The 72,089-nt window shown below is 40.7% G+C and overlaps 1 protein-coding gene across 1 annotated transcript; it reads right to left on the reverse strand.

Annotated features, from left to right (window-relative positions):
* Window positions 1-18,212: 18,212 nt before the first annotated feature.
* On the reverse strand, window positions 18,213-58,938 carry LOC117346162 (vomeronasal type-2 receptor 26-like). The gene is made up of 6 exons (XM_033915566.1): window positions 58,910-58,938; window positions 57,761-58,049; window positions 33,055-33,855; window positions 25,346-25,540; window positions 21,922-21,961; window positions 18,213-19,108 (listed from the first exon to the last, which is right to left on the reverse strand). Exons 1-6 carry the CDS (start codon window positions 58,936-58,938, stop codon window positions 18,213-18,215), a joined length of 2,250 nt encoding a protein of 749 aa, XP_033771457.1.
* Between the last annotated feature and the right edge of the window lie 13,151 nt (window positions 58,939-72,089).

Here is a 72,089-nt window from a genome sequence, read left to right on the forward strand (position 1 = left end):
GATGTTTGGTGGTTTCATTATATATATGATCAAATTATCTAATATATTCTTCCATTAAAATCTGGTTACTTAACATGTCATCATGTGATTAGACACAAGTGTGTGCTATTAATTAGCAAGGGTTGTGGACTCTCTTTGAGCCAGGAACCTTCTTGAACCATGAATTGTTTTACGTTAGTTGTAATAGAATGAGTTTTGATTGAGGTAATTTTATTCTTGTTAGATATTGCTGTAGGTGATTAGATATTTAATCATGTTCTGTATTTTCTAGGGTATCAGCAGCAAGAATCCCCTGCAGCAAGTTGCCTTAAATCATGTACCAATGTTTGGAGTTGAAAAGGACATATATTGTTTGGATTATTTTTTTAATTTTCTGGTTACTCTGCATTTACAAGTTGGTGGTGACTGCTAACAACAGAAAGTAAATAGGAAAAGAGAGTCATTTGATTAAAGGCTTACATCATAAGATCAGGACCTGGAATAACTGTATTTTATAGAAGGCCATGTGATCCAGGTTTCATAAGCAACGCTGATACCTTTCTTCCAATTTATAAAAAGCAGTTTCTTCAATAATTTGTTTTAAAGTTCATTGTACTTTAGGGAGTGATAGTAATTTATCTATTCACCTGTCCCCCTTTTTCTTTTGACTTTTTGATGCAGTGTAGGACAGTGTGTGAGAAACCCAAATAGAAGCAACATTCCATGCTACTGATCCCATGGCAAGCAGTGGCTTTCTTCAATGTCCATCTTAAAAGCAGACTATGAACTTTTTCTCCAGGAACTTGTCCAAACCTTTTTAAAACCCACTATGCTAACCACTGTTACCACATCCTCCGTCAATGAGATCCTGAGCATAACTATTCTTTGAATAAAAAACTATTTCCTCCTATTGGTATTAAAAGTACCTCCCTGTAAATTCATCAACTGTCTCCTAGTCTTTATTTTCAAAGTATTCCTATATAATTTCTCCTGGTTTTTGTACTCTTTGAAAAACTGAATCTATCTTACTCCTACAGGGTATATACACTTCCCCCTCCATATTCACAGGGGTTAGGTGCAGACCCGGCCCGCAAATATGGAAAAACCATGAATAATATTCAGGCTGGTTCTGCCCTTATCCCCACTTCCCCTGGCTATTTTTAGCCCTGTGAGCCCCCCTTAAGCCTTACCTGGTTGTCTAGCAGGTTTTCAGGCAGGAGTGATCTTCCCACGCTCCTGTCCCATGCAGATCACTCACAGGAAATGGCTGCCTTGAGCTCCCATAGTCTCTTGAGCCATTTCCTGTGAGCAATCTGCATGGGGCAGGAGCGTGGGAAGATTGTTCCTGCCCCAAAAATCCACTAGACCACCAAGTAAGGCTTAAGGGGGGGGGCTTACAGGGCTTAAAATAGCCCAAAAAAATGAAATTAATTTTTTTATTCATTTAAAACAGTGAATAAACAAATCCGTAGATATGGAATTTGTGAATATGGAGGGGTAGTATATAAGAACATAAGAACATAAGAAATGCCTCTGCTGGGTCAGACCCGAGGTCCATCGTGCCCAGCAGTCCGCTCACGCAGTGGCCCAACAGGTCCAGGACCTGTGCAGTAATCTTCTATCTATACCCCTCTATCCCCTTTTCCAGTAGGAATTTGTCCAATCCTTTCTTGAACCCCAGTACCGTACTCTGCCCTATTACATCCTCTGGAAGTGCATTCCAGGTGTCCACCACACGTTGGGTAAAGAAGAACTTCCTAGCATTTGTTTTGAATCTGTCTCCTATCAACTTTTCCGAATGCCCTCTTGTTCTTTTATTATTAGAAAGTTTGAAGAATCTGTCCCTCTTTACTCTCTCTATGCCCTTCATGATCCTATAAGTCTCTATCATATCTCCTCTAAGTCTCCTCTTCTCCAGGGAAAAGAGACCCAGCTTCTCCAATCTCTCAGAATATGACAGGTTTTCCATACCTTTTATCAAACGTGTCACTCTCCTCTGAATCCTCTCGACTAACGCCATATCCTTCTTAAGGTACGGTGACCAAATGCTCCAAATGCGGGCGCACCATCGCTCGATACAATGGCAGGATAACTTCTTTCGTTCTGGCTGTAGTACCCTTTTTGATTATACCAAGCATTCTATTCGCTCTCTTAGCGGCCGCTGCACACTGTGCCGACGGCTTCATTGTCATGTCCACCATTACCCCCAAGTCCCTTTCCTGCGTACTCTTATTCAATAACATCCCTCCCATTGTATAGTTGTACCTTGAGTTTCTGCTCCCCACTTGTAATACTTTACATTTCTCAATGTTGAAATTCATTTGCCATCTCGCCGCCCATTCCTCTAGTTTGTTCAAGTCCCTTTGCAATTCTTCGCAGTCCTCTTTAGTCCGAGCTCCATTAAATAGTTTGGTGTCGTCCGCAAATTTTATTATCTCGCACTTCGTCCCTGTTTCTAGATCATTTATGAAGATATTAAATAGCAGCGGCCCCGAGCACCGAGCCCTGCGGGACACCACTCGTGACCCTCCTCCAGTCGGAGTAGTGACCCTTCACTCCTACCCTTTGTTTTCTACCCTCCAACCAGTTTCTGATCCATCTATATACGTCTCCTTCCACCCCATGGTTCTTCAGTTTCCGGAGTAGACGTTCATGGGGCACCTTGTCAAAGGCTTTTTGGAAATCTAGATATATGATGTCTAAAGTTGTTGTAAATCCTAAAGTTGTTGTAAATCCAATAAATCGTGGTAAATCGGCCCGTTCGGCCCTTCTCCCCCCTTTATTGACCGCTTTTCTCCTTCTCTACTTTCCACTCCCGCTTCTTCAGCCATGTTCGGCTGAAGGTGTTGCAAATCCAATACATTGTTTGTATATCCAATACATTGCCTGTAAACCCAATACATTGTTTGTAAATCGGCATGTCAATGCGGATCCTAATGTAATTATTGTGAACCGCCTAGAACTCGATGGACATGGCGGTATATAAGAATAAAATTATTATTATTATTATTATTATTATTATGGGGTCTCCTTTGTCCATCCGTTTGTTGATCCCTTCGAAGAAGTGCAATAAGTTCGTTAGGCACGATCTTCCCTTGCAGAAACCATGCTGGCTGGTTATCAGAACTTCATGTTTTTCAAAATGTTGATCCTTCACTGATAAGTCTCTTACTCTAAAATTTGGTGAGTTCACAAAAGCAAAATATAGTTTCACAAACTGCTCACTCTTTCTATCCAAAAGAACATTTTATTCTGGAATCAGTGTTTCCCATTCTATCCAAGAACATAACACCTTTGAAATTAAAATGATGAAATATTTTGATTCCTTCCAGACAGGAATTAACAAAGATCTTGGCTTTATTTCACACTCCAAAGAATTTTAAAACTTTTTCCACCTCTATATCTCCTGTCCGTCCACCCACCCACAGCTCCCTCTTCCTGTGAAACTATTACTGAAATGCTTTCATGTTTCCCTTATACAGTATATACTTATTTTTGTTACCATTTGCATCATAAAATGGATTGTTACCTTTTTTCCTTTGGTTTTTGTTTTATTTCTACATGTCACCTTGAAAAGTGGGCCAACACAGCCACCACACCATTTCATCACATACTCAAAGCCTCACTCAGAAACTCAGTGGCATAGGAGGTACCCCCTCTCTCCTTCTGCATCCCAACACTCCTCCCTTGTCCCTATCAAACGTTTGTCTACTTTTCTTCCCATATCTCTTTAAATTGTTGCTAAAACAAGCAGCACCTGCAACCTCCTGCCCATACTGGTCTTCGCTCTCCCTCTGATGTCACTTCCTGGGTAAATTTCAGCATTACCCCAGACCATCTTACATCTAATCAGCTAGAACTGCTTCAGTTGCACTGCATTTTCAGTGGCATTAACCAGTGAAGTAGTGCTGAAAATCTAGGAGTAGCCAGCTCATTAGGAATTAACTAGGCAAGAGTCTCTCATGATGTTTAATTTCTTATCTACAATATCCTCCTTCATTTTGTAAAATATGTGCTTTAAATGTGACTGCACCTGCTATTTTGGGTGGGTGGTTGAGAAAGGATAATGTCCTGTCTTGTGAAAATATCATGTACATTCTCTGCTTTTCTCACCATGCTGACTGGTCCTCATCAGCCTGTGTCCGTCAAGGTGATCAATGATGCGGTCCTTTATCAGCACCTCTACCATCTTTCCCTGTACCAAGGTCAGAATCACCGGTCTCTAGTTTCCTGGATCTCCCAGCGAACCTTTCTTGAAGATCGGCATAACATTCACCACTTTCCAGTCTTCCGGAATCTTTCATGATTTGATTGACAGATTGACTATTAGTTGAAGCAGTCCAGCTATAGTCCCTTTTAGTTCCTTGACCCTCAGATGGATGCCATCCATTCCTGGGGATTTATCATTCTTAAGCCTATCAATTTGCCTACACTAAGTTACTCCTGTCTAGAGTAGGGTAGATTTTCAGTAGGCTAAGTCAAAGGCACAGATGTCACCTTTATAGAACAGGAATAGAATATGCACATCTGTGTGTGTGTGTGTGTGTGTGTGTGTGTGTGTGTGTGTGTGTGTGTGTATTTACTATGTTTTTGTGTGTACAATGTACACATGCATGTAATGCTTGTATTTCTAAGATGCATCAGTTGCCACATTTGTTATAAAGGGCTTTTATTTTTAGGTTCTTGCAGGCATTATTACTGCACAAAATATATAAAAATACCTAAAGAGATAAAGCCTTAAAAATGAATGCGCTATTTTGCAATTAGCATGTCTTAGTAAAAAATATACTGGTATAGCAAACAGGAGATGTGTGTGGTTTGTAAAAACATAAGATATTCTTTATATTTTTCTTTTACACTGCTTTGACTGAAGAATTGAAATATTTCCAAAAAACTACTTTCAAAATTCTTTTAAGCAACTTATGCCACTTTTTTTTTAGTTTATATTCCATAAAATCATACCAACAATATTACATAGTGCTTTAGAGTTTATAGCTAGAGAATGACACGGGGGACACATTTTTCCCCCTCCCTGCAGGAACTCAATTTCCCTGTACTACATGTGGGAAGCAGAAACCTGAGGCACAGCTATATGATGGGAGGGATGTTGTTGAAGGAGAATATCCAAGAAAGGGACTTGGGGGTAATGGTGGACATGACAATGAAACCGACGGCACAATGTGCAGCGGCTGCTAAGAGAGCGAATAGAATGCTAGATATAATCAAGAAGGGTATTACTATCAGAACGAAAGAAGTTATCCTGCTGTTGTATCAGGCGATGGTGCGTCCGCATCTGGAGTACTGCGTCCAATATTGGTCGCCGTACCTTAAGAAGGATATGGCGTTACTCGAGAGGGTTCAGAGGAGAGTGACATGTATGATAAAGGGGATGGAAAACCTTCCATACGCTGAGAGATTGGAGAAACTGGGATTCTTTTCCCTAGAGAAGAGGAGACTTAGAGGGGATATGATAGAGACTTACAAGATCATGAAAGGCATAGAGAGAGTGGGGAAGGACAGATTCTTCAAACTTTTGAAAAATAAAAGAACAAGAGGGCATTCGGAAAAGTTGAAAGGGGACAGATTCAAAATGAATGCTAGGAAGTTCTTCTTTGCCCAACGTATGGTGGACACCTGGTATGCACTTCCAGAGGGCGTAATAGGGCAGCATACGGTACTGGGGTTCAAGATAGGATTGGACAATTTCCTGCTGGAAAAAGGGATATAGGGGTATAGATAGAGGATTACTGCACAGGTCCTGGATCTGTTGGGCCGCCGCGTGTGCAGACTTCTGGGCTCGTTGGACCTCAGGTCTGACCCAGTGGAGGCATTGCTTATGTTCTTATGTTCTTCTCACTGGCTGCCTAAAGGTGGAAGAAGAAATGTACTTTTAACTTGGAAGAAGACATTTTCAAACAGGAATATCAAGGCATTTTCATCTGTTTTAAAATTGATAAAAGGGCAATTAGATTAAACTTCAATTAAAAGATGATAACATATTAGCAGTGTTTGGAAGCTCATTGCTGTGCTAGAAAGAATTCACTTGCTATAATTTATCATGAGGTTGTGTTCAATGAGGGCACCAAAAACTCAAATGTAATTATAAATGCAGTAATACTGTATAAAATAGATGAAGAAAAATGTAAACTCCTTAGAAGACATAAACCACCAAAGATCCTTCATACACCTGTATGAAGGAATTGGGGAAGAAAGAATGCCCCCCATGTGGATGCAGACACAGGGCAGGCCACCAGGCTCTGCGATGTGGGTGGGCACTTGCACTTGCAGGTAGAGGTGGAGGCTTTTGTAGCTCCAGCAGTGAGTGAGTAGCACATGAGGCTGCTATCTCCCATAGTCTCGCAGGAGGTTTTGAGCCAGTGGCTGGAGCCATAGCGGCAGAGCAGACTTGGGCAGCAGCGCGGGGTTGTGGCTTCCTGAATCCAGCATCAGCCTGAGCAGCCCGACTGGGAGCAAAAGGACACCCCTCCTGCTCATTTGCCCATGCTTCCCATTTCCTGGTAGGACGGGGCGGTGCGTCAGTGATTCCTTCCCTCCCAGGGTGAAAATGCGGCCGAGTCAGGGCCAAAACCATGGCGGCCGAGTCATGTGAGCCACGTGTTCTGAGTGTTGAGCATGTGGATGCAGTGGACCATATGGTCTGCCGGGTGAGATCCAGTTTATGCTTATGTGGGGATTAAGGGTAGAAGGCCATGCTGGAAGTTTGGCGCGCATAAGGTGTTAGTCCCATTTGTGTTATAATCAGTTCCAGGGTAAATCACATAACAGAAACATTGGAAAGTCTTACAACCCAGGCTCTCTCTATTTTGTCAAGAGAATTAAACTTATGAAATTGACTCCAGCTGAAGCAAATTACCGCTCTACATCAACATGTTTCTAATTTTAGATCTCAAGAATCTTTATCTCAGAGAAAAAGAGAGACAGCAAGTGAGCATACGTGTGCATGTGTGTGTGTGTGAGTTTTGTGTGGCTGCAATTTGTTCCCTTTGGTACATAAAATTTAAAGTCAGCAAATACTGTACATTGAAAACTATATCCCCTTTTATGGTATTAACTTAATACATTTGCGGCTGGCTCCTTCATTGGGTCAATCTATTTTGTCCTTACTGCAGATTTCCTTGCTTTCATTTATGAGTCTGGCAATCCAACAGTCTTTACCTTACTGGTTCAAACCCCACATGCAACACTTGCTTTCAAAAACATATATTATTTTAACAAAATTATAGAAACTGTATGGTTTTACTTCTTTGACTAGTACCTATTTAAATAGGATAAAACTTTAGTTGGGAGTTACATTCAATTTGCAGTAAACCATGGCTGTCATGTCTCTTTCTGAACTGTAAGATGATTGAAGTTCTTGACTATTTCCATGGCTTTACTTCTTTGACAAGTGCCTATTTAATTAGGATAAAACTACTAGAGGAGGGCAGGTGCTCGTAGCAGGGTAAGAGAGGAGGTCTTGCCACGAGCTTGGGACCCTGCATGGGCCATTTGGCCTTTATTTGCCACCATGTTTCTATGGAGGTGCCAGAGGAGGTGGTAAGAGCGCCTACGGTTAATGAAGGTTGGACAGATTCCTGGAGGAAAAGTCCATAGTCTGCCATTGGAAGGTTCCTGGAGGAAAAGTCCATTGTCGGCCATTGGAAAGACACGGAAAATCTAATGATTGCCCTGGACTATTAGGCAAGTAGAATTTTCAGGAGAAAGAGTTGATGGTTACTGTAGAGGGACAGACTAGATGGAATAGATAATGGTTACTACAGAGGGGCAGACTTATCCGCCATCCTTTTCTTTAGGCACGTAGGATTTCTCGGGAGAGAAATACATAACAGTTACCACAGATGGGCAGACTAGATAGGCCACTTGGCCTTTTATCTGTACTCATGTTCTATTAAGGAAGTAGGATTTTCCAGAGAAAGATTGATTGTTACTGCTGATGGACAGATTACATGGGATAGATAGATAATGGTTATGACAGAGGGGCAGACTAGATTGTCCGCTTGGCCTTTAGCTGCCATTAAGTGTATAGTAGGCATGAGGGACCTCTCAAGGGAGAGAAAGAAATAATGGATATTGCGGATAGGCAGATTGGGCCTTATCCGTGGGCCTTTATCCGTCGTTATGTTTCTATTAAACCAAAGCTAAACCTTCAGTTTATACCGCATTGGGCCCTTATCCACCGTTATGTTTCTATTAACCCAAAGCTAAACCTGAGCCTTTATCTGTTATGTTTCTACTACACCAAAGCTTAACCTTCAATTGATATAACGCATCTTCTCCATAAAGATAAAGCTGGGCCTTTCTCCATCATCATGGCACATGGGCGCACTCGGGGAGAGAAATAGATAATTTCCTAAGGATGGGCAGGCCACTTGGCCTTTATCTGAAGTTAGGATTCTATTAGGCTCTATGTTGCTATTAAGCATATGAGATCTCTCGGAGAGAGGAACACAATGGTTACTGTAGATGGGGATAGTTGGCTGTTATCTGCCATCTCATCATTCATATCTTATCCATACACACGCAAGCAGAAAACAGCATATGTGGCAAGGGCTACACAGCATATCCTTTGCAGTGACCTCTTGGACGGTACAAACAACATGGGAAAGCCAGCTCGGGTGAATTGATTAGAAAGTGGCCTGATGGGGTGGTGTCCACATCGCATCAGTGGGTTTAACCCCAGGGTGCGGAGCGCCCGTGGTCCGTTGTTGGGGATCTCGGCCTTGAGATGTGCAACATTCACATTACAGTACAGAAGGTTGATATGGGGTCAACATAAATTGTCTTCGTATATCTCCCGAAGTCATGCATAGCAGTCTACATTTGAGGCATCCAGTCTTATTAGTTATTATAACTTAGTTATTATTTCGAATTAACAGTTCTGCAGGCGAAGGGATGACTGATCAATAGCTACTCTTACACTGCTCGTAGGAGGTAATCTATCCATAACTATGCAGCTTCATATGATTGCAAGTACCCAGTTCATCCATAACTTTACATCTTCATATGATTACAAGTACCCAGCTCATGGCTGTGCAAGAGACTGTTAGGCTGCGCATTTTGCGAGCGGTCCATGTCCTTGAGATTATTTCAGGCTGTTACGTCAACGAGTGGCCACACGATTAAAACTACGAGGCACCAGTCCAATAGATGGCACTAGGTCTTTCTTCCACCGGCTCACCAGTGGCAGGATTGTGGCCCCTGCTCCCCATGTTTTCAGCATCAGACGACAGGCTGCAGGACAAACTCCAATTGCTGCTAGGTAGTGGTTTAACCAAAAGCGCCCCTGCTTTAGCATCATTCGACCCAGTTGTCGGTTTTCAGCATCAGACTACAGGCTGCAGGACAAACTCCAATCACTGCTAGGTAGTGGTTTAATCAAAAGCGCCCCTGCTTCGGCATCAGTCTTCCCAGTTATCAGTTCTCCTTCTGGATCAGGCTTCAATTAATACCCAGTAGGTACATTGGTTCGAGTTACGCTGAAGTAACACGTATTTCTGTGAAGATCCGGTGTGTCACTGGAACACTTTTCGGGCTTAGGTTCAGCTCTTGGTTGAAGATCAGGAGAGTTAGGGGACTTTGATCCAAGGAGTTAGTGGAATTTGATCCCTTTCAACCAGGAGGTCCAAAAATGGGTCCTATGCATACTACCGTGGGAAACTTGCTCCTCCTTTATGCAGTGACAGAGGTCATTAAGTGGTTTTAGATTGCTCTTGCCGAGGTTAAGCACAGGTTCGGTCATGGGTCTTAGGACGTTGGACTAGATCCCTTTCAACCAGGAGGTACAAAATGGGTCCTTGCATACTACCGTGGGAAACTTGCTCCTCCTCTATGCAATGACAGAGGTCGTTGGGTGGTTTTGGCTTGCTCTTGCTGAGGTTAAGCACAGGTGTGGTCATGGGTCTTAGGACGTTGGGCTCACGATAAGCATACTTGGGGGAAGCATCTCGGTAGCATACTTTATGTGTCTTAACAGTTTTAGTTCTGTCTCTCAAGGTTTTTGTCCCCCACGACTCCTCAAGACCAGGAGGGGACCATGTCAAGGTAGTATCAATTCCTCTTTAGCCAGTTTTTTTGAGAGCAGCATTCTAGCTTGCTCAACAGCAGCATTAGAGGGTGCATTTTGAGCAATTCTTGGATTCACGCAGGCCTCTTTTCTCAGTATTCAATGGGCGGATGGAGCTCTGACAGATAACAGCTGTATATTAGGCCTCACAAGCTCTTCGGTGTCACTCTTGAATAGCGCAGGATGTGAAGCAGGAGGTGCCATCGGTTTACAGCCTAGGGCGCTCATTATTTGACTTCCTTGATCATGTTTCTGGTCTTTGATCATGTTGTGGTCCATTACTCAGAAGCCTCTCTGATGTGAGGAGTTAAGGGAGCACTCATACGGGGTGGTGCTCCAATCTGATGTGGAGGTGTGCCAATTCTTACCATATACACAGTGTAATCTGACTAGCTGAATTGACCCACTTTCAGCATGTCATGTATTAACTGCTTTTCTTTTCCTCACATGGTTTCTTTATCAGCTACATGGCCATGATACCTTCTTTTACCACCTTGCTTGATACCTCATTACCAGAGACCTTTAGAGTTGGTGCTTGTACCAGCTCACTCTGTTAGTTTCACCACAGGAGCCCACAAAAGGTAAGAGGTTGAGTCCATTACTCATGAGCGTCTGGGAGGTAAGAACGGCACCATTATTCATGAGTGTCTGTGAGGTAAGAACAAGCATCCTGAAAGATCAATAAATGGATGGTGGCTAGAATCGGGGTTTACATTAGGGTTTACATTCCACACAAGCGCTAGAGGACAGTTGTCCGTGGTTTACCGGTCTGGCATTGGTTTGGATATGTTCATCAGTACATTAGTTTGGATGGTTGGGATATATTTATCAGTACATGGGTTTGGATATATTTATCAGTACATATTTCTTAGTATAATTCAAGATACCATAGAGGCGATGTTGCTACGTGTGGGCCGCAGCCATGACACTTGAGAGGAACCCGCGATAAGCAAGGTTTCGCTATCCCGGGTAGTGGAGGGTACCAGATAGAGGTCATAGGCACAGCATAGGCACAGAGAAACACCTTCACATAGGTTAAGGAAAAGGCGCATGTCTCCTTGCTTGGACGGCAGGGAGGCCAAGCCATGGTATTCACGGCAAAGTACAGCATAGAGAAAGAACCCATCCGTGGGAACGGGTTAGGTCAGGGTGAGCAGTGGGAAGCTTGTATGGCACCCCACGATGTGAGCTGATTGAGGCATATGCTGTGCATCTGATCATGTGTTGTTACATTGCATACTAGTAAAAGATGTTATGTTCATATGTTCAGTCTTGACGTAAGTTGATTACTGTTCATGATTTCTTGTATTGTCCAGTTGATTACTGTTCATGATTTATTGTATCATGCAGTTATGGCTGTGGCCAAATAAATTCCACACTTGTTGATGAGCACCGGAGTATTGTCTTGTGATTGATGGTGGGGTTGGGTTAGAGCAACAAGTGCTGAGTGCATGATTTGATACGCAATGCTACTTACCCTATGTATGTAAAAGATATGATGTTGCTAAAGGATTTAGTTAACTGAACTTCATTCTGTTGATCAAATCCCTCGATTATAATGTCCCCATCCATATAGTAGCCATCTTCTGAAAAATCCATGGACAGCTTTGGACATAGGCTCTCAATTGGCTTCCAGAGATCAGTGTAAAATATGAATAAAAGGGTATGAGCTCCCATATTTCTAGGGGAAGATTCTGCACATCTTGGTGAACCCCATCTTTTTAAATCTATGTATTATGTACTATGCAAAAAGTTTCAAACTGACACTGAGAGGACCATTTGATGGACACAGATCACATTAAGGATAGGCCAGAGAACTTCATCTTGATGTTGATGTGAACTCTGATCCAAGTGAGTATCCTGCAGATGTGTGGGCACCATGTGATCTTTATAGGTCTCTGCTCCTGAAAGGTTCAACCTCAGGGGATTTCATCCACTGACTTGTGCATTTGATATTAAATATAGATTGTTCTTATAAACTTGTTTTTCTGAAAATTATAAATAGTAATTTGAAAGGAGTGTTTTGTGCGGAGTGTAATAATGCCAGCAAGGGAATTGTGCACTTGATTTATAATACACAGAAAATAAAAAAAATTAGAATATGCATTTTGATGATTAGAATCTGCCAGATATTCAACCCCCTGAAGGCCATGACATGACTCACTGTATATACAGTAGAATAATATTTTCTGTCTTAGTGCTGAATTTATCTGTAGTTTAATTATGAAAATACAGAATTTTGAGGGTAATCTTGTGGATTTTTTCACAGGTACATGGGTCTTTAGTCATATACAAATATGCATGACACAAAGGTTTTTCCTATCTGTATTATGGTCCTTGATACCAATAAAGCCTTTGATTATGTTGAATGGACATATTTGTTTGAGACATTGCACTGGTATGATCTAGGATCCAATTTTATTAATATGGTCAATGTATTGTACTATTGTCTATTGGCACACATTTTCCTTGATGGTTGTGTCACAGAGGCCTTTGTGTTATCCAGGGAAACCAATCAAGGATGCCTCTGATCACCATTGCTCTTCAATTTAGTTTTAGATCCATTATTGCACAAAATTCAGTCACATCTCACAATCTTTGGAATTCCCATGAGTAATCGAGTTAAGGAAGAAGTCCAGCTCATGGCCTTTGTAGGTGATGTTTTCCACTACTTATTGCTTCCAGAAAAGTCTATCCCTGTGGTATTAGTCCTGATTAACCACTTTGGTTCTTTATCTGGATATACTGTAAATTGGGAGAAAACTGAAGTTATGCCACTGAATATACACTATACAAAAACTATGCTAGCTTCCTTTCCACTTCAATGTAACTTGGTATAAAATTTTCTCCCTCTTGGAAAGACAAATTGGAAACTAATATACATACTCTGTTTACCAAACTGTGTGATTTATGCCAGTCTTGGTCCCTGTATGGATTATATGATGGGGTCTGTTGGAGACTATGACTATGACTCTGCAAATTCTCTATGTTCTACAGAAGTTACCCTATTCTTTTCCAGCTTCCTTTTTTAAACAGGTTTATTGTATCTTTCATAAATTTTTATGGGGAGGTAAAGTGTCCAGAGTATCTCTCAATTCCCTGAAACAACCCAGAGCTAAAGGGGGAGTCAATTTTCCAGATTTTTGCAAATATGCAAATAATCATCATATGCTGGTGGTTTCATTGTGACTCCACATTCCCTGTTCCAGACTAGCTATCATTGGAGTCAGAGCAAGTTCAACCTTATCCATTGCAAGCCTTGCTTGGATCTCCAATGATCCCATTCCTTTTTACCATTGTCGCAGCAGCATATGATTCTCAATTAGACTGTTCTATTAACACTATACTGGACACTCCTTTATGAGGTAACCTTGTATTTACCATTGGTAATCATCCTTTTTACTGGAAACAGTGGATGGTTCAGGGCATTTTTAAAGTGATAGATATCCTGGTTAATAACTGATTTCTATCTTTCTCAGAATTGCAACTAACGCATGGACTTTTGGATCATCATGTATATCAGTACTTTCAATTTTGACATTGTGTTCAGCATTATTTAACAACACTTTACTAGGGAAATAAAGATAGTACTCTGTGAGGATGGATACAAATTAAATCCACTACTCACAGCTCTAATAATATTCAATAAATATTAAATAAATAAATATAAAGTGCTCAGACCCAAATCATAAAACATTTGTGATAACTACAAACTTATAGCTGTCTTATGGGACCATCATTGCGCCAGTCAATTTAAATAGAGTAGCAGCAACAGCCGCTTCTGTTTCAGTTTTGACCTTTATGCTGTCCGATTGATCATGGCTTTTTCATGGTAAGAGAATGTATTAAGATATTTAATACAAGTATAATTAACAGTGGATCAGAGAAGTTTATGTAATTCGGCGTGATAACTTTATAGTTTGTTACAAAAAGTTTTTAGATCACTATATAGTGTTTTGTTTTTGTTTTTATTTGTATTTATAGTGTCCCCTCCTGAGGAAGGGTTACTGAAACTCAAGTCGGGGGGTCATCTGGCTAATGATCTATTTCTGCACTTTTTAATTCACTGGCACTTTAACGATTCTGTGGCTGTCTCCATATTCAACAACCACTCAATCAGACCTTAGTAAGAGGACCCCCTGAGTTATTACAGGACCCTTTTACTAATAAGTGCCTTAATTGTGTTTTCACATAGTATTTGCCTGTGCGCTATTTTTTTGTTGCTGTTGTTTCAGGACAAATGCTAATTTTATATTTAGTGCTTGGGACTAGTGCTGTCTGATTCATGATTCAAATTGATTCACTGATTCACTTGGGGTGAATCAATTCAAATCGATTTGTTTTAGCAAAAAATCAAACTCACCGATTCATCGTCCCCCTTGCTAGAGACCCGTTTGGGCTTTTCCTCTGCCACTGGAGTCCTTCCATATAATGTAACTTCTGGTGGCAGAGGGAAAACTGAGTGGATCTCTGCATGCAGATCTGCGGCAGCAAGGTGGCTCTCTCCTCCTGGCTGAAAGTATTTCTCCTCTCTTTCCTGGCCAGGCAAAAATGATGGTAGTGAATGCAATTTACTACCCTGCCACTACTTTGAAGGTCTTCTCTCCATTCAGCCACCCAAGTGGAAAAAGGAAATTTTCACTGAGGGCAGGCTGCAGTAGAGAAAGGGAGAGATGATGCATTTGAGAGATGAACTTGGTGGAGGGTGAAGATGGATGGTGGAGGGGGAATATGGACTTGGAAAAGATCATGGAGAGGGGAGATGGACTTGGGGGGGAGAGAGATAAACTTGGGGGAGTTGTTGGACTGTAGAGGGAGAGATGGTGAGAAGATGGATGGGAAAGATGAACTTGGTGGTGGGGGAAAATGGATGGTGGAGGTGGAGTTGGATTTGGGGGAGGGAGAGATGATCTTGGGGGGATCATGGAGAGGGGAGATGGGGAGGAAGAGGGGAGATGGGGAGGGATAGAAGAAATGATGGATCTAAAAACAGGAGATAGAGAGAGATGATGGACAATGGGATACAGGGAGGGAAGAAACAGAAAGGGAGAGAAGTTGGACACAAGGGATGGTGTAGAAGGAGGAAAAAGAAACTGGATAGGAGGGTAGTTAGAAAGAGAAAGGGAGAGCTGGTGGACCCTGGAGTGGTGTAGAAGGAGGGAGAGTTGCTGGATGAAAGGGTAGTTGAGAAAAGGAGAGATGGTGGATCTGGGGAGGTTGGGGTTTATCGCTGCAGATATGGGAATTGAGACAAAAAAGGAATGATGCCAGACCTCCAGGGGAGGGTAGGGAAATGGAAAGGGAGGACAGAGATGGAAGACCCTGGCACAGTGGCATCCAAAGGGGGGGCGGAGGGGGGAGGTATGCCCCGGATGCACGCCCCAAGGGGATGCACAGCTGGCCACCCTCCACTGTTCTCCCTAGAGTGCGGCTCGCGGCTCGGTTAGAGCAGGGGTGCCCAACCTGCTTCCCTTCCCTTTTCACCGCTGCCATCGGGGATCAGGCCGGCGCCTTGTTCTTTGATCTCCCTGCTTCTCTTCCCTGCGGGGCCGACCAACTCTCGTCACCCGACGTCAATTCTGACGTCGAGAGGACGTTCTGGCTAGCCAATCACTGCCTGGCTGCCCGGAACATCCTTTCCGACATTAGAATTGAAGTTGGACAGCGAGGGTTGGGCGGCCCTGTGGGGAAGAGAAGTAGAGAGATCTTGGCCTGTTCCCGATGGCGGCAGTGGCAGCAGCAGCAGCCTATTCCTTGGCGGCGGTGGTATGGGGAGGGCAGGAAGGAAGAAAGAAAGGGGGGGACAGGGAGCCAGAAACAAAGAAAGGGGCAAGGAGAAACAAAGAAAAAAATGGGGCACGGAATCAGAGAAAGACAGATATAGAGAAAGAAAGGGGTCATGGAGAGAGAAATAAAGAAGGGGGCAGGGTTAAACAAAGAAAATGTTGGGGGAGGGAATGAGGTCTGGAGGAGAGGAAGCATACAGGAGGCTGAAAGAAGGGAAGAAATATTGGATGCACAGTAAGAAGAATAAAGTGCAACCAGAGACTGATGAAATTACCAAAGGTAGGAAAAATGATTTTATTTTCAATTTAGTGATCAAAATGTGTCCGTTTTCAGAATTTATATCTGCTGTCTATATTTTGCACTATGGCCCCCTTTTACTAAATCGCAATAGCGGTTTTTAACACAGGGAGCCTATGAGCGTCGAGAGCAGTGTGGGGCATTCAACGCAGCTCCTTGCGCTATAAAACACTATTGTGGTTTAGTAAAAAGGGAGGGGTATATTTGTCTATTTTTGTATAGTTGTTACTGAGGTGACATTGCATAAAGTCATCTGCCTTGACCTCTTTGAAAACCCACGGAATATAAATGATAATTAACATTTTCTCTGCGTACAGTGTGCTTTGTGTTTTGAAAATTTAATTGTTGGTAGATCATTTTGACTTGGCCATGAAGGTAAAGTGGAGGGAGGGCGGGGAGCTGCTGAAAGACATCTAGTAATCCTTGCAGGCTTGACTGTGCAGGGAATTAATTTTGTAAAATCATGTTTTGTTATGTGACTGGCAGTATTTGGACTTTAATTTCTATGAATGAATAGAATGAAAATGATATAAAATAACTTGCTTGTTTTTATGTACGTGCACTGAAGGAAAGTGAAGAGAGAGTGGGCAGAGGATGCTGAAGAGAAATAGGGAAGAGAGAGTGGGGAGAAGACACTGATTTATAAATTGACAATTGTACAGAATATTGTTTCTTTTCATACTTTAATGTAATAAGTTCAATATAAAACAATTCATGGCTTGTATGGATGGAATCAGGTGGTTTGCGGGGATGGGGACCGAGCTTACGGGGATTAGTCCAATAAAATGGTATTTTCTTATTTCTCATTATTTGTTTTATTTTTATTTGTTAATTTGTAAAGTGGTAATTGTTATGTATCAGTTTTTTCAAATTTGCATCTACTGGCTTTATATTTTGCACAGTATTAGAGGACATGTGTTACTGTTTTTGTGGTGTTGCATTGTATGCAGAGTCTGGTTTCTTGGCGGTTCAGTTTAACTTTTGTCTACATATTTCTATTTTTAGTTTGTGATTATTCCATATTGGGCGAGGGTGTATCTATGTTCTGTGTGTATGAAAAGAACATAGTTTTCAGTTGGCATTGACTGCAGGATCAATTGACTGTGCAGGATCTGGCTTATTTAGTTTTACAATGTATGTGTTGGTGTTCCAGTGCTCACTGCAGTGTTTAAGATGCTGCCTTTTCCTAGGTACACTCTTGTGCAATATGTGCATTGTTACTAAAAATCATATTTTTCATATAGATGGGGGGGGGGTCAAAAAATGATGGGCCCCGGGTGTCACATATGCTAGGTATGCCACTGCCCTGGCAAGCGAGTTATTAGAAGACAACCAGAGCCTGGGACCAACATGATATGAAAAATGACCAGACAACAAAAGGTAGAAAAAATAATTGTATTTTTCTGTTTTGTGATTACAATGTGTCAAATTTGAAATGTGTATCCAGCCAGAGCTGGAGTTAAACTGCAAACGTGTGCTAGTATTTAACAGAGAGGAAGTTTTTTTTCTTTGTTTGTTTTGTTTACACACACAGCACAAAGGGGATAGAGTGGGCGAAGAGGTTATAAAATAAACCCACCAGGATGTTTGGAAAAGAAACACCCAATTGAGCAGGACTTGGGACTTGTAAATATTAAGGTAGGAACATTTAACACCTCCTGTTTAGGAAGTCCTAACTTCTTTGTTAAGTCCACATTAACCAGTTTTCATTTTATCATCTTAATGTGCTAGTAGGAGAACACTGGAATGCTCATGCCCTTTCTATGACCCACCACCTTCAATTAGTTAATGCTGACTAGAAAATTACTACAAAAAGCTTTAATACACTTTCTGATTAATAATTTTCCCCATATTAAGGGATCCTTTTACAAAGGTGCGCTAGCGTTTATAGCGACGCACAAGATTAGCGCATACTAAAGCACGCGCTAGCTGAAAAATTGTTGCCTGCTTAAAAGGAGGCGGTAGCGGCTAGCGCATGGGGCATTTTAGCGCGTGCTAAAACTGCTAGCGCACCTTTGTAAAAGGAGCCCAAAGTGTATGATAGCATTTAATGCAGTTTAGTAACCTATATTTTTCTTAGGTCCTTCTTGTTGTTCCTTTCAGGCCTCAGCAGAATAATATAGCATTTAGGGATAAAGATACAGCCCAACAGTCCAGTGCTAGAGGCCAGAATAGCAAATATCTCCACTGCCACTGTATACTTGCCCTTGGTGCTCAGGTATGTTGGAATGAAGGAAATCCAGACGTTGCAGACGACCAGCATGCTGAAGGTGATGTATTTTGCCTCATTGAAACTGTCAGGTAGATTTCTTGCTAGGAAAGCTATAATGAAGCTGATACCAGCCAGAAATCCCAGATAACCCAGAACACAGTAAAATGCAATTACTGACCCTTCATTACATTCAATTAGTATTGTTCCAATTTCTGATCTCATATTAAGAAATGCAAATGGAGGAGCAGTGCACAACCAGACAAGACACAAAACTGTTTGAATAAGTGAACAGGAAAGGACGATAGAATTAGAGACCCTGGAACCCATCCATTTATGGAGCTTGCTTCTTGGTTTGGTAGCTTGGAAGGCTGTGACCACAGTGATGGTTTTTGCCAGTACAGAGGAGAGAGCAATGGAGAAAGTGATCCCAAATGTAGTCTGTCTGAGAATGCAGGTAACATCCTCAGGATGCCCAATGAATAACAATGAACAGAGGAAGCAGAGTATAAGGGAGATGAGGAGAATATAGCTGAGTTGTTGGTTGTTGGCTCTCACTATGGGAGTGTTGCCATAATAAATAAAGATTCCCAAGATGACAGCAGTGATGAGAAAGAAGAACATGCTGATGGAAGTTAAAGCAATCCCTAGAGGCTCTTCAAAAGACAGGAAAGTTATCACTTTTGGGATGCAAGCATCTCTTTTCTGATTTGACCATTGATCATCCGGGCATGTTATACAGGTGTCCATATCTGAGAAAGAAAATTATCATATCATTATCTCACATATATCATGAGGTCTATTTACTAATGTGCACTTAAATATCATGAGCCTTATAACCTTCACAATTCAGCCAAGACAGGGTAGTCTAATTCACACTAACTGCATGGAGAGTGGACTGTGAACTACACATTGAGTTAGCACCAGGTAGTTTAACTCTAATATCTGCAAATAATAGGGTTGCATGTAAGAGTAGTTAGTATATGCACTCATGCTACCCACAAGGAGATACCACAGACCATTCCACAAAAAGTTTCCTACTGACTGTTTTCCCCTTACCCCTTTCCCATTTTTATTATTTTATTTTTTTACTAAATGTAATGTAGTCCCCTTCCCTCTCCCTAATGGGTCATGTTAGTTATGTAATATTTACAACTCCTTTTTAAAATTATTACAAATTTTTTAAATGTTTTAATTAATTATTATTTTCTTTTTTATATAGTTTATCTTGTAAACCATTTAGATATCTTTGATTGATGGTATATCAAGAAACTAATAAACTAGAAACTTATAGAAAATGTATTCAAGCAATCAGATACCAATTTATCATTTCCTAGGTCTGGGTTCAGTATGATAAAGTCAGCCCTGGTAGGAACTATAATGATGCAAGCAAGAAACCAGTTTAGATAAACCCACAGCTCTCAGGAGTCAACAGCCTACACTTGTTGCTAGTTTCCACAAGCTTAGCAATGGAAGGCAAAGAGGTGGAACAGAAAGCAGCAGCATTGAGAAGATACAGGAAATAAAGTCAATAGCCCAGCCACATTTGGAGAGTAGAAGTAGCCCCCCCCCCCCCCAAGAAACCAGGTCATACAGCTACAAGATTGTGTATTTAAATTCCCTGAAACTGAAATTCAGGAAAGGATTCTCAGGGAAGACAAGGCCATAGTCAAGAGATTAAATACATGTTTTGCATTTGTCTTCAATAAGGAAGATAATGGAAAGATGCCAGTACTATAAATGGTAGTCAATGCTGATAAACCAGAGAAACTGAAACAGATCTCTGAAACACTGGAAGATATAATGAGTCAGTTTGACAAACTGAACATTAGCAAATCACCTGGACTGGATGGTATACATTCCAGAGTACTGACAGAATAGGAAAATTAGCATGCAGAGCTATTGCTAGTAATTTGTCTTTAAAATCCAGCATTAACCTGGAAGACTGGAGAGTGCCTAACATGATGCCAATTTTTAAAAAGGGTTCCAGAGGTGATCTGAGAAATTATAGATCAATGAGTCTGATGTTGGTGCCAAGTAAAATGGTAGAGACTATTACAAATAACAAAATGACAGAACTTGTACATAAGCATGGATTAATGAACAGCACCAGACATCCTGTATTCGTCTACAAGATTTTTGTTACCAACATGCATCACCTTACACTTGTTCACGTTAAACTTCATTTGCCATGTCGCAGCCCATTTCTCGAGCGTATTTATGTCTTGTTGCAGGTCTTCACAATCCTCCTGCATCTTTACTACTCTGAATAACTTCATATCATCTGCAAATTTAATCACCTCGCTCATCGTTCCAATTTCCAGGTCATTTATAAATATGTTGAAGAGCACAGGGTCAAGCACCAAACCCTGCAGCACTCCACTGGTGATGCTTTTCCAGTCCGAGTATTGTCCATTTACCCCCACTCTTTGCTTTCTATCTAACAACCAGTTTTTGATCCACGTGTGTATTTCACCCTCAATTCCATGGCTCATAATTTTTTGAAGTTGTCATTCATGCGGGACCTTGTCAAACGCCTTTTAAAAATCCAGATATACAATGTCGACCGGATCACCTTTGTCTATCTGCCTGTTAACTCCCTCGAAAAAGTGCGGCAAATTCATCAAGCAATATCTTCCTTTGCTGAAGCCATGCTGGCTGGTTCTTATCAGATTGTGTTCATCGTGTTGGTCAACGATGTGATCATTTATCAGTGACTCTACCATCTTTCCCGGTACCGAGGTCAGACTCACCAGCCTGTAGTTTCCTGGATCTCCCCTCAAACCTTTCTTGATAGAAAGTCAATATGGATTCAGTCAAGAGAAATCTTGCCTCACCAATCTACTACATTTCTTTGAAGGGGTGAATGAACATATGGATAAAGGTGAGCCAGTTTATATTGTGCGTTTAGTTTTTCTAAAGGCATGTTAATTCTTGAACATAGTTTCATAGTTTATTAAAATTTTGATTAAACACTAAATAGAATTCAAAGTGTTGTACATTAAAATAAATGGGGGAATTAATATTAAAACATACGTGACTTAGTACAGAACTACTAACATACTGGGATGGGATATAAAACAAGAGGTAATGGGTAGAATGCCATTAATTAAAGAAAATAGAACAAAAAAAGAAATAACATCAAGGAGGGGAGGAAGGTAAGTTAAAAATAAGGATTTAAGGGCAAGTTGGATGCACATCTTCTTGAAAGACACATTGAGGGATACGAGTAACTAAAGTATTCGCCAGGATAGGACTGGCTGGGCCTCCGCGTGTGCAGATCACCAGATTAGATGGACCCAAGGTCTGATCCAGTGCAGGCATTTCATATGTTCTTATAAAATATCCAAATGGTTAATTACTCATAAGCATCATTTTGTATACAGCCAGCCATTTTTATAGGTCACTTTTGTAATAATTTACCTCACCTCAATTATTTTGTAATAATTCACCTCACTTTTATAAACAGGTCCTCATCAGTTTTACAGCAATGGGAGAAAATCTTTAGATTATAAGTCCTCCTGGGACAGGGCAAGTTTCACTTTTATAAAGTGATATACAGTACCAACAATGTGTATAAAATCTGAATTTAAGTCCTCCTTCAGCTACAAATACAGAAAGTGAGTTTTTAATGCATAATCTTAAAAATTCTACTTTAGAATGTTTCTAACATTTTGGTGATGGTGTGGCTCTAAATAATATTTATAAGTCAAGATTGATGCATTTTTTTCTTTCAGGCTATCTTTGCTTAGACTAAGCTAAAGGCCTCAGTTTTCATAGAAAGATAGAAACATGACAGCAGTTAAAGGCCTAATGGCCCATTCAGTCTGCCTTTCCTATCATCCATTATCTTCTCGTCTCCATATGACATCCCACATGCCTGTGCCATGCTATCTTGAATTCTGATACAATCTTCATCTTCATGAATCTACCACCCTTTCTATAAAGAAGCATTTTCTTAAATTACTCCTGAGACTATCACCACTTAGCTTCATCCTATGCCCTCTCCATCTGGTATCCTAACTTATGGTGTTTTGTTTTTAAAAAGACAAAGGGCAGTTCCTGAATTATCACCACAACTGCTTAGCCAGCTGTTGGAAAGAGAGGAATCTTATCAAGTATTTTCCCCATTCCGTAAAGAAAAAAAAATAGTCCCACCCAGCCTGTGTTTTCCCTTTTTTATATCTTTATCAGATCAATCATTGCATTTCCTGCATCTTATCATATGTATGAAATTATATGTCTTTGTGAGTTTGTACTTGACATCCCATATTTATTTACATTTTTATTATTTGCAGTGGAATATAACATTTAAAATAAACTTAAAACACTTTTTGGAGACCTACATCACTCCCTAAATTCAAGAATAGGGAATATAATAGATAACCTATATTTATTTGTATCCCATGATTTCTATGATATCACCCACCAGTTTGGTTGGAGATCTCTCCCTCTGCACACAGAATACAATCATAGCAGCAGATGGGTTTTCCTTCCCTGGTTAATTTTCTGTAACCAGGATGGCAACTTGGACTGCATTTGAACTGTGGAGGTTTCTGAAGATTGAGAAAACAGGTCATGCAACTTCATTTGAAACTGGACTGTTGTTTCTTAAATGGAATGCTTCTTATACTTATTTTTAAATTGTCATCATGTGTAATAGCATATTTCAAAAAGTGTTGATTCTTGTCAGTGCATAGACAGATTAGACCAGGAGTCTCAAAGTCCCTCCTTGAGGGCCGCAATCCAGTCGGGTTTTCAGGATTTCCCCAATGAATATGCATGAGATCTATGTGTATGCACTGCTTTCAATGCATATTCATTGGGGAAATCCTGAAAACCCAACTGGATTGCGGCCCTCAAGGAAGGACTTTGAGATCCCTGGATTAGACCATCCTCTGATCAGATGGAATCACTTTCATACAGATAAATTTATAAAGACTAATTAAGTTATATAATAATATTTAGAGATCACTAATCTTAGGATAGGTAATAGTAATCAATAATTGAACATTCATAATACATCACATTAAAAACAAAAACTGTGGAGGCAAGATGGCTGTGGTACAGTGAGGATGCTCACTACATGTTCTCCTGCCAGGCTACTTTCAGCCCTGTTTTTTGGGACAATTTGCTTAATAATAGTGCCTAAAAGAAGAGGAAGAGTAGCTGCTACAGCCCGGCACCTGAGCTCACCTCTCAGAGACAAGAATCAATAGTGGGGGTTTTTTACATCTTCCCCTCAGGGAAGTCAGAGGGTGCTCAGGAGTGAGATATTGCTTAGCCCAGAAGGATCTGTGCCTCCCCAACAGCTGCGAGAGAAGGAAACTATGGTAGCTCAGAAGGGACAGGAAGTAACTGTCCTAATAGAGCTGAAGGGCTTACCAGCATCCCAAGCCTCATTGGCAGAGATGTCATCATTATTGGAGAAGGCTGCAATGCCTCCAGCAGAAGGGGGACAAAATCCATCAGTCCCCCTGTTGGTAAGGCCACTGGAATTCACCCTGGAGTCCATTTGGACTGCTTTAGACTCCTTATACAAACTCCTTATACAGACTCCTTATACAAATTCAGGTAGATCGCTTGGACCAATAGGTTCAAGGGATTCAAACAACTTAGACTACCTTAATGCAAGATAGACTGTTGCTAGTAAAGAAGGTGTAAAATTATACTAAAAGGTTGAATTTAAGAATACTTAACTTTCCTAAAACACTAGCAGCGTCTCCTAGAGATTTATTTTATAAATTTCTGAAAGATTCATTTACATACCCAGAGACTGGTTTTCTACCTTCACATAAGATATACTGTCTTCCAGTTTCTAAGAAGGCTTCTCAATCTGAGGCTCCACCTGATTTACCAAGTCCTATGAATATAACAAAAATACTGGAAACCTCAAAGAGGCACTTCTTAGGCTTTTTTTTAGGCTTAAAGAAGTGACCTTTATGGATTCTAAGATCTCCATGTTTCCAGATGTTTCTAAACTAACTCAAAACAGAAGGAAATGTTTCCTAGAAATAAGAGAATATGTACTTTCTTGGGGGGCTACATTTCAGCTTAAATATCCCTGAAAATGTTTGGCCCTTTTTGATCAACATTCATATTTTTTTGATCTCCCAACAGTCACAATTTTTTTATTGAGGCAAAAGTAGTAATACTTTCCAGTGCCTCCACAGTGAAGTAAGATCCTAGTGATTAATGTAGAAGATGTAACACTGCACTAATGATTTTCTTTTCTTTTCATTTTAATATTAGATCTCATTATAATGTGAATTGACTCTCCTAGAATATGGGATTTATGAGAGATTGGTAATATTATATTGAATGGTATTGACCTGACTGGTTAATTGACTTTTCTTTTTTCTTTTTATTTGATATTTATTTTTCCTTATATACTGTATACTGGATTAAGTATATTTATAAAAGTATAAATAAAATTAACTGTACAAGAAAGCAGCCTATTAAAGAAGGAAGAACAGCCAACAAATTTCAAAATAGAAAAAAATCCTATAAAAAGCAGCATGCCCTTCTCACATCCCACTTGCTCCCTTATAAAGAATACCTTCTTTGAAAGTGAAGGAGTTGACAAGTGGTTCAAGCAAATGCCTCAGCACCCTGAGGTTGTGAGTTCAATTCCCACAGCAGCTCCTTGTGACTTTGGGAAATTTTTTTAATACATGTCTAAAACATGTAAAATGCTTTATAGCCACAGAGAAAAAGCAGTATATCAAGCCACATTCCCATTCTTTTTATTTCAAATGAGCCAGGAGTTTGTTCCAAGTAAATAGATAGTGCCAATTAACCCCAATAATTGATAGTACCTAATTAATATATGTACACATCTGGGATCAGCACCCCAATTAAAGTGGCTATACAGAATCTGGAGGATAAATATTTGCCCATAAAGCCAAAATACACCATTCTTTTGACCATTTTATGGAAAGTTTCATGATTCCAGTTTGGATCAACACCTCTGATCACTTAAATCTCACCTGAGTAAAAGAACTCTCCCAAACTATCACATTCTCATCAATGGTAAAATCCTGCCCAGGTGGAGCGTGGGGGTTATAATGCCCAACAACTTCATATTTCAATGTCATATTAGGAAGAAAGATCAAATTCAAAATATTGTATCCAGTGGCGAGGTCTCCATTTTCATCCAGGTACATCTCTTCCCCCAGACCATTCTAAAATTGGAGGTTCCTCAGATAATGATGGAGCTAAGAAGTGAGGGGTGCATTTTAAGTAATGCCAGGTTAAACAGGTAATTCCAAGCATACATAAATATTTGTTTATAATTATAAGGAGAACTAATTTTTAAAATCAGAACAGAAAATGGAATTCAACTCAATATCATATTATATTTTTTGGTCATCTCACATGTGTAAACACTACTGTCTCAACGTGTTTCAGTTGTTAGATTATTCATAGTGAGTGGAAAGGAGAAAAGGTCTCAGACAATTTGTTCATGTTACCTACCAGCCAAGTGGCCATTCAGGCAATGTGAACAATATTATAATCACTGGTCTTCCTCTACCACTGTTGCTATCAATAATACGCCATAAATTGGCAAATCCTGAATTATAATTATATCTGTCACACACCCAAAATCAATCATCAAAACCACTTATTTTTATGGTGCTGGACTATTAATTTAGAATCATACCAAAATGATATCAAAATGAATAGTCCAGCACCATAAAGATAAGTGGTTTTGATGATGATTGATATTGTTGGGGGGGGTGTGACAGATATAATTATAATTCAAGTTTTGCACATTTATGGAGTATTATTGATAGCAACAGTGGTAGAGGAAGACCAGTGATTATAATATTGTTCACATTGCCTGAATGGCCACTTGGCTGGTAGGTAACACGAACAAATTGTCTGAGGTATTTTCTTCTTTCCACTCATTATGAATAATCCAACAACTAAAACAAATTGAGACAGTAGTGTTTACACATGTTAGGTGACCAAAAAATATAATATATTGAGTTGAATTCCATTTTCTGTTCTGATTTTTGCAATTTTTGATTGTGAAATTCCAAACATCATTGTTTTTGTCTTTGTTGTAAACTAATTTTAAAGTCATTTTCAGAGGTAAAGCACTCTCTATCTCCTCCCACTGACAGATGGGCACATCCTTAAAGTACGGACCAACTCCCTGAAGAAGCTTAGGAAAATTATTTTATAATAGCCATATTTATTTATTTATTCAATTTTCTATACTATTCTCCCAGGAGAGCTCAGAACGGTTCTCAGATTCCATTCTAGAAGTGCAGTATACAGTATAAAAATCCAGTAAATAATGCAACTAGCCAGTGAATGGGGAGAAGGAAGGCACAAAGAAAAAATATATACATTATCTGTTCAATTCATTCTCCTGTCTTCAATGACAGATCAGTAATACAAAATAAATATCAGAGTGTCAGGTTCAATGTAGGGGACTTTTAACATAGCCAGACTTTATCTACTTAGGAATAAAGGACCTCAAAATCCAGCAGGATTAAGCTCTCTGAAGCACAAAGGCTTATAAAAAGAGAGCCTGACAGGCTATCACTGGTCCTGCTCCGGTAAAAATAAACCAGCAAAGAGAATACCCACAACAGGGAAAAAAACTCTCTAAGTAGAAAACCGGGCTTAAACAAAAGGCTTAAAAATGCTATGAAACCCCTACATTAAAGCATGGAATTATCAGGAGGTAAGTTGTCTGAAAAAAATCAAGGGTAGGCAAAATTTCCAAATAGCATCTTAAAATCCAAGTGCCAATGAATACTGAAACATTCAAACTTAGCTTTACTGCAAGGTTTTCAATGTCTATCAAGTGCAGTATGCAGTATGCCGTATCTTGGCCTCTATCCAGCTGGCAATTTCAAAGATGCTGTTAACTGCCAAAACCCCCAATTTGCTTTAGTTCTTCAAAAAGAGAGTCCTTGTTTCACCATCAGATTGCTGTGTCAGGAAGAGCTAACCTCTCTGGTAATTATTATACTAGATGTGAAAAGATTAGGATGCCATTAAAAAGCCCAGAGGACATCATTAGGGCAGAAAACTTTCAAAAGAACAAAGAAATTTAAAGGGACAAGGTTCCAAAAAAAATCACAATTAAAAAGGTTAGCAAAACATTTGTGTTCAAAAGGAGAACAACCCATCCTAATAATAAAGTCCAAAAGTGAATTGGCTTTTTATTTGTATTTGTAATTGTTTTTATTAATTATTTATTTATAGCAATACAGCTTTATATTAAAAAAATGATGCTCAATATCAGTTAGCAGACACCTCTATCTATATACCACTTATGGAGGATCCCCATGACTGGATTTTGTCTCAAATTAATAGTTTGACCAATGTAGCTTTGAAGTCAAGGTATTTAACCAAAAATGAATTTTTCTTTTTGAATTACCTTGAGGCTAAAACCTCAATTTTCTATACGCTCACAAAAATCCATAAGAATCTTGAATGCTCCCCAGGTCATCCTATTTTCTCAGCACGAGACTCCCTGCTCAAATGAGTATGCAAATATATTGATTCTTTTATTCTTCCATTAACAACCTCTATTCCCTCTCTAATCAAAGATACCACTCACTTTCTGAAATTAATACAAACACATCAGAAGATTTTAAAACAAACTATACTTGCTACACTGGATGAGAACTGAGGGAAAAGGGGATCGTGGGGTACTGAGGGAGGTGCTGGGGTATACATAAGTATAGACAGCTCACCAGGTCATGCAGGTGCAAGGCCGGAGGGTTAGGACTTTGATGGGAAGATAGGACTTCGATGAGAAACCTAGGGGGCAAGGGGGCCCCTTCTGGTGATTAAGGCAGGTCATGACCTGTTGGGCCGCCGCGGGGGCGGGATGGACCTGCTGGGCGGGATGGACCTGTGGTCTGACCCGGCAGAGGCACTGCTTATGTTCTTATGTTCTCAGTCATGGGGATCCTCCATACGCGGGCTATAGGTAGAGGTGTCTGCTAACTGATATTGAGCATCATTTTTTAATATAAAGCTGTATTGCTATAAATCAGGGGTAGGGAACTCTGGTCCTCGAAAGCCGTATTCCAGTCGGGTTTTCAGGATTTCCCCAATGAATATGCATGAGATCTATTTGCATGCACTGCTTTCAATGCATATTCATTGGGGAAATCCTGAAAACCCGACTTGACTATGGCTCTCGAGGACCGGAGTTCCCTACCCCTGCTATAAATAAATCATTAATAAAAACAATTAAAAATGAAATTAAAAATAAAAACATGATTCACTTTTGGACTTTATTATTAGGATGGGTTGTAGGGGTTTTTCTCATTTTGAACACAAATTTTTTGTTAACCTTTTTAATGGTGATTTTTTGGGAACCTTGTCCCTTTAAATATCTCTGTTCTTTTGAAAGTTTTCTGCCCTAATGATGTCATCTGGGCTTTTGTAGGGCATCCCACTCTCTTCACATCTAGTGCAGTAATTACCAGAGAGGTTAGCTCTTCCTGATGCAGCAACTCTGGCCCTCGAGAGCTGGAATCCAATTGGGTTTTCAGGATTTCCCTAATGAATATGCATGAGATCTATTTGCGTGCACTGCTTTCAATGCATATTCATTGGGGAAAATCCTGACAACCTGATTGGATTTTGGCCCTCAAGGACCGGAGATGCCCATGTCTGGGTTAGCTCTTCCTGAGGACTCTCTTGTTGAAAAACTAAAGTAAATCGGGGGGGGGGGGGGGAAGGGGGTTTGGCAGTTAACAGTGTCTTTGAAATTGCCAGCTGGATAGAGGCCAAGATACGGCATACTGCATACTGCACTTGATAGACATTGAAAACCTTGCAGTAAAGCTAAGTTTGAATGTTTCAGTATTCATTGGCACTTGGATTTTAAGATGCTATTTGGAAATTTTGCCTACCCTTGATGTTTTTCAGACAACTTACCTCCTGATAATTCCATGCTTTAATGTAAGGGCTTCTTAGCATTATTAAGTCTTTTGTTTAAGCCCGGTTTTCTAGTTGGACAGTTTTTTCCCTGTTGTGGGTTTTCTCTCTGCTGGTTTATTTTTACTGGAGCAGAACCAGTTATAGTCTGTCAGGCTTTCTTTTCCTAAGCCTTTTTGCTTCAGAGAGCTTTATCCTTTTGGATTTTGAGCTCCTTTATTCTTAAGTAGATAAAGTCTTGCTATGTTAGAAGCCCCTACATTGAACCTGACACTCTGATATTTATTTTGTATTACCAATTTGTATGAGTGTCTTTTGCTCTCATTTGTGTATTTCAATGACAGATCTACAGGAAGTTGGGACAGTAAGAGCAAAGACGATGCCATTGCACAGAAAAATGACTTAAAATTGGCACCAAATGGAAGTTATTTTTTCTTGCATAAACATCAAAGTCTTGATTTTTGAACCTCAGAATTGGGTTGTTCTATGATACAGATTGTGTAAATGGGCTGAAGATGGGTTTGATTTTAGCTCCAGTGGTTGGAATGTAAAGACAGCGCCTTGTGGATTTCTATGGGATTTGTTCCAAAAATAGCAAAGAAAGATGAGAATCAAACATTTATATCACATTCATTGTTGGTTTAATCGTGAATTAATATGAATTTAATAGGCAGATTAGATAGCCCTTTTTTGCAGTCATCTACTGGTACTATCAGGCCCATAATCAAGAATCTTAGACACCCAAAAACTTGCAAAAATTGGCACTTGGACATCTTATTAATCAAAACATCCAAGTGGTCACTGCGCATTCAGAGAAGAAATGGGCAAGTTAGGAGGCATACTGTACTAAGGGTCAGAAATAGGTGAGCTTAGATCTGGATATCTTGCACCTATAATTAAACCTTTTCCACTGTGTCCTAGATGGAAATTATATGTTTTCAACTAGAGCAATTTGAGAATCAGCTAAGTGTCAAAAACTTACCCAAATTGACTAGATGAGCACTGGAGGGATTAATTAATGTCTCCCACACTCTATCAGTGATCGTTAAATGCTTCCTAACACACAAACATGTGAAAATGAATCAGTACATATCTTTGGAATAGTACCACCTGGTATGGGAAAGCCTAGTAAAGTATCACACAGAGGTCTTAAGTAGCAAAGTGGGTGGGCTAGTGAACCATAGAGAAGAAAAGCCAGGACCATAACTCACTTTAACCATTATTTTTTAGGTGTAAAATATGAGGCCACTAAAAACCATCAAAATCCTACACTAAAACTGCCTTATAGGCACCAACTGCAGCCAATAGGGCTGGTAGACTGGTGGGGTATAATTGATTTATGGAGAGTTTAGGGGGCTCCCCATAAATTATAAGGGGATCATGATGAGATGTATATGTGGCACCCTTTATATGAAGTTCACAGTAGTTCCTTCTAAGAAGCCTCACTTCTCTGTTTTAATGTGTGAGTGACCAGTCCATTACAATGGTAGCCCCTCCTATGTCTAACTAGTGTAAATTTTGAAGTTTCGAACTTGGATGCTTTTGTGGACAAAAATGAGATATACATTTGGTCAACCTGGTGTCTTAGATGTCCAAATACATGAATTTTTTTTAAAAATGTGGATGTCTAGCAGTCCAGCTTTCAAAAATGGCTGTTCTTGTACTTCCAACTTTTGATGTTTTACAGGAAATGTCTAAAGTTGGACTTAGAAGGCTATTTTTGATAGGACGTTTATCTAATATAATAAAATGATAGGACGCGCATGCACACTAAAAAAATCGTGTTCCCTGATCTGTTGTGTTTTTTTTAGTGCGCTTGCGCGGGTTGTACGTCACCGATGTTCCTCTTCCACCATGCAACGCAAGCCATGTCCGCCGCCGACCTCGAGCTACTGGGGGCCGGCGGTGCGAGCCGCCCGGCCGGTGCTGAGGCCCCGCCTCCCGCTTCCGCCCTACACAGCGACGCCAGACCCGGACCTACAAAACGCTGAGGCCCGTCTTCCGACCTACCCGGCGCCGCCAGATCCGGCACCACAAAACGGCCCTCACATCCGCGAACATGCTTGCCATGGAAACAGAGGGGATCAGGAACTAAACATAGATTTTAAAAAAAAACCAAACAACAGTGCACAACGACAAAGACACACAGACACTCACAGAAGGACAGGGGGCTAAAGAGACAGATTGAAAAAAAATAACAAAACACTAAGGAGAAAGAGAGACACAGGTAAGGAGTGCTGCTGGGCAGGGGGAGCAGGGAAGAGGGTCAGGGGGAGAAAAGAAGGAGTGCTGCTGGACAGACAGAGCAGGGAAGAGGAACAGGGGAGCAGGTAAGAAGTGCTGCTGGACAGGGGGAGCAGGGAATAATGACTGCGGAGCAGGGAAGAAGTGCTGCTGGACAGGGGGAGCAGGGAAGAGGGACAGGGGGAGCAGGTAAGGAATGCTGCTGAACAGGGGGAGGTAAAAGGAAGGGAGAAGGCCTACTGCTGGACTGGTGGAACAGGCAAGGGGTGATGGTTGACAGCCGAGGAAAGAGAGAGACAGAAAGCGGTCAAGAGGAGAGAGAGAAAAAGAAAGAAATAAAGACACACACATCTATTCTAGCACCCGTTAATGTAACGGGCTTAAAGACTAGTGTCATACATAAAAGACTGGATTCAATAACTGGTGCTTAAAAAAATCATTGCTGAGGGTTATTCTATAAATGGTTTTTAGAGTCAGGATGAACTCAATCCAGAACCCCCCTAACTACACAGAAACTACAAATAGAGATAAAAAATACTTTTGAGACTCCATTTTCTATGAATTGAATTGGGAGCCACAGCTATCGTTAGGTGTGGTAATTTACACCATCAAATCAAGTAGGAATCCCACTATATTCTATAATTATGAGTTCCTTTTACCAAGCTGTGCTAGCAGATTTAACGCATGCTTAGCATGTGCTGCATTGTCGCACACGCTAGACGCTAATGGCACCATTGAGCTGGCATTAGTTTTTGGTGCGTAGTGCGGGAGCAACGTGTGCTAAAAACGCTAGTGTAGCTTAGTAAAAGAGGGTGTATGTGTGTCACCTTGAGGAATGCCCCTGATCTACCCATAAATCTCCACTTTCCATGTCTACTTTTTGGATTCATGTAAAATTTAAGCTCAAATTCCACACCTAAATTTATACATGAAGATTCTAATTAATTCCAACTAGCACCAAGATTTGCTTGTTTGAGTGGGATACATTCCATGATTTTCTCATGTGTTCAGGGACTTTCAGGTCATGTTGCCATCTTGTGTATAGTCCAGAACAAGTCCCCACCCCAACGTATGGTTTAAATTTATTTAAGTCCTGAATATCCTTAGATAGCATCACACAAGTAATTTAAATGAATCTCAACTTTTCTTGGTCATTTAAATTCCTTGAATATTTGTGGTTGGTTGATCATGAATGTTGAGTGTACTGTATGTATCAAAATTAAGGAGGGAAGAGGTTTTTAAGAATGAAGGCTCACCTTCACTACTCCTGTGAAAGCATCTCTCTCAATGTGTTCCAAAGCGTATCACTCTTTTCCTTTTGAATAAAAAATTCCTGTAACACATACTAAACATAAACATAAAACTCACTTCTATACCACAAATACCACTAAGTTCTATGTGGTTCATAGGTGAATGCAGGTTAATACTGCAACAAAGGTCTAACTTTCAAAAGATTCTATAAAAAGATGCATTTTTAAAGCCTGTTGAAACTGTTGGTAGGAGTTGGAAGATGTAAATGCATAATTCAGGTCCTTACCTTCCATGGCAAAGAGTACAAAAGTTCCCTATTTTCTCTAATCCATGTGGTGCTATTTCCTGAGCCTGACATGATCATATTATGTAGTGCGTGTGCCACAACATACACAGCATTGTACACACTGTAGCTGCTCCCAAAGTGTGTGTTGAAACAGTGACCTTCGCCCTCAGTCTTAACTTTAGAGTTGCAGTCTCTTTTGATATGATTTGGGCAACTGCTGTCACACAGGACATTCCACCAATCTTTAGCTTGGTAATCACTTCTCAGCCTGATAGGTTTCATCTCACGGATAAATTTAAAAAAATTTGGCATAACTTTCTTATATGGTTTGAATATAAAGAACTTGTTGCTTATTTGAAAGTGTTTTTGATTTTTTTTAATTATTTCTACCTCAGCAATGATGATAAAAACCTGACCACTTTTCACATTTTTTTGAAGATCCAGTACATTATCTAGTGAAAATACAGCATTTTTATTAAAGTAGTAAATGTTCACAGTAGATGATTTTTTACTTGCTCTAACAATTTTTTGTAATTCAAAATTTTTGATTCTTCTCTGGTGAGGAAAGGTTTGATGTAATGCGATGCAGCCACCATTCTGTTCAATCCCTTCTTTCAAGATCTGGATAGCTCTCATACTGCTTTCATCATCGTTTGAAAAGATACTGACCCATTTCCAGCCAAAATACTTCAGTAGCTTGCCTATCCCAATAGAGAGATGCAACTCATTGGGGACAGTCCGGTAAAAATAAGGATACTGAACAGGGTCACTCATATAAAGATTCTGTGAGCTGTAGCTGACCTGTCATGATAATATAAAATAATGAATGTATAATCCTTTTACATCACTCTGAGAAAACAGTTTATTTCACATAGGCCATATAATTTAATAGCACATAGTTTGCAGGAGGTGCTTGTGTCCAGGCTCCTGTTAGTCTCTCGTTTATTATTATTTAATTTGTTTATTGAATTTTATAAATAATACAAGTATACAATGATAACTTGATACAGATCAGAGAGGAAGAAATAAAAATTAACACAAAAATATTATGAACAAGTAATATTAACTCTTATTTAGCCCACAATATTGAAGATCAAGAAAAGAAATAAATTTCAATTCAACTATTAAATTATTGGAGTAACGACATAGTCTCTCGTTTATAAAATTGTTCTCCGTGAGGATCATTTTATAAAGGGATGTATACTGTACCTGGTATTGCATGCTCCTCAAGCTAGGCCAAATCTCTTCCACCCACCCTCCCCCAAAAATCCATAGACACACCTAAGAGGGTGGTACATAAATGCATTTGAATCTAGAATGATTTTAATGTAGTATTGCTTTTCAAGTTAATCAATACAACATTAAATGGTATTGGCTTTTCTTTGGAGCCTCTGAAAGAATACAGACAAAGTGAAGAATAGTCATTATAAAAGTATGTATATTTGTTTTAGAGTGAATGTACTTGAAGTAAATGGAAATAGGGACATTTCAAGGGGAACCAGTAGGCAGGAAGATGGGCTGATATTGCACCACTTGGTTTACTTTTCAAGGCTCCTTTCTCTTAAAAACAGAGATTAGTGCATGGGTAGATTATGTTAAATGTGATCAAGTGCAAAGTGATGCATGTGGGAAAGAATAACCTGAGGATATATTGAAATCCGCAGCTCAATGTGTGGTGGCAGCTAAGAAAGCAAATCAGATTTTAGAAATGGAAAAGAAAGATGCAGAACCATCTGGGACTCAATCAACCAGGTCACAGAGGAAGCTCTTGAAATCCCTCTGAAAGGCCTATGGCCTACAACCTTCCCTCTAAATCCCTGTCCTGCAAAAATAGTAAAAGTGAGTATAGGCCAATTAAATTGTTAACTCCTTGTTCGGAGAAGGGCACCTGCCAACAACACAAAAAAAAAATCTGTGGTGACTTCCTGAAGATAAAGAGTTTCCATGATGAGAACAAGCTCAAAAACTACCAACCAGTCCCTAATATGCCTTTCCTGACAAAGCTTATGGAATGGACAGTCTGCATTCAACTCAATAACTGGTTAACTGAACATAATTATCTAGAACAGAATGCCAATCTGGCTTCAGATCTGGGTACAGAACAGAGATAGTTCTTGTGGCCTTTCTTGATAATATGAACAGGGACCATTACAGGAGATCAGGCTTCAACACTGTGAATCATAATATCATGCTTACAAGACTAGCAGGAAAAGGTATTTGTGGCACAGTATTTACATGGTTCAAAACCTATTTGTCACACAGACAACAATGAGTTTTGTTCAGCAAGTGCACGTCATTACCTTGGGCAGTGAACTCTGGGGTGCCACAAGGGTCCATACTTTCTCCCATCTTATTTAATATACACCTTAAGCCTCTGGATGAACTGCTTCAGTCTATGGACTCAAAATCCTATATCTATGCCAATGATGTGCAACTTTTCATACCCATTGAATGAGATCTACCCACAGCTTTGTGTAAACTGACTGCTTGTCTAACTACAAATCTGGAATCAGAAAACAACAACAAACTCTACCTGAACCCACACAAAACAGAGATTCTTCAAGTTCCTAACACAATGGGATAAATACCTGACTTCAAAAAAGCTACATTGGCTACCAGTACCTTACAGAGCTAAATTTAAAACTCTATTTTGATCTTCACTAGGACTAGTGGACATACAACGAAGCTACTAAGCAAAGTGGATAAAACATTTCTTCACTCAACATGTAATTTAACTCTGGAATTTGTTGCCATAGAATGAGGTGAAAGCAGTTATTTTAGCAGGATTTTTTTTAAAGTTTGAATTATTTCGAGCAGGAGGGATCTGCCCTGCCCTGCTTAACTGCGAGCCTGCTCTCCTCCAGCCCATCCGAGGGCTGCTACAGGCTAGCGTGACCCGGCTTCTCTTCAGCCCACTGCGGGCCGCCGAAAGTTTCTGTTCCGCCTCAGCGACTCCAAGGCAGAGGAAGGAGGAAGTTTCCTCCATCTTGTTCCTCCTTCCTCCGCCCGACGCCACTCGAGCAGGAGGGATCTGCCCTGCCCTGCTTAACTGCGAGCCTGCTCTCCTCCAGCCCATCCGAGGGCTGCTACAGGCTAGCGTGACCCGGCTTCTCTTCAGCCCACTGCGGGCCGCCAAAAGTTTCTGTTCCACCTCAGCGACTCCAAGGCAGAGGAAGGAGGAAGTTTCCTCCATCTTGTTCCTCCTTCCTCCGCCCGACGCCACTCGAGCAGGAGGGATCTGCCCTGCCCTGCTTAACTGCGAGCCTGCTCTCCTCCAGCCCATCCGAGGGCTGCTACAGGCTAGCGTGACCCGGCTTCTCTTCAGCCCACTGCGGGCCGCCGAAAGTTTCTGTTCCGCCTCAGCGACTCCAAGGCAGAGGAAGGAGGAAGTTTCCTCCATCTTGTTCCTCCTTCCTCCGCCCGACGCCATTGTGCAGGACTGAACGGCCCTGCCCCTGCCCCACACTTGAACTCTGCCTCCACAGCCCACCCAAGAGCTGCCGAAGTCCCTGCAAGACAGTACTAGCACTTCTGGGCTCCTCTCTGCCTCACCTCTCCGTCCCCCCCCCCTTAGCTCATCAAGGTCCACTGAGGGCCTCCAGACTCTCAGCTCCCCTTGCCCAACCCGGACTCTGCCCGATGCCAAAGTTTACCATTGTCCATATTCCAGTCTCTGTACCATATTTTATTATTGTCTATGCTTTTCATTTAGATGCCAAATTCCACCTTGTCTTTGCCTAGCTCAGCACCAAACTGTATTTCTGCCATACGGAAAGGCTTAGCCGCTAACCGCTTCTCACCGATATAGCTCCCCCTTTGATCCACCCCTAAAAAAAAAAAAAAAAAATTATCTCTCATCCCTACTCTTGGCACTTAGCCAGTTTAATCTAAGTTCCCCTGCTACTCCCTCCTCTACCTCTTCCCCCCCCCTGCTGCAGACTCTCACGCATCAACCTCCCTGTCCTAATTCCCCACCATGAACCCTTCCTTCTGGATCCTTCTCCTCCTACTCTGCTCACCTCTCTATACCTCCCTCTGTCTGAAACCTCCCTCTCCCAACCTACTCGACCCCGCTCACTCCAATAACATCTGAACTGGACTCAAAATCCCCACACTGATTCGCACCAGAATTCCCCCTCTCAAGAAAAACCCTCAAAAAGTCAACCAAGATTCTCTAAAACCCCTGCCCCCTGCCAATCTTCCCAACACTGCCTCAGACTCTCTCACCCCAGTCCCGACACTTTATTGCAATGCCAGATCCGTGTGCAATAAGACCCAAATCTTGAAAGACCTTCTAGACGAGCTCGACCCTGGATTCCTATGCATCACTGAATCATGGATCGCCAAAGACGATCTATTCACACAAAACGAACTCCTCCCCCATGGTTACCAAGGCCTCTTCTCCCCCAGACCCAATCGAAAAGGAGGTGGTCTAGCACTCCTCTACAAATCTTTCTTTGACGTCCAGCTCCTAGAGACGGGCACTCACGCTTCCCTAGAATATTTGCTTGCCTCAGTCAATGACGAACTCCGCACCCACCCATTGGGCATCCTGTTACTATACCGCCCACCTACCCCTTGGACCAAATCCTCCAATCTCGTCTTTGAGACCATAACAAATGCCTTCCTTAAATTTCAAAGACTTCTGATCGTTGGTGATATTAACCTCCACCTTGACGACACCAACAACAAGGACACGTCTGAATTCAACAACTTCCTTACCTCTCTAGGCTTCCCCTCACCCACCCCATCTCCAACCCACGAAAAAGGGCACACTCTAGACCTCACCACTTTCCTTGATCTTACCGCCTTCAAAACTTCAACCGACGACACTCGCTGGGAACAAGTCCCTTGGTCCGATCACTTCTTAGGGACTACCTGCCTCCCCATCTTCATGTCCCATCTTGACTCCCCACCCCACCCCTCTCATTCCATAACCTTTCGCAAAAAAACCTTGAGCAATCTATTCTGGTCCAAATTCCTCAACCAACTCTCCTCCAACCCTAGACCTACAGACCCCGAATCCCATTGGCGCAACTGGACCGCCCTCTCCGAGTCCACCTACCACTCCCTTGCTCCAATATCCACTAAAACCATCTCCTACCCCCGAAAGGCCCCCTGGTACTTACCTCTTCACAGAGAACTGAAACAGAAATGCCGCGCTCTAGAGCGCAAATGGAAAAAATCTAAATCCCCCTCTGATAGACATACCTGGAGGGTCAATATTAAACTTTACAATTCTACACTAAAAAAAGCCAAGAAGAACTTCTTCGGAGACAAGATCTCTAGATCCAACAATCAGATCAGTGCGCTGTTCAACATCTGGCGCTCCCTAACTACAAAAAAAGACCCATCTGTGCTCCCACCGTCTCTATCAGCCGATGCCCTCGCAAATTTCTTTAATGAAAAGGTTACCACCCTAAGATCCTCCTTCCCACCCACAGTCTCCTACAATTCCCTGACCTCTACCGACCTCAACCCTACCTTACCTATATCCACCCCCATTCCCGCCGACAGATCTTGGACCGTCTTCGAGCCTGTTTCCGAATCGCAAGTCTCCAAACTCTGCCTCAAACTAAAAACCTGCAAGTGCACTCTGGATCCTTTCCCCTCCTATCTATTCAAGAATATCCCTACACAGGCCATCGCTTCCCTCACCGAACTCATAAACTCTGCCCTAACATCGGGCCTTTTCTCCCCCAACATGGGACACATTTCATTGACTCCTCTACTGAAAAAGGCTGAACTTGACCCCTCCATGCCAGCAAACTACCGCCCTATTGCAAATATCCCTCTCCTAACCAAGTTATTAGAATCCATCATATCCACCCAACTCTCATCCTACCTAGAAAGATTCTCTATTCTCCTACCCCACCAATTCGGCTTCAGACCCAACTTTAGCACCGAATCCCTCTTGGCCTCACTAATTTCTAAGGTACAACATCTCCATTCTCACAACAAATTTGCTGTTCTCCTACAATTCGACCTCTCCTCAGCCTTCGATGTCGTCCACCACGACATCCTAATCTTCCAACTCTCCGAAATAGGCATAAGCTCCACAGTCCTAGATTGGTTCTCGAAATTCTTACGCTTCCGCTCCTACACCGTTAACACAAACGGTACCTCCTCCTCCCCCTGGAAGCCGAAATGTGGAGTCCCGCAAGGCTCACCCCTCTCCCCTATCCTTTTCAACATCTACATGTCCTCTTTGAAACTCCTCCATCTATCCCCCCTAGAAACTCTCTACTCCTACGCTGATGACATCCTCATCCTCCTCGAGACCGACTCGAACCTCTCTAACCTTGCCGATAACATATCCACATGTATAACGAATCTCCAATCCTGGGCCCAATCTGTACAAATGAAACTGAATGAGTCCAAAACAAAACTACTTTGGCTCGGCCCAATTTTAGATCATTTACCCACCTCCATCCCACTACCATCCGGCCCCACTCTTCAGCTTGAGTTTTCAAGCAAAGTCCTAGGTATCGTCATAGACTCCTCTCTCTCCTTCAATGATCACCTCAACTCCTTGGTAAAAAAAATGCTTCTTTAGCCTTCATATGCTGAGGAGAGTGAGATCCTGCTTTCACCATTCTCAATTCGCCGTCCTCGTTCAATCTATCATCCTCTCTAGACTGGACTACTGTAATTCCATCTACATAAGCCTAACTAAGAAAAACCTCCATAGACTTCAGCTAATTCAGAACGCCGCGGCCAAGCTTATTTTCACAAAAGGCAAGTTCGATCACGTCTCCCCACTCCTCTCCAAGCTTCACTGGCTCCCAGTATACTCCAGAGTCCTCTATAAATGTGCCTGCTTAGCCTTCAAGATCCTACATGGCATCCTCCCTCCCATTATCCCACTCTTTTGGAACTCCTCAAATACACACCCCACTAGACCCTCACAAAAACTGAAACTGTCTTTCCCCTCTATAAAAGGTATATCCCGCGCAGGAAAACTTGGAACATCCCTCCTCTTTAGAACCACAGAACTCTGGAACAACCTCACTCCCCCGCTCAGAAATTCAAGCTCCTTCCAATCCTTCTGCAAACACTTGAAAACTTGGCTCTTTTCAAAAATCTAAATATCTCCCGTACTCTAGCATCCGGTCCCTCTCTATCTTCTTAGTCCCTCTCCTTTATCCCTTCATTGTAGTTCCTTTCCTCTTAACTTCTGTAAACCGTGCCGAGCTCTGCGCTTGCGGAGATGGCGCGGTATACAAACCTAAGATTTAGTTTAGTTTAGTTTATTTGTAAAATAAGAGAGAGAAAGACAGACAGACTAAACTAAACTAAACTAAGCCTTAAGTTTATATACCGCATCATCTCCACGGGAGTGGAGCTCGACACGGTTTACAAAGCTTAAAAATAGGGAAGAGAGAGGAGAAGGATTTACAAAAGCATATAAAAGAGGGGATGTAATAAGGAGAAGAGAAGTTATATGTTAGAGAAAAGCCAGGTTTTCAGTTGTTTTCGGAATAGTTGGAGGGAGCCCAAGTTCCGCAGCGGGATAGGGAGATCATTCCAAAGGCCCGTGATTTTGGAGAGAAAGGATCTTCCCAGTTTACCTGCATGGAGGATGCCGTGTAGAGAGGGGAAGGATAGTTTATGTCTGTGGGCTGATCTGGTGGTAGCAGGCGTCAGGGCGAGGAAGGATAGAGGGATTAGGGGCGGAAGGATGCCGTGAATGATCTTGAAAGCCAGGCAGGAGCATTTGAAATGGATTCTGGAGAGTACAGGGAGCCAGTGAAGATTGGTAAGTAGTGGGGAGACGTGGCCAAATTTGCGTTTAGCAAAAATCAGCTTGGCTGCAGTATTCTGGATAAGCTGGAGTCTACGAAGACTTTTTTTTGTTAGGCATAAATAAATGGCATTACAGTAATCGAGTTTGGATAGGATGATGGATTGTACAAGGACGGTGAAATGTTTTTGGTGAAAGTAGGATCTAACTTTCCTCAGCATGTGGAGGCTGAAAAAACATGATTTTGCCAAGGAATTCAGGTGGTCGTTGAGGGAAAGGGAGGAATCGATAGTAATGCCGAGGACCTTGCTTGAGAACTCGAGGTGCAGAGCAGGGCCTGTGGGTAGAGTGAAGAGGGTGGGCAGGTGTGCTAATTTTGGGCCGAGCCAGAGTAATTTTGTTTTTGATTCATTTAATTTCATCTGTACAGAGAGGGACCAGGTGTGACGTCTCATTATGCATGAGGAGATGTTATCTTGGAGGTTTGTAAGGTTCTGATCTGTTTCGAGGAGAATAAGGATATCGTCTGCATATGTGTACATTGTTTCGAGGGGGGATAGTTTGAGGAGCTTCAGGGAGGTCATATACATGTTGAAGAGAATGGGGGATAGGGGAGAGCCCTGTGGGACACCACAGGATGGTGTCCATGAAGCGGATTTGGAGCTGTTTGTGTTGACTATATAGGAACAAGCGCGAAGGAAGTTTGAGAACCACTTTAGGACAAAGGAGTCTATTCCTATCTCAGAAAGTTGGTAGATTAGTATGTCATGGTGCACGATGTCGAAAGCCGCGGAGAGATCGAACTGTAGAAGAACAGCAAATTTGTTTCGAGCATGTAGTTGTTGCACCTTTGAAATTAAGGAAACTAGGAGGGACTCGGTGCTGAAATTGGGCCTAAATCCGTATTGGTAGTGTTGGAGAATGGAGAATCTCTCTAGATAAGAGGAGAGCTGAGTAGCTACTATGAACTCTAGAAGTTTTGTTAAAAGAGGGATGTTAGCTATGGGGCAGTAGTTCGATGGTAAGGAAGGGTCGAGATTGGCTTTTTTCAGAAGAGGGAATAAGGCAATGTGTCCCATTTCTGTGGAAAACAGGCCCGATAGTAAGACTTTATTTATAAGGTTAATAAGGGAAGAGATGGCCTGAGCAGGGATGTTTTCGTAGAGGTAGGATGGGAAGGGGTCTAGGATGCACTTGCAGGATTTAAGTTTGAGGCAAAGTTTAGAGATCTGGGTCTCGGATACAAGTTCGAATGTACTCCATGATCTGTCAGCAGGGATAGGGTTGGAGTCTTTTGGAGGAAGAGAGTTGTAAGAGATAGCTGGGGGGAATGAACTCTTTATGGTAGTGATCTTCTCACACAGCTGCCAACGAGAAAGAGAGAAAGAGACAGAAAGACCGACACACAGACAGTGGCCAAGGAGAGAGACAGACAGACAGCGACCAAGGAGAGAGAGAGAGAGAGAGAGACAAAGACAGACAGACACACAGAAAGACAGACAGCAGCCAAGGAGAGAGGGAGAGACAAAGACAGGCAGACAGAAGCCAAGGAGAGAGAGAGAAAGAGACAGAAAGACAGACACACACAGAAAGTGACAGAGGGAGACACACAGAAAGAGAGCGGCCAAGGAGAAAGAGAGACAGACACACAGACAGTGGTCAAGGAGAGACACAGAAAGAAAGAAAGACAGACAGACAGCGGCCAAAGAGAGAGAGACAGAGACAGAAAGAAAGACAGCGGCCAATGAGAGAGACAGAGACAAAAAACCCCAGAAAGACACATCTATTCTAGCACCGGTTAATGTAACGGGCTTAAAGACTAGTACAATATAAGCAGTTTATAGTGACATGTATACCTTGGACTGTACAAAGTCTGCTCAAAAAATTCCAGGACAGTTTGAATTGCACACCAACAGTAAGCTCTTCTGAAACATGCTAGATGGCATTGAGAAGCTTGAAACCTCATGAGTAACCTCCTTTTTTCCTCTTTGTTGATAACTGTTTTTGTCTCAAAGCTACAGCAATTTTTTGTGAAAGTGTTTTTTGTGATTGACTTTTTTATCATATTCAACTCAATGAGCAATACTACAGTATGACGTTCTATTTAAAATTGGGTAAGACTTCTACAGAAACTGTTGAAGGTGGCATTATGGGGAATATGTCATGAGTCATGGAAGGTGTTTTGAATGATATTCATGCTTCATAAGTGGTCATGAATCAGTGAAAGATGATTCACAAAATGGAAGACTATCAACGTCAACGATGATCATGTTGATCAAGTAAGGGTTCTTACGCACACTAATTGGTAATTAACTGTTAGAGAATTGGCAGATGAATTCATCTCCATTTGTTTATTCCACAACATTCTAATAGATAAATTGATGATGTATTGCATTGCAGCAAAGTTTGTTTTACAGTTAATGACTGATGACCAGAAGAATAACCACAAATTTTACACAAAAATCACAAAGAAAGTTATTCCCCAACCACCTTACTTTTCTGACTTGACCTTTGCTGACTTCTTGTTTCCTAAACTTAAATCCATTCTGAAAGGATAGCGATTCAACCCTATTGAATACATAAAGCAAAATTTGATGCAGCAACTTTGTTGATTCGTGAAGATGTGTTTAATGACTGTTTCCAGTAGTGGAAATGACATTGGGAAAACTGTAAGGAAGGGGAGTACTTTGAAGTGTATATGTAAGGAAGTATATATGTAAGGAAGGGGAGTACTTTGAAGTGGACCCAATGGAATAAATTGTAAGATTTTGTTTTGTTTTTTTAATTGAAGCAATTTTTATTTATTTATTTAAGTTTAAACAATATTATCAAGAACACCTTCTTGTTCAGATTATTGAAAAATATATAATGAATAAAGCATAAACTTAATATTATTGTCTGAAATTTTGGATCCAAGAATCTAATGAGTGAAAAAACAAAATAAGGCAATCATGGGTTTTTATCCAATATCAAAATAGGCTAATTATCTGAATAGGTTACTGGAGCATTAGTAACTCATTAACTTATTGTTGTTATCTCCCCTTCAAGCCTTTTCATAGAGAGAACCCCAGTTAACTGTGATGGTTCAAAAAATATATATGTATGAGATCTATATTTAACTATGCATTTACATGGATACTGTAGCAAAAATGCACCATCCATCACTGTTACCCCTGATTTAAGAAGTAAAAACTGTTGTTGACATTTCTGGGTTTCCTTTGTGACATCTGGGAACAACTGAACTTTTGTCCTAGAAATTCCTTATGCCTATTTTTAAAGAACAATCTTAGAATCCAATTCTTATCAGGTGACAATGCCACCGTAACTAATAAAGTAGTTGGCTTAACCAAATCTTTGAGAGATGTTTCCAAAATTGTTGTTATATCCATCTGTGGATCCGGATCTTGTTCTAAAGAATGGTGCTCTTCATTTTTTTTTTCTTTTGTTAGAAGATAGTATATCTGAGCAAAAGGGGGAAATCATTTCAAGAAACTGAAGCTGAGGACGAACAGGATAGCATTCTCAGAGATCCTGCCAGTACCGAGGGCAGATGTGAAGAGGCAGACTGAGCTACAAGCAATGAACGCATGGCTGAGGAGATGGTGTGAAGAGGAAGGCTACCACTTTGTGAAGAACTGGACAACTTTTTGGGGGAAGAACAAGCTCTACAGGAGGGACAGACTACACCTGAGCACGGCGGGAACAAGACTGCTGGCAAACAACATCAAGAAAGAAATAGAAATGGCTTTAAACTGAGAAAAAGGGGAAAGCCGAACATCGACCAGACGTCGACATTTCGGAAAACAGTATCAAATGAAGATGCTGAGTGGGAACAATGCTGGGAAGAAACAAATGGCACACCACAGGGGTCCAAAGGTCAAGTGGAACCAGAGAACAAAACGAAGAGCATACAGCAGGAGTTAGGGGAACAGGTAAACTTGAGGAAACAGGCTGAGGACGGGAAAGACAAGATATTGAGAGAAGAAGAACAAAATGGAATTCAGGGGCTGGAAGCCCGCAAGGTGGACGGCAAGAGGAAAAATTCACAAGGCAGAACGAGAAAGGGAATAAACCAGGACTTAAACTGTTTATATGCTAATGCAAGGAGTCTAAGAGCCAAAATGGGAGAACTGGAAGTCACAGCTAAAAATGAGGACCTGGACATTATAGGAATTACAGAAACATGGTGGACTGAGGACAACAAATGGGACGTAGTATTGCCCGGGTACAATCTCTATAGGAGAGACAGGACCCACAAGAAGGGCGGAGGAATAGCACTATATATAAAGGACACCATTCACTCGACCAGATTGGATACGGCAGCAAGGGTAGAAGAACTGGAATCATTATGGGTTAAATTACCAGGAAGAAATGGGGCTGACATAAAATTGGGACTGTACTATTGCCCGCCTGGGCAAACGGAAGCAAACGACAAAGAACTGGAAGCAGAATTGAGGAGAGAATGCAAAAGCGGAAGTGTATTGGTGATGGGGGATTTCAACTACTCCGGGATAGACTGGAGCATTGGGAACTCAAGCTGTGCGAGGGAAACAGAATTCCTGGAGGCTGTGGGAGACTGCTTCATGGAACAGCTTGTTAAAGAATCAACGCGAGGAAATGCCACTCTCGACCTAATCCTAAATGGACTAGGGGGACCTGCAAAGGAAGTGGCAGTTGTAGGACCACTAGGAAATAGCGATCACAACATGATCCGGTACAAACTAGAGGTAGGAGCATCCAAAGTGAAAAGAACTGCAGCGACGACGCTCAACTTCAGGAAAGGGGACTATGAAGCTATGAGAGCAGTGGTGAAAAAGAAACTCAAAAATCACTCAAAATGGATGGAAACCGTAGAGAAAGCATGGTCCATATTCAAGGACATGGTGCTGGAAGCACAAGACCTGTACATTCCCAGGTTTAGGAAAGGGTGCAAAAAAATCGAACAAAAGACCCGGTATGGATAACGACAGAAGTAAAGAGGGCGATAGGAGATAAAAGAAAATCGTTCCGAAAATGGAAAAAGGACCAAACCGAGGAAAACCGGAAAGAACACAAAAATTACCAGAAAGAATGTCACCGAGTGGTTAGGAAAGCAAAGAGAGAATACGAGGAGAAACTGGCTGAGAAATCCAGAGACTTCAAATCGTTCTTCAGATACGTCAAGGGGAAACAACCGGCGAGGGAGGAAGTTGGACCGTTGGTTGATGGAGACAGAAAGGGGGTGGTAAAAGAGGAAAAAGATGTAGCCGACAGGTTAAACAAGTTCTTCTCGTCGGTCTTCATGAGCGAGGACACATCGAATGTACCAGAACCAGAAGAGATCATAAGTGGAGATCAAGAGGAAAAACTGGTGCATATAGAGATAAGCCATGAGGAGGTCCTCAAACAGATAGACAGACTAAAAAGCGACAAATCACCGGGCCCGGACAGAATCCACCCAAGGGTTCTAAAAGAGCTAAGGAACGAAATAGCAGAAACTCTCCGACAAATTTGCAACTTGTCCTTGAAAACTGGGGAGATCCCGGAGGACTGGAAAATAGCAAATATCACACCTATCTTTAAAAAGGGATCGAGGGGTGACCCGGGGAACTACAGGCCAGTAAGCCTGACTTCAGTCCCAGGCAAGATGATGGAGGCACTAATAAAGGACACCATCTGCGAACACATAGAAAAAAATGGACAACTAAAAGTGAGCCAGCACGGCTTCTGCAAGGGAAGATCGTGCCAAACGAACCTACTGCACTTTTTTGAAGGGATAAACAGCCAGATGGACAAAGGAGAACCCATAGACATCATCTATCTTGACTTCCAAAAGGCCTTTGACACGGTGCCCCATGAGCGGCTTCTTAGGAAGCTGTGGAGCCATGGGGTGGAAGGGGACGTACACAGATGGATTAAACACTGGTTGGCAGACAGAAAGCAACGGGTCGGAGTGAAGGGACACTACTCAGACTGGCGGAAGGTCACGAGCGGTGTTCCCCAGGGGTCGGTGCTCGGACCGCTGTTGTTCAATGTATTCATAAACGACCTAGAAGCAGGGACGAAGTGTGAAGTTATAAAATTTGCGGATGACACCAAACTCTGCAGCAGGGTTAGAACCACGGAAGAATGTGAAGACCTACAAAGGGACCTAAACAAACTGGAGGAGTGGGCAAGCAAATGGCAAATGCGCTTTAATAATAATAATAATAATAACTTTATTCTTGTATACCGCAATACCATGGAAGTTCAATGTGGTTAACAATAGAAGAGACTGTACATTTACAGCGATGATACATATTATAGTGTTGTTACATTTACAGAGATGTTACATAAATAGCAGTAATAAAAAGGCATATACTAAAGAGGAGACTGTTCGTATACAGCGATGTTACATGTTATAGCGGTGATACATTTACGGTGATGTTAAATGTGAGGCAATGATAAGGCAGGGCAATTAGATAAAACAGAGATTGAGTAAGAGAGGCCATAGTGGCTTGGGAGGGGGTGTAGTCAGAGGGCATGGAGGCATATCGAGGTCAGGAGGGTGCAGGGAAGGGGGGAAGGCAGCGTTAGCGGAATTTGTCGAAGAAGTAGGTTTTTAGTGACTTCCTGAACAGGTGGTAGGGCGGGGAGTTGGAAATGAGGGCAGTAAGGCAATTGTTCCATTTGCCCGCTTGGAATGCTAGGGTTCTATCAATGAATCTCTTGTAGAGGCAGCCTTTTAGGGAGGGAAAGGTGAATAGGTGGGCGTTTCGTGTGCGAGAGGGGCCTGCTATTTCAAGGTGCTCCGACAAGTAGATTGGGGAAGATCCTGTTAGAGTTTTGAAACAGAGGCAGACGAACTTAAAGATGATCCTTGCCTCTACTGGAAGCCAATGGAGTTTGGTGTAGTAGGGGCTAACATGGTCGTATTTTTTGAGATCATAGATGAGGCGGACGGCCGCATTTTGGACTGTTCTAAGACGTTTGATGGTATTTTTATAGGATCCCAGGTAAATAATGTTGCAGTAGTCTAATATGCTTAATACCAGAGATTGAACGAGTAGACGAAAGGCTTGGTGGTCGAAGTAACGTTTGATGGTGCGCAGTTTCCAAAGGGTACAGAAACATTTTTTCACCTGGGCACTGGTATGGTCATCGAAGGTTAGAGTGCGGTCCAGGATGACTCCAAGGATTTTTATGGTGGGTAGGATAGGGTAATCTAGCCCATTCAGTCTGAGGGAAGTGTTTGTTAATTTATGGTTGGGACTCGCTAGGAAGATTTTGGTTTTTTCAGAGTTCAACTTTAATTTGAGTTTTGAGGTCCACAGTTCTAATTTGGTGAGGATAGATGCAATGAGTTTTTCCGTTTCTAGAGTGAGTGAGGTAATGGGAACAATGATGGTAATGTCATCTGCATATATGAACGATTTTAGGTTTGAGTTTGCTAGGCTTCATGCCAGAGGGGTCAAGTAAATATTGAATAGGGAGGGGGATAGGGGAGAGCCTTGTGGGACTCCACAAGGTTTATGCCAGTGGTGGGAGAAGGCTCCATTACTGTGGACCTGGTAGGTACGGTTGGTTAGGAAGCCTGTGAACCAATCTATTACCTGTCCGGAGATGCCGATGGAATCAAGGCAGTTGAGCATAATGTCGTGGTCGACCAGGTCGAAGGCGCTGCTCAGATCGAATTGAAGTATCAGGGCGCTTTTACCCAGCGAGAACAGGTGGAGGAGGTAATTTGTCAGAGCAGCTAGGACGGTTTCGGTGCTGTGGTTTGGGCGGAAACCACTTTAATATAGAGAAATGCAAGGTCATGCATTTAGGAAAAAAACCCCGATGTTCAGCTACAAAATGGGGGTATCAGTGCTAGGGGATAGTAATCTTGAAAAAGACTTGGGTGTACTGGTAGATACTACAATGAAACCAACGGCACAATGTGCAGCGGCCTCCAAGAAAACAAACAGAATGTTGGGTATTATTAAGAAGGGCATTACGACCAGGAAGAAGGAAGTCATCATGCCGCTGTATCGTGCGATGGTTCGTCCGCATCTGGAGTACTGTGTCCAGTATTGGTCACCGTACCTCAAGAAGGACATGGCGATACTTGAAAGGGTCCAGAGAAGAGCGACGAAAATGATAACAGGTATGGAAAACCTTTCATACACAGACAGGTTGGGAAGGCTGGGGCTCTTCTCCCTTGAAAAGAGGAGACTCAGAGGAGACATGATAGAGACTTTCAAGATCATGAAGGGCATAGAGAGGGTGGAAAGGGACAGATTCTTCAGATTATTGGGAACCACAAGCACCAGGGGGCACTCAGATAAGCTGAAAGGGGACAATTTTAGAACCAATGCTAGGAAGTTTTTCTTTACACAGAGGGTGGTGGACACCTGGAATGCGCTTCCGGAGGTTGTGATAGGACAGAGTACACTACGGGGGTTCAAGGAAGGTTTGGATAAATTCCTGAACGATAGGGGGATCGAAGGATACAAATAGGGGTAAAGATAGGTTTTAGACAGAGTTTAGATAGAAGGATAAAAGGGATTAGAGAAGGATCACATTGCAGGTCATGGGCCTGATGGGCCGCCGCGGGTGCGGACTGCTGGGCACGATGGACCTCGTGTCTGACCCAGCGGAGGCAACTTCTTATGTTCTTAAGTTTCAAGTTTATTTAGGTCTTGATGTACAAAGTCTTTTATGTACAAAATAGTTTACAATTTATACAAGGTATTAAAAAAATGCTAGAAAATAAATCATGGGGAACAATTTCACAAGAACAGTAAAGACAAAATGAGATAAATATAGGCAAATGGGGAGGATACATTCCTTAAAATAAAAGAAAGGGGAGGCGGAATACAATAGGAGTAGGGAGAATCTTTTATATCTAGCATAATGTCTGATTTTAAATAAGAAGGCCTAGGTATAGACTCTGAAATGTTCAAAATTTCAACAAAATATTTTTTTTAACATCTCTTTAGCGGACATTGATGGATCTTTGGGGAAATTTAATATCCTAAGATTATTAGAGCGATAATTGTTTTCTAGATTTTCCATCTTCCTTCTTAAATTGATATTGTCTTTATTCAAAACCCCCTGTTGCTGTTTTGCATCTAAGAGCTCTTTTTCCATATTTTCTACTTTTGTTTTTATAGCCAAAGTCTCTTGCTTGAAATTTTTAAATTCTTTTTTATGTTCAGAAAATTTATTTTCCAAGTTCTGAATTTGTGAGGATAATGTTTGTCCCAAACTAGCCACCAGGTCACAAAGGGAATCAAGGGATACATTGGTGGGGTTTGTAACAGCAAAAGTACTTGTAGGCATTGAAAGGAAATCCACTGTCCCTGGGCTTCTCTCCATTCTATCTTGCTTCTATTCTTGCTCCAATGATGTTTCAGCTGCAGAATCGATTTCTTCAGGAACCTGGCCCAGTACAGCATCCTGGAGGATAGAGTCTGCCTATTTAGATAGAGTGTCTTCCCTCGGTGAGCTGGATCCCTGCAGCTGTGGAGGCAGGGCCTTAGCATTGGGGCTCAGTGTTGATTCCAGCTCAAGGGGATTCACTGCAGCATCACTCAATGCTGGCATCTCCTGCAGGCGATTCCCCGATATTATGACTCCTGCTGCCAGTGACACAAGAAATCCTCAATAGTCACTGAATGAGAGGTCCCCCAGGCACCACAGGGCTGCAGCAGTGCTATTCCCCCTATGCTTTAGAATTCTCAGTAGGAAATCAGATATAGCAGAAGCAGATATTCTTGATGTGTTTCGCCCCCATTCAGATAGTCATGGCCATAGTCACTTCAATTCAAGCAATTTTTATTGAAAATATTTTGCAGTAGAACATAAATAAATCAGAAAACATTGGCACATCTAATGTACATTATAAGAGAACCTGGTAAATACAAGGCAAATAGGAATGTCAGAAGTCATATCACAAATGTGTATCAGTAAAATAAGACAGTAGTAATAATCTATAAAAGAACAGGATATCAGCAACACATGAGTGAAAAGAGTAAGGAAGAATAGAGTAACAGTACAGGTAAAATATAGAAGCGGATCCCAAAAGTGCTTATATTTACTCAGTCTGTTATTGCGATCTACTAGATAAAATTCATATTTAGAAACAAGACGTACATAGTTCCACCAATGGGCATATGTGGTAGTATAAGTCTTTCCAATGCTGCAAAACTACTTTCAATGCTAGAGAAATCAGTATATCAATCAACTTCTTTTGAGAGTTCAACATAGCATCTGGTAATACTGCAGATCTCAGAATTATTAATGCAAAGGTGGAAGAAGATGGACAGGAAGTATAATGAGAAACTGTTTCTCACACAGTAGACCAGTAAGAAGATAAACAAGGTCAATGAAACAACATATGTTACAAAGTACCTATACTATGGAAACAATTCCAGCATTGTGCTGAGACATTAGCATTCTTATACACTTTATAAGCCTTTAAAACAGTCCATGTTATCTTATGATTTATATAATGCAATGTTTGTTGGATGGGTGCCAAATGGACAGATTTCTTACTATGACTCCAAAAATTCATTTATTGAGTAGATGATAGAGGAACTTGGAGCTCAGCCTCCCAGATAGATTGAACTGAAAGAGGGGCAATATAGAAAGACAGGGTAAGATGACAGAATTTTGATAAGACATGCTGAGTATGCAAGCTATGCTGTAACAGTGTAAATCTTGAGTTCTTGCTCTACCAAGGAAGGAAGGCTACATGGGTAGGATTTGTTTATACAACACTTAAGTTGCATATATCTATACCCTTGTGTGGGTGCCAGGCCATATTGTTTTTGTAAAGCCTTAAAAGAACAAATCTGATTATCTAAAAGTATGTATTTCAGTAAATATATGCCAAGGCGCACCCAAGAGGTCAATTAAATGGATCGCTTTCCTATCTATATATGAGAATTACCCCACAAAGGGGAGAAAATTGTATTGTAAATCAAAATTGAAAAGGTTTTATCAAAACCATGTAGTGTATTCACAATGATCTTCAAGATGGGTCATATATGTGTGATAGGAAGTGCAGAAGCACCTACCAATTGAACTAAGGATAAAGGCTAAACTAGAGATCACTAAGTGTTAAACCAAAGAGGATCCTAGGAAAGGCATAAGTTTGAAACCACCACCATGTGGTCCGCAGAATGGCAGTGACCCAGATTGGCCACTATGAGAATGGGTCACCAGGCCCGATGGACCACAGGTCTGACCCAGCAATGCCATTCCTATGTTCCCATGTTGTCATCAGGAAGACAAAGAATCTGAGTGGGCTAGGGAATCCAGACACATGACTCCAAGATAGCAAAAAAAAGGTCTTTTGACTCTTTTTGCACCCCTTTCTGAAGCTGGGGATATACAGATTTTGTGCCTCACTCACTGTGTCCTTGAAAAAAGACCAGGCTGCTCTACTGTCTGCCATTTCTTGGAAGTGTTCCTAAGTTTCTTCCTTACCATTCCTCTCACAGTTTCCTTTCTTAAAGTTGAAAGTTGTCCTTTCGGTATCTCTACTTCAATCTTGAACTTGATCATATTGTGATCACTGTTTCTCAACAGTCCCACTACTTTCACTTTCTTTGCATGACCTCTTAACCCATTTAGGATTAGATCCAGAGTGGTGTTCCCTCTCGTCGGTTCTCTGACAAGCTGCTCCATGAAGCAATCCTGTGTAGCCTCCAGGAATCCTGTCTCCCTAGCACTTTTTGAACTTCCAAGACTCCAGTCTATCCTTGGATAGTTGAAGTCTCCCATAATATCCGTGTTAACATTTTTGTATTCTCACTTCATCTCGTCTTCCATTTCTTCATCGATATCTTTGGGGGTAATTTTCCAAGTGTAATAGAGCTTTCAAAGGTTTTTGGTATCTGTGCAATCAGATGCTTTGCTGCTTAGCCCTCTACCATTGGCAGGAATGTTTATTGTTCCCTATCCCTTTCCATGAAACCTGTTTGAACTTCTGGTATTTCTTCCTCAACATCATGAACTAAACAATTGGGCTGGCATATGGAATTAATTCAATCATCTGATATCGATGGTAATAATAATAATAATAACTTTATTTTTCTATACCGCCATAATCTTGCGACTTCTAGGCGGTTCACAATGAAGATAAGCTGTACAATCAGTGAATTACAGAGTATAGATAGAAATGAGAACATTCAGCGGTCAGTGAATTAGAAGGTGCCAAATGGTTAGGAGAAAGATGTACATAGGTTATTGAATAGAATTAACATAATTTTCATATTACATTGAAAAACATCGGGCACCAGCGGGAAGCTGGGTACAATTGTGAGGAGGACATAATAGTAGACAAAGATTGTGGGGTTCCTATTGAGAGGAATGAAGGAATTCGGGTGAGGTGAGGTAGCTTTGATCGTGTAGGGAAAAATCTGGCTAGGACATGAATTTCTTAAATAAAGCGGTTTTTAATTCTTTCCAAAAGTCACTGTAGGTCAGTTTAGCTACATCAATGAGGTAGCCTAGCCATGTTTGCTGTCTACCAGCTTGGAACTTGAATGTTCTGTTTAGGAAGGTTCAATATCTGCAGCCTGCGATTTTTGGGTATGTAAAGAGGTTGCGGTTTCTGGTAGACCTAGTAGAGGAGTAGAATTTGAAGTGAGGTAGAAGGTAGTTGGGGGCCATTCCCCAGATTAGTTTGTAGCAGAAGCAGGAGAATTTGAATAAAATTTGAGCCTCAATTGGTAACCAATGCAAGTTTGTAGAAGGGACTAACGTGATCACTTTTCTTTAGTCCGAATATTAAGCGGACGGCCGTGTTTTTAACTATTCTCAATTTTCTCACGTGTTTTTTAGGTATCCCCAAGTAAATAATGTTACAGTAATGCAGGGTGGGTAGAATCAATGACTGTACCAGTAATCTGAAAGATAGAGGGTCGAAGTATTTTTTTATGGTTTTCAGTTTCCAGAGAGTGAAGAAGCATTTTTTTGTCACTGTATTTATGTGATCAGTCAGGGTCAGGTGGGTATCTAAGATGACTCCTAGTATTCTTATAGTTTGTAGTATTGGGTAGTCGTGACCATTTATCTGAATTGTAGTTGTAGGGATTTTTTCCTTTGGGCTTGCCAGGAAAATTTTTGTCTTTTCTGAGTTTAGTTTCAATTTAAACTTTATAGTCCATTGTTCGAATTTGGTCATGATGTATGAGATGTGTTTTGAGTAGGCAGTGGTCGCTTTTGTAATTGGAATTAGTATAGAGATGTCATCTGCGTATATATAGTATATTAGGTTTAACTTTTGAAGTAGGTGACCTAGAGAGGAGATGTATATATTGAACAAGGTGGGAGATAGGGGGGAACCTTGAGGGACTCCCGAAGGGCTTTTCCAATGTTTAGAGTAATTCCCGTCATGGACCATTTGATAGTGTCGTTTGGTTAGGAATCCTTGGAACCAGGTCCACATTCTTCCTGATAGCCCCATTTCATCTAGGCACGTAAGCATTATTTCATGGTCCACTAGGTCGAAGGTGCTACTGAAGTCTAATTGTAGGATCAGGGCGCTGGTACCTTGACTGAAGAGGTCATATAGGTGATTAAGGAGAGAGCCTATGACTGTTTCGGTGCTGAAACCTTTTCTGAATCCAGATTGGTGGTCATTTAGGAGATTGAATTTATCTAAGTGGTTAACTAGTTCCAGGTTGACCAGCCCTTCCAGCATTTTGGTGAAGAAGGGGGTGCTCGCTATTGGTCTATAGTTGGACGTCAATGTGAGGGAGGTCTTCTGGTCTTTGGGGATGGGTGTTATCAGAATGTGTCCCATATTTTCCTGTTAAATTCCATTATTAAAGGTATATGTTGCCCAGTTAAATAGGTCCCTTTTAAATTCGGGTATTACAAGTTGCATTATCTGAGATGGGCATTCGTCTAGTAGACAATTTGATTTGGTGTACTTATTGAATAGCGTGAGGAAGTTGTTCCAATCGGTGGGCTCGAAATGGTTCCAGATCATATCAACAGTGGACTCAATTTCCTGCATTTTGAAGTGGAATTCAAAATTGGGTGAAGGAGAAGGTATTGAGGCTCTTAAGTCTATGATTTTTTTGCTGAAGTAGTTGGCAAGGGTATTGACCGCTGGTATCTGATCGTTTTGATTTTGTAGGATCTGTGTGGTGTCTGTTAGTTTGTTCACTAGTTTGAATAGTTCTCTACTGTTTGTATTGACTGTTCCTATTTTCTGGGCATAGCAGTTGTGGCGCTTTTCTTTTATCAAGTTTTCTTTTATCAAGGTACCCCTTCACTATTTGGTTAACGTAGGTGGTTTTCTCTGGCATAGGTCCAGTTTGCTTCTGGCTTAGACTTTCCATCGCTTTGCGTCCTGAAATTCCCGATATCTCCTCAATAAAGGCTAAAAAATGTTTAACCTACACTGATACATTTTTACATTTCTGATCATATCCTTTAGATATTGCTCTTTTTGTTGCTGAATGGGATGCTGAAACAACCGGTCATTTGCGATTTTCTCATCTCATAAGTTTTGCTTTTGAGTCGGTTCACGTCAAGTGGCCCAGGGGCAGCAGTTTCAGAAATCAATGGAATTTGGGGGGATATCCTGGGTTTTAGGGGTATGATTTCAATAGATCCTGAGTAGAGGGGCCATTTATTGGGCCACTATAATTTATTTGGAAATGTTGGTGAGAACAGTCCAAAATGGGACCTTGTGACATGGATTTATTCTCATCTTTATTCAAAGGCTGATATGGCTCCTGTTATGGTTTATGCTCATTATATACCTATACCTTCGGATATCCTTGGACTTTGTGGATTTCTTCATCTACTAAAATCCCACATCACTTATGATGGTCTTGATGTCATTCCATATCTATTCAGGCTCTATATCCCCAGAATTAAGACAGGCAGATTTGTTGTCTAGTTATCCAATAGACTGATGGAAGATGGGGAGGTCCCTAATATTGGCTTTTCTGTAAATTAGCAATGCACTGCTTGTGGTCGCACATTTGGTCTTGGGCCATGGGCCAGGATGCAGAGTGGCTCATGTTGCATATAGTTTGCTCACTGATCTTGCTTCTCTCCTCGACATGTCCATAATGGAGTCATTTGCTATGTATTCATTATCATTTGGATCCCCTTTCTTCACAGTGAGAGGAAGGTCAGTTTGAGTCTGAAATGTCTCTAGGTGGATCAGACTTGGGATCCGTCTGATCAGCTTTGAAAGCCCTCCCCAGGGAAAGGATCATTTGCTCATCTCCACTTGTAATCATAGAATGTCATTATTCCATCATCAGTGCTCATTGGCCTGCCCCAACACATTACCTGCTCTGAAATTCCAGGTGTAACCATTTATCATTAGATTCATCATTAAATTCATCATTGTGCTCTAGAAGCTGGATATTACTCTCGATAATTTGTGTGTATAGCTAGGACTTTCCTCTATAAAGCCTCTGGCATATCCACAGCACATATATGGGGTGACCAGGTACCCAGGTAGAATATAGCATTGCAGGTGCTTTGTCATGGCACCCCTAGTTTTTTCTCTGGACCCAATCTGTGGTTGCTCGCTTTCTTGCTATGGGCCCTTGACTTTACTGAGCTATGTGATGCATGGAGTCTCCTGGTATGAGAGGGTGGAGTGGTTTCCTTCCTGCTTTTAAGCCATGTGGCTTCAAAGAGGCAATTGCCTGGCTTCAGTAGCGGCAATCAGCCTTTAAGTAATGTGTACCATCTTTGGTATCTTGCTTGGGGTACAGAGGGGGTATGGATTGCTTGCCAAACCACAAGAGAGCTTGTTGCTGCGGAGCCACATGGCAGTGAGTCCAAGCAATGCCAATCATCAGTGATCGGGATACACTGGCACTCATCATACATTTGTGAAATTGTAGGACCTATTCCACAGTGCTGAGTTGATAAATAAAATGCTTGGTAGATGTGGTGGAATTTGCAAATAAGATGCTTCATAGATGTGGTGGAACTTGCAAATAAGATGTTGGGTAGATGTGGAATTTGCCATAATATATGGAGGCACATTTTGTGTGTGGTTACACTTAATCCTTGAAGTGAAAACAGGTGAGTTTGTGGTGGAGTGGACAAACAGACTTTTCTCTGTAGTTCTATCTACACAGGCAAAGCTTGTTTGTGGTTTTAACTGATTCTCTTTTCATTTGATACCCCTGATGAAGGCTTGTTTTCCAAAACACAGACCATGTCGGGTCTATTAGTTCATTTGCTTTTAACCACATTTTACTAATAAACTTTGCCTGCATCATTGTACGCCCTTCTGCAGTTTTTCTTGTTTTGGTTTGTCTTCATATTCCTGACTGCAGACTCTGTTGGTTCTCCCATACCTCTGTTCAGTTCATTTAGCATATAAAAAAGTCTCTATCTTTCTTCTATATAGCAACAGGAGACAGCTATTGCCAAGACTGGCAATACATTTGCTAATTCTTCTCCTTCCATAGTTCATAGATACTCCAGTGAGCTCCTGGTGAGATTTCCCACTTGTGGCTGTTCTTCATATTTCTTACTTGACCAGCTCCAGAAAGAAAAGGACAAGGTTCCTCCCTAACTAGGAATGTTATACTTCCCTCCATAAACCTCAAGCTCAAATCCAGTTGGGCCACTTCCTCTGCACATACCTCTTTCTATTTAGATTTGATTCATACATTTTGGGAGCAGGAGTCACAAATGTTCTTCCTGCAACTGCAAAGGAAAGAACATTTTGACAGTATGATATAAATGAAATCATTTTGAAGAGGATTTATGCATGCAAGGATGGACTATATAGGGCAGGGGTCTCAAAGTCCCTCCTTGAGGGCTGCAATCCAGTCAGGTTTTCAGGATTTACCCGATGAATATGCATGAGATCTATGTGCATGCACTGCTTTCAATGCATATTTATTGGGGAAATCCTGAAAACCTGACTGGATTGTGGCCCTCAAGGAGGGACTTTGAGATCACTGAAATAGGGTAAGGAGTAGAATGTAAAGTAAATTTAAGAATTTTTCTGACCTGTGGGTAATGATATATCTGGAACATGTTATAGAATCCATATGTTTCTTCATCTGTAAAGCCTTCAATGATGGCAGCCACTGTGCGAAATGAATTACACTTGAAATTTACTATTGTGCTCTGTCCTGCCAAAATATTCAAGGCTGATTCAATTATTTTCCTTGTATACCTGAAAGAATCTTTAATATGGAGCCCCAGTGTGATGTTAGGTAAGAGTTCTGAGTTGTTGTTAATTTCCTCCACCGCAAAAACAAAGGCCAAGAAGTTATAGGTATGAGGTGAAATATATCTGTAATGACATTAAGATCATAAGTTAATAACAGTGTACCTGAAATATTTGCAAAAATGCACATATTTATATGTATTTAATTTTTTAATAGAATATCAGAATAGATAGATAGATAGATAGATAGATATAAACAGCTATGGGCTCTTTTACCATGCAGTGTAAAAAAGAAACCTGGTGTGCTGAAGCCACTTTTAATGCTGTCAGGAAAATGCAGCTTTTTCTATTTTTTTGATAATGACCATGAGCTAATTTCCGCACTAAAGTAAGGCCATTAGATTGTGAGCCCTTCCAGCACCTCTTTTATACATAGTCTGAGCTCACACACTATTCCTGAGCTAATCAGTTAGCAATGCACAAGTGCTGATGGATTAGCATAGCCTTCTCCACTCTCTGTTCCCTACAATTATATCTTATAAAACATAAGAACAACCATACTGGATCAGACCAGTACACTCCTGATTATAAAAGTGGCCAATCCAGGTCACAAGTATGTTATGGTATGTTAATCAAGTTCTCTGTTCTCCTTCTACATATTCAGTTCAAGGGCAGATAACATTACAAGAGGTTGGTTCAGTTAGCCAGGAAGTTACAATGGACCGTTTGACACAGCCATTCAATAGAGGTGGAAGTTCAGGTAGATTAGTTTGACTATTAATACAATTATGTTGTAGTTACAAATACAAAATTGCAAGTTAAAAGTCAAAAGGAGCCTGAGAAGTTTCACTTTATGTACAACATCGAGAGTGCTTTATGTACTGTGGTGCTTTGCCCATTAATTTAGGTGGGTAAAACATGAAGGCTTTTAAATATGAGGCTTATTGATCATTGAATTCACCTCCAAAAATAAGTCAAGAACTCACCTGTAGCACATTTTTTTTATTTCCACCATTCTTTTAATAAATTATGATTCACAGTTTTTGAAACAACTCAGAATAGTCCAAGGGGAAGTGGCTTTCATAGGCTCTTGATACAGAAGGAGAGGCATTGGATTGTTTTAACTTAGCCTGTGTACAGCTTAATATTGACTCTCCAGGACTGTCTGTCTACAGGACATTTTGATTTTTCCCATATGCGCTCCAGAGCTCAACATTTCTGTTTTAGTTCTCTGTGATATGGGAGGTACGAAGGGGCCTTGCGAGGGTAGGAGATGGATTTAGTGGAGAGAGGGGCGAGGGAGTGGTAGGTAGATTCAGAGAGAGCGACCCAATTATGCCAGTTAGTACCTGAATCTGCAGGCTTAGGAGCAGAGGAGGATAGGTTAAGAAATTTGGATCAGAACAGATTGCTTGTAATTTTTTTGCGGAAGGTAATGGGGTTGGAAATGCGGGGTGGAGCCCCAAGATGCGACATGAAGATGGGGAGACAGAAAGCCCCTAAGAAGTGGTCAGACCAGGGGACATGTTCCCAGCGAGTGTTGTCAACTGATGTCTTGTGAGCGGTAAGATCGAGGAAGCTAATGAGGTCTAGTGTGTGCCCCTTTTCATGGGTTGGCGATGGTGCAGGGGAGGAGGCCAAGGGAGATGAGGAAGCTAATAAATTCAGTCGTATCCTTGCTGGTGATGTCGTCTATTTGGAGATTGATGTCCCCAATGATCAGTAATCTTTGAAACTTGAGGAAGGCATTTGTTATGGTCTCGAGGACGAGTTCAGAGGAATTGTTCCAAGGGGTCAGTGGGCGATATAGAAGCAGGATGCCCAGTGGGTGAGGGTGAAGTTCATCGTTGACCAAAGGCTAGCATATATTTTAGTGAGGTGTGGCTATCCCTTTCGAGGTCGCACCATAGAGCTATAAAGGAGCATTATAACATTCTTAGTCTTGTTGACCATCCCTTTTTTAATAATTCCCAGCATCCACTGCCACACATTGGGTGTAAGGTTTCATCGTATTGTCTACAATGATACCCAGATCCTTTTATTAGGCGCTAACCCCCAAGGTGGACCCTAGCATCTGGTAACTGTGATTCCATCAACATTCCCAATGTGTATCACTTTGCATTTGTCCACATTAAATTTCATCTGCCATTGAAGGGGGTTTTGTGATCATGCATGTTTCTGATGGTGTTTTTTCATTGGGGGGGTTGGGGCAGCTTTAAAGTGGTTTTCTAGATATTCAATGCTACTGATGTTTGGTGGAGTCATTATATATATGATCAAATTCTCTAACAAAATCTTCCAATAAACCTTGATTACACACAAGGAGGTGCTGTTAATTAGCAAGGGTTGTGGACTGTCCTTGAGCCAGGAACCTTCTTGAACCATGAACTGTTTTGAGCTAATTGTAATAGAGTGAGTTTTGACTGAGGTAATTTTATTCTTGTTAAATGTTGCTATAGGTGGTTAGATATTTAATCATGGTTTTGGCATAAATCTCCTGAAGAAGGTTGTGTCAGCCAAAAAGCTGTGTTGGTCACCATCGAGAGTAACATTTTCCCTGTGTTGGATTCTTTGCAGACAGATAACTGGGTGCCTTAAGTCATTTACCAATGTTTGGAATTGAAAAGGGGATACTTATTGACTATTTTTGAATTTTCTGGGTACTCTGCATTTAGAAGTTGATGGTGACTGCAAACAACAGAAAGTAAATAGGGAAAGAGTCACTTAATTAATCATAAGATCAGGACCTGAAATAATTGTGTTATAGGAGGCTGTATGATCAAGTTTTCAATAATTATTTTATTAGATTTTAAATACATACATAAAGGATATGAACTGTATAAATACAAGTACTTTATATATGCATTTAAAATATGGAAAGAATTTTAGAAATGGATGACCAAACTTTATTCCAGTAATCAGTCACCTAAGGACACATAAAAAAACCATGTGTTCCAGAGTAACAACTGCCAAATTGCAAGACCAACAAACATTCCTTTGATTGTTTTCAATTTTAGACAATTTCAGTGTCGTCCATAAAGCTTTGTGCATAAGGAAAAAGAGATTGCATTATGTTTGCTGAGTGTAAAGAGGATGTAATTAACATCCAAATCTTTTCCCAGTGTGCTTCACCTGGTCAAAACCCCAACTCGAATTCTCAAGTGCTTTGCAGATTGAGAGGATGCTTACAAGTGCCCAATTTAAGTGTAAAGTGATACATGTAGGTAACAAAAGTCTCATGCACGAATACAGGATGTCTGGGGCGGTACTTGGAGAGACCTCCCAGGAAAGAGACTTGGGAGTTATGATCAACAACTCGATGAAACCATCCACACAATGTGCGGTGGCGGCAAAAAGGGTGAACAGAATGCTAGGAATGATAAAGACGGGGATCACGAACAGATCAGAGAAGGTTATCATGCCAATATACCAGGCCATTTTGCGCCATCTCCTGGATTACTGCATCCAGCACTGGTCACCGTACATGAAGAAGGACACGGTACTACTCAAAAGGGTCCAGAGAAGAATGACTAAGATGGTTATGGGGCTGGAGGAGTTACTGTACAGTGAAAGATTAGAGAAACTGGGCCTTTTCTTCCTCGAACAGAGGAGATTGAGAGGGGACATGATTGAAACATTCAAGATGCTGAAGGGAATAGACTTAGTAGGTAAAGACAGGTTGTTCACCCTCTCCAAGGTAGGGAGAACAATTGAAAGGGGATAGATTCCGTACAAATGTAAGAAAGTTCTTCACTCAGAGAGTGGTAGAAAACTGGAATGCTCTTCCGGAGTTTGTCATAGGGGAAAACACCCTCCAGGGATTCAAGACAAAGTTAAACAAGTTCCTCTTGAACCAGAACATACACAAGTAGGGCTAGTCTCAGTTAGGGCACTGGTCTTTGACCAAGGGCTGCAATGTGAGTGGACTGCTGGACACGATGGACCACTGGTCTGACCCAACAGTGGCAATTCTTATGTTCTTAAACACTGATACCATTTAGAGACAGCTCCTTTACAACTATTTAAAGAAAAGCATAAAGAAATACAGTTGAGTAAGGGGAGTGGATCCAAGATGGCTGCACACTAGTTTTGGTCTCTCTTACCTCTCTCCAAGATGCTAATACCGCTGCAGAAATTGCTTCCTTTACAAAATGCCTCATACTAAAAGGAAAGGTGCTGTTAAACCTGGTTCCTCCCAGTTTAGCAGTTCATTGCAACAACAGTCCTTGGAGCAGTATTTCACCCAACTCTCAACCCATTTGCCAGGAGAAGGGGGTACTACTGAAGACATAGACGATGGAGTGTTCAAATGGATTGCCCTAGTGTTGAGTCCAGGGGTGGAAGTCACAGAGCTGGACTCAAGCTTGGATGAAGGAGCACCTGAGGAAGTGAACACCGAGTAATCTACACCTGGAGCAGTGGCGGTTTCTTCACCATCTACAACTTCTCCAGTGGTGACTCTAGAGATCATTTGGCCTTGCAAAGGATGGATGGTTTGCTGATTAAATCAACTCAAGAGGTACTTAATCACTCAGAAAAGTTGATAATCTTTCTAAAAATGTTGAGAAAATTCAACGATATTCTATTGAACAAAATATACAGGTTAAATCTGAGATAACAAATTTAAAAGAAGTAACAACAATTTTGATAAAAGACAAGAATGATATACATCGAAAGTTAGAACAATTTGAGAACTTTAACAGGAGGCTCAATATTCGAGTACTGAATTTCCCTAGATCATTAGCCACAAGCCCATTTAAATACTTCAGAAAATATCTGATTGAAATTCTTAAATTTCCTCAACAAGCTATTCCTCCTCTTAATAAGATACATTATATTCCAACCTCTGTTTCTAAGGCTACTGATGAAGGAAATATAGTTCAAGATGAAAAAACAACTGATTTAAAAGATTTATCTGCTATATTAGAAGAGTCCCTCTCTGAAGTAAAGGAAAGGGCAACATTATTAGTTTCCTATGTATTTGAGCAGGACTTGAATTCAGTTATGAAACTTTATTTCCAAAATTCTCATTTGACTTTCTCTGGACAAAGGATTTGGATATATCCAGACATATCAAAAATTACACAGGATCACAGAAAGAAATTTCTATGTGTGAAGAAGTTAAAAAGATTGGGGCTTCCTATTTATTAGCAAACCCCTGTAAATGTTTAATCCAGATTTGGGGATTAAGTATACCTTTTTTGCACCATCACAACTGAGAGCCTTTCTAGACCTTAAAAATATATCTAGTAATTAATAGAACTGGGATAAATAGAATGCATGGGTTTTGTTAGCATAGTCAGCTTTTTTATATAAAGGTTTTATTTTTCTTCTTTTGAATCCTTTCCATGGGTTTATGGATGCACCTTGCTTAATTGTGGTCTAAGAAATGGAAAAAATATATATATATATTAATTTATTTCTAATTTTACATTAAATTTCACAAGAATAAATCTTGCACCATTAAACACAGGGAGGAAAATCAATTTAAGGCATCAGAAATCAAACTTACATTAATCAATCATAAGAATCCCTTTCTTAGACCACAATTTAGGGTGAGTGGTCATATTATATGAGAGATATAAACAGGAATTTAATTAAATAAAATTAAGAAAGGCTTAATGTATCAAACAACTGCTTTGCTTCAACACCCTTCTTAAGTCATTCCTTGATGATCTATTTAACATCTATAAGTTCCTTCAGGTAGTCTGGAGAAAAGAAGGTATACTTGACTCCTAGGTACCTGACCAAGCACTTGCATGGGTATGCCAAAAGGAATGTAGCACCTAATTTAATTGTTTCTTGGTGCAAAGAAAGAAATTATTTCCTCCTTTATTGAGTAGTCTTAGCAACATCAGGGTATATCCGTATTTTCTGTTCCCCAAATAATTTTTGAGAATTTTTAAAATATAATTTCAAGATCATATTAACATCCTGCTCAAATACAAATGAGACCAAAAGCGTTGCTCTATCAATGTCAGCTGTTATTGTTTGTTCAAGAAGAGCAGTCACATTAGCAAAATCTATCTCATTGTTCTTTTTTCCTTTTTCTTTTTTTTTCTTCTCTTCTGGGAATTTTTTAGTAGGCAAGTAATAAATCTTATTTATTGGAGGAATACCATTTGAAGAAATTCTTAAATTTTCAATGAAATACCATTTTAATAAATCCAAATGTAACACATCTGTAATTAATGGAAAATTTAGGAAACGAAGATTCAACTGTCTATTAAAATTCTCAAATTGTTTCAGTTTCCTATGTATTGAAGAATTGTCTTTAATTGATGCTATCTTGAACTGCTGCAAATGATGTATTTCTTCCTGCATTTGCTTAGTTTGGCCTGAAAAGTCCATTTTCATTAATTCCACAGTTTTAGTTAGGGAGTCAAGTTTATCTGTTATTTTAGTTACCTCTTCTGTAGATTTAGTCATTTTATTCTCTATACGCTGAAGGAGAAGCCAGATGTTAACCCTAACCCTAACCCTAACCCCCTCTCTTGCTTGCAGACATCAGCTGTTCTGCCGTGGATGTCATGCCCTCACTAGGAGACCCCATGTCTCCACTTCCGGGATCGCGTGTCTCCTGCCTCAGTGCCCCGGCAGTCGCTGGATACGGAGGATTGAGGGAATCCAGAGGAGAAAGCGATGTTTCCATGCCCAAAAGGGTGAAAGATTCCCTCACATCTCCACCCACCGCTGGGCTCTCCACTCCGGACTGTAAAGTTGTTGGGAGAGCTGCAAAGAAGTGATCCATTGTCTGCTGGACCGGGGTGGACACCAGGACCGGCGAGGAAATGGCCCTGATCACCCCTTCCTCTTTGTATGAGGCATGAAGAAAAACCAGGTAGAAAAAGTAATGAGGAAAGCAGAGACAGTTAGATCTTTGCTGCTTCTCACTCGGCTCCTCACACCGCCGCCATCTTGCCACCCACCGGAAAAAATATTTTGACCTCTGATTTTTTCTTTGTGTAACCTAGTTTACTTATTTTCTGTATTGCTGTAACAAGTGTTTTACTTGTATGTTATTACAAATTATATTTTAAAAAAATAATAAAAAAAGGAAATGCAGTCTGGTTCTTCAAATTTTTAATTTATGATGTAAATGAACCAATTTGATATAGTATAAGTGCTGGATCCATCTATATTGTTGGTTTTCAGATAACCCATATTTACCAACTAATTCAAGAAATGAGACCTAATCCTCATTATTCTTTAGCTCTTAATTCTTTAAATGATTAACATTCCAAATTCCAGCCTTTTTGCAGATTTTCCAATTAATTATCCTATCCTGTATTTTATAATTAGGATTAGTCCAAATATATGCCCAAATAGTATCTTTCCAATGAACCTTAACATAGTTTTCTAATTCTTGAAATGCAATTCTTTTAGCCAAGAATATATTATTCAAATTTTGTTCATTCCCAGATTTTATAAAAGGAATAATCCACAATGGCTCACCAATTGATAAGGAATCTTCAAATTTCAACCAAGCAGGAGTTAGTGGCATTTGATCTGAACATATCCAGTTAGAGTAGCATTTTTGACCTACGTTAACAGCATCCATTTTTGACCTACATTGGCAGCGTCCAAAATCCATTCTCAAAAAATGCATTCAAAATATTTTTTTGAGAATCGGGTACTTCTACATCTAGCCATTTTATCATCCAGACTACTAAGTCATTTATCTTTAAACCCCATTCTCATCCCAAAAATTGTCCAAGCCTAACATGCCTAGAAAAAGGCATTTTAGATGTGGGAGGGGACAGCAAATTGATGGACTGGACACCCAGATATGGCAACACAGTAGTGGGGCACCTTACTGTTGTGAACTTTACAAAAGGATGCCACATAAACATCTTACCACAACTCTCTTATAGGTCATGGTAAGACCCCCAAAACCTACTATACCCACCTGTCCACTACCACAATAGCCCTTATGGCTGCAGGTGGCATCTATATGTCAGTACAGTAGGGTTTTGGGGGTTTGGTGGATGCACATGTTCTACTATGAATGCAGTGCTTAGAATGGATTCTGAGCCTGGATCCTCCTCTCTATGGTTCAGTAGCACACACCCCAGACTACATAAGCCACCTCTGTACAGCTGTACTAGGCTTTCCTATGCCAGGTGCTAATGTTCTGGAGGCAGGTATGTACTAATTTATTCCAAATTGTATGGTGGTGGTGGGGTCAGTGATCACTGGGGAAGTGTGTGGGGGTCTGTACTCTGTCCCTGCAGTGGTTATCTGGTCACTTTGGATAGTTTCTGGGCACTTATACCTGTTTTTAGATCACCTAACTCACAATGTATAAGTTCCGTCTAGGCAGTCTCATTAAACTTTTGATTCTCGTTACAGGATGACTAAGTCTAGGTCGATCCACATTCTGCCTACCTCCCACTCCTTCAAAAACACCCTTTTTCACTCTTGGCATACAGTGAAAAGGACTAAGCTCCTCTATAAATGTCTAAAACTTATTTTGATTATCAGCAATTGGACACCCTGTCTTTTTGATTATCCAAATGCTGATTGGGGTAGATTTTTAGACGTATTTCTGTTTTGATTATGAACCTCTTAGAGCTTTGTCTAAGTATAAAGACCAAATGGTTGTCATAGAAACTTGGGAATTTAACTCCTCTACAATGCTTATCACACTTTAACTTTTTTTAACATAAGAACATAAGAAATGCCTCTGCTGGGTCAGACCTGAGGTCCATCGCGCCCAGCAGTCTGCTCACGCGGCAGCCCACCAGGTCCAGGACCTGTGCAGTAATCCTCTATCTATACTCCTCTATCCCCTTTTCCAGCAGGAAATTGTCCAATCCTTTCTTAAACCCCAGTACTGTACGCTTCCCTATAACGTCCTCTGGAAGCGCATTCCAGGTGTGCACCACACGTTGGGTAAAGAAGAACTTCCTAGCATTCGTTTTGAATCTATCCCCTTTCAACTTTTCCGAATGCCCTCTTGTCTTTTTATTTTCTTAAAGTTTGAAGAATCTGTCCCTCTCTACTCTCTCTATGCCCTTCATGATCTTGTTAGTCTCTATCATATCCCCTCTAAGTCTTCTCTTCTCCAGGGAAAAGAGACCCAGTTTCTCCAATCTCTCAGCGTATGAAAGGCTTTCCATCCCCTTAATCAGTTGTGTCGCTCTCCTCTGAACTCTCTTGGGTAACGCTATATCCTTCTTAAGGTATGGTGACCAATACTGGACGCAGTACTCAAGATGCGGACGCACCTTGCCCAGTGCAGCGGCAGGATAACTTCTTTCATTCTTGTTGTAATACCCTTCTTGATTATACCTAGCATTCTATTCACTCTCTTAGCAGCCGCTGCGCACTGTGCCGTCGGCTTCATTGTCTGTCCACCATTACCCCCAAGTCCCTTTCTTGGGTACTCTCATTCAATAACATCCCTCCCATCGTATAGCTGTACCTCGGGTTTCTGATTCCCACATGCAATACTTTACACTTCTCAACATTGAACTTCATCTGCCATCTCTCTGCCCATTCCCCTAATTTGTCCAAGTCCCTTTGCAATTTTTCGCAGTCCTCCTTTGTCCGAGCTCCACTAAATAGTTTGGTGTCGTCCGCAAATTTTATTATCTCACTCTTCATTCCTGTTTCTAGATCATTTATGAATATATTAAATAGCAGCGGCCCAAGCACCAAGCCCTGCGGAACACCACTCGTGACCTTCCTCCAGTCTGAGTAGTGGCCCTTCACCCCTACCCTCTGTTTCCTATCCGCTAACCAGTTTCTGATCCATTGAGTCGTGGCTCGTGGCTCGTGGCCAGCGTGCTGTTTATGGGACGATATTGGAATGGATGTCAGGAGCATGATAGTGCAGTATTTTTGTGGACGTTTTTCTACAAAAGGCCAGTTTTTCGTATGATTCTGGGTAATTCTAGTTAGACAAACATCTGTGTTAGTTAAGGACCGCGCCCAAATAGAAGCGTACAGAAAAACAGGTGAATAAAAATCTGAATATAGATGTAGCCAAGGCCAGAAAAACACACTATAGATAAATATTAAGAAAAAGAATAATAATATTCTCTTTATGTACTTTGCTATTAAGCCAGATCATAGAGGAAATTAGGTAAAGCGTAACATACATGCATAGAGATATTAAGAACTCCATCTTGGTTCCCTGCTGTTCTTTGTCCTCTCTGGTTCTTTGTTCAGCTTCCCGCCTTTAGCCTCGTGGTTCTAATTGATTACAGATGTGCTTAGGCCAGTTAGGAAGAGCATATTAGACTCCATATTCCAAACTGAGATATAACGTGTCTCAAACTGAATTGGATGTAGTTTTGAATGAAAATTATGATTTATTGAATGAATGAAAGCTTGGCCAAGCAAAGAGTGAATGAAACAAATATGATTGGATTGAAGTGTAGGACTGTGTTGCTTTGAAAAACATATTTTATATATTTTAAACCTGAAGAAACACTAAGGAAAATCCTAAGGCAGCATCTGGAAGTAATTAGAGTCAGCCTCAAGAATAGGAAGAAGGGGGGCATTGGAAGCCCACGCTTCAGGGAGAGAAGAGGGGGATTTACCCCCCCCTTCCTCCAGAGTAAGGTTTCTGTGTAAGGCTGTGCAATTTGAACCTGTCAGCTTAGGAAGAGTTTTTTCCTTTACGGCTGAGAATTTCTCAGCACCATGTTAATAATTATAGATTCTCTTGAATGTTATAATGTTAATTCAGAAATCAAAAGTAATTTTCTGAAAACTTTGTATAACTTTTAAACATGGAGGAATGTTTCTTTGTCTAAACTTTAAGACCACCCATAGAAATGTTATTGGTCGTCAAACTTGATGATGTCACTAAACCAAAAGTTATATAATAGAATGTAATGAGATAGAAAAACGAGACCATTGTAAGAAGGCCAGCCTTTGGCCACGATGATGATCTCCCATGAGCGCAACGTAAGCAATTATGCTGTTCTTTTGATCTAATAATGGAAAAATAGAACCAATAATTCAATAAATCTTGGTTATAATTTTAAAACCTTGCGCTGGTGTCATTTTGCATGTATAATTATTTTCAAACCTGAAGCTTTCACAAATGGCGTCAATGACCCTTGCTCAATTGGTGCCGAAACCCGGGAGCTAATTTGACACCTTGAAAAAGCTTATAGGTTATTCATAGAAACTCTAGGAACTCTAGAGATTTTGCATGGTTGTGCAACAAAAGGTAGTCACAGGTTGGCTGGCTGCGCAGGAATATGACGGAAATTAGAGATAAAACGGGACCGTAAAACTGGAAAATTGTGAGTATTACGCCTGTTTAAAGAAAAAAAATTAAAAATAATAATAAAAAAATTATTTAACAATAAGGAGCATGCTGCTTGTATATATCTGTACATAATTGTATAAATTTGTGGGTAGAGGGATGTGAAGTTAGTGGAAATTAAATGTTAATGGAAAAAGAAAAAGAAAAAATTAGAAATAAAAGTAACACAGAAAGAATGTAACAGCCCAGTGGAACAGCAAAGGTGGCTTGTAGCTTTTTTAGCTGATGATCCACATTGCTGGTTCCTCTGTGAAAAGAAAGAAAAAATCCCTTGCAGTGCTGACATTTTTCCATCTGGCTTTTAAACTGAGCAGTGCCTGTCTGAAAGAAGAAAAAAATTAAGGTAGAAGTGCCCAGTAGAGAGCAGGTCTCCTCTGTGAATGTGAGAACGCCGGCAATTGCTTGTCTGAATTAAGCTACAAATGTTGAGATAATAGAAGTTACTGAGTTTGAAGAGAAAAAAAAAATTGTCCTTCCCTGCTGTGTGTCTAAGCTTTGTCTCTGAACTAACTCTTTCTCTCTGTGAAAAAGAAAACTGTCTGTTTTAATCTGACTTTGAAAAGTTTCCCTCGCTGTTCCGTCTCTTTGTTTGAAAACACGGGCTGAGGGAAGTCACCCCCTCCTCCGTCTTCTCCCAGTGCCTATCTGAAGTAAAGCAAACTGGCTGTTGTATTGCTAATTTGAAAAGAAAAGAAATTGTGTTTCTCAGCTTTGTCTTTCTAAACTCCAGTTTCTGTCTCTCTAAACTTCCAGGCTGTCTCTCTGTCTCTGAATTAACTTGTTTTGTGAAAAGTTAATGATGTCTCGCTGGAGTAAAAAGTCCTTTCGCTCTGGGCATCTCCTTTGTTTGAAAGAGCGGGCTGCAAATGGGAGAATTTCACCCCCACCTTTTTCCTCCCTCGATGCCTTCCACAGAGCCTGTCACGTGAGCTGGAAGGTGGGCTTTTTGAGTTTCTCCTTTGTTCACTACCAGGAAGAGGGGGAGGAAAGGGGGGGGAATTCAGCAGTATGGAGGTGCTTTGCAATTCTACGATTTTTTAAAAACAGGTATCGATTTAAATGCTGTTGTAAATATTAGCTAGCAGAGGGATTTCAAATGTAGTAACTTGCAATTACCTTGTTAGCAGCAGGAGGATTTTTAGAATGAAAACTTTACGAGCATACACAGCTAGTATGCTGGGGAAAAGTTCTTGTGAAATTTCTCATTGTTTAGTAAGGCACTTGAAGTTAATGCAAAGTTGTTTTTGATGTTCAAGAAACAAAGAAAGTTTGCGTATGTTGATTTAAGTTCAAAAGAGTTTTTGCAATGTAGATCAGTAGTTTCAGAGCTGTTTGTAGCCTAGGGCTATGTAAACGAATGCATTCTAGAGAAAAAAAAACAGACGTTCTGAATTTTTCCCTTGTTTCTTTATATTTTAAAAAGATTATAAGAATGTTGGAAGAACAGAACTGTAGGATCAGAAGGAATTGGAAAGTGATATTTAAACGAGATGGTTAAGTGAAAAGGAAAAGAAAGTTAAATGTCTGGCGATTTCAAAGCAGGGAGATAGTCTGTAGAACGAACGTACAAGAATGTGGAAGAAAGTTTTGTGAGACGTGTTAAGGAAGGATGTGCTATGAATTATGACCTGATTATAAGGGATATTTTAAGTGGGAATCGGGCAGAAGATGAGGAGAAGGTTCGATAGGGAAGATGGGAGAAAAGAAAGAATTCTGCTGGACTTGGGAATGTATTCAACAGTGAAAGGATAATTTTGGAAATGAAAAAGATTTATTCCAAAAAACAGATACCATGCTTACAAGAAAGATTGTTTTTGTGAGCAAGCAAAGCAGTGCATGAGAAAAAAAAAATTCCTGCCTTTGTATTTTTATCTCAGGGTTCAAATTAGTTTTGAATATGACTTTTTGTGCCCCTGCATGGTTTATAAAGTATTTTTAAACTTGTGCATTGCCCGGAATGTATGATTAGGGAGTAATTAAATTTAAATGCATTTTAACATTAACTTGGGAAGTTTAAAAATAAAAAGATTAAGAAAAATAGAGGTTAAGTACCTATATTTTTTTTAAAATTTAAATAAATATGAAACAAAGGGCTTGTTAACCTTGTCACAATTATAATAAACTTTTATTTAAGTGGATGAATTCGGAATTGAAATTTTGCTTACTTTTTACTAGTAAGCTCTTCAGGATAGGAACCTAATAAAGAATATGGATTGAGAATAATTCCCTGGTGTTAGGAAAAAAAGAAAGTCTAATTTTACCATGTAGAGAATGTGTCTGCATGTTTAAATTTTCCTGTGGCCATATTTGGTACCACAGGACCTTGAAAAAAGTCTATTTAATCTGTGTGTTTTGTGTTTCAGTTAAGAAACTTCCTTTGAATCTTTTTAACAATTCAACACAGACTCTGCGATGCAAGAACTAGCACTGTTTGCAGAGGGGAAAACGTGCCATGTGTTTCTTTTCTTTGTTCTTTTGTTAATGACCATGTGCTTCCCTTCTAGGATTTACACTGATCAGCAGTACCACATTCCACCACTAGAGCTGTGGAGAACAAAGAGAAAATTCCGAAGCTGAATTTTCGGCGGGAATTTCAGTGTTCCTTTGTCTGTGTTCAACTAATTAGATATGCTTTTTTGCAGTTGTAACAGTACGGGTGTGTTCCCTTGGACAACAGAAAGAAAGACAGAAAAAGCAGTTCCATAGTTACAGAAAAGCCAAGCTTGAATTATGAAAATGTTGCAGCATGAACTTTTTAAAGCCATGATTTAAATTTCACTGAAATTAATGTAGAGACTCCGACCTTACAAGTTGCTAAAACTATTTACAAAAGACATTTCTGGACTCATAAAAAAAATTTTGAAAGAAAAAACAGACTT

This window comes from Geotrypetes seraphini, chromosome 12 (assembly GCF_902459505.1).
Source record: "Geotrypetes seraphini chromosome 12, aGeoSer1.1, whole genome shotgun sequence".
Classification (NCBI taxonomy): domain Eukaryota; kingdom Metazoa; phylum Chordata; class Amphibia; order Gymnophiona; family Dermophiidae; genus Geotrypetes; species Geotrypetes seraphini.

Excerpts from the sequence above, each read along its gene's own strand:
- LOC117346162 (XM_033915566.1), bottom strand. The coding sequence starts at position 58,938 with ATGGTGGAAATAAAAAAAATGTGCTACAG. Across the intron at positions 58,050-58,909 it reads ATAAAAAAAATGTGCTACAG|ATATATTTCACCTCATACCT; the intron begins GTGAGTTCTTGA and ends ATGTCATTACAG. Across the intron at positions 25,541-33,054 it reads TGTACTCTTTGCCATGGAAG|AATGGTCTGGGGGAAGAGAT; the intron begins GTAAGGACCTGA and ends CTCCAATTTTAG.